The 72,089-nt window shown below is 43.7% G+C and overlaps 1 protein-coding gene and 1 long non-coding RNA gene across 2 annotated transcripts; both read right to left on the reverse strand.

The window, feature by feature from the left end:
- Positions 1-24,496: 24,496 nt before the first annotated feature.
- Positions 24,497-43,054, reverse strand: LOC122532660. The gene is made up of 4 exons (XM_043661640.1): positions 43,033-43,054; positions 42,863-42,894; positions 42,531-42,662; positions 24,497-25,114 (listed from the first exon to the last, which is right to left on the reverse strand). The coding sequence occupies exons 1-4, from the start codon at positions 43,052-43,054 to the stop codon at positions 24,914-24,916; spliced, it is 387 nt and encodes a 128-aa protein (XP_043517575.1). The 3' UTR covers positions 24,497-24,913.
- A 79-nt stretch (positions 43,055-43,133) lies between these two features.
- LOC122532657 lies at positions 43,134-44,229 on the reverse strand. Its single transcript, XR_006307549.1, has 3 exons — positions 43,960-44,229; positions 43,685-43,862; positions 43,134-43,572 (listed from the first exon to the last, which is right to left on the reverse strand). It is a non-coding gene; the product is annotated as an uncharacterized LOC122532657 (long non-coding RNA).
- Between the last annotated feature and the right edge of the window lie 27,860 nt (positions 44,230-72,089).

Consider the following 72,089-nt stretch of genomic DNA (forward strand, 5'->3'; position numbering starts at 1 on the left):
CGTGAACCTGTTCTATGCCTGCGCGACGTAATCAAAATGTGTAAAACGGTCGAACGACCGACGACAATGTCCGGTCAGCCTTCCCGGACTAGCGTGAAATTATATGGAACTCGCGTTGGTCTTTTTTGTCGACCGTTTGCCGCTTTAATAACGCTCTTCGGCGCATGCAAGCGAATTCTGCGTCATAATTCACGATGACTTTGACGAACTGATCGACCGCGTTCTGTGCATTACTCGCGGCGTTCGCCAATATCGAAGCTCTAAGTCAAAAGCTGCGGCAGCTTTTCGTCTTCGTATATATATCTGTATTTTTACGGGCCAACCGCGTATTGTGGCGATTTCGAATCCCACGGGTCATCCATCGATTTTCGACGATAAATATCTCCGTACAGTTTCCGTGGCACGGATGCATCTGGCCATTAAAGTACAGTCGGATAATATACACGAGGAGAATATCCAAGTATCCTGCTCGATTATTCGTGATTCACCAATAAATATAAACTGAGATGTGCTGATAAATTAATTGTAACAGGATCTATGAGATAAGCGTAGATTGTCGTGGGCAACTAAACCATCTGTCGTCCAACGAGACTGTACATCGTCGGATTATCCGACTGTCCCCCTCCCCACCTCTCCCCGGGGATTGTCACCGATAAACGACACAGACACAAAAGTAACTTCCACCCTTTCCTCGAATATTTATATCTCGCGGTGTGCGCGCGTTTGCCGTTTCACCGTCTAGACAGGAGTAGCAACCTCCGTTGCAACCGTGCAACGAAAGTTATGCAAAAGACCGTGCAATAGAAACGCGGTTACTCCAGGCAGCTGTCTTGGAGAGGAGAAGTTTACAAATTGCCCCGGGGGCGCATCCTCCACGGAGGAGATAAAAATCGGACGGGAAGAAAGGACGCGGAAGTAAGAGCGAGAGTAATGGCCAGAAACACGGTGTTATTAAAATCCAAAGCGAGGGGGAGGGCACGGTCTAGAGCTGCGGGGATATTGAAATCCCGATGGCGGGATTCCCGGGGCGTTCGTGCGAAGGAACGAGAAACGAAAGAAGGAACGCGCTGCGAAATTTGAGCGTGCCTCGACGCCTCGACGTGTACGTGTACGCCTCCTCTGTATCGAGCGTCTGATGGAAAGACGAGAGGCGAGAGGGTAGTCGTAGAGGATCGCAGAGGCAACGGCGGACAACGAGAGAAAGAAGCGAGGAAGAAAGAGAGTCAAGACAGCGCTGGTAATAACAGAGCACACGTCATATTAACCCCTTGGCTATTGTTACCGCCTATAGGCGGCTCACTTTAGGTGGCTCGGATCAAAACTAGAGATGCTTATGGGCGCCCGCCAAATGTTAACAAAAAATTATTGGATCAGGCGTAAGTGAATTCTAATTCAACAATTACATCTTCTGTTATTAATAATAATCATATATTTAAACGTGGTTATGTTACAGTTGTTTCATTTAATACTCTTAAAATGAAAAGGTGTGGTAATAGATTAATCAGAAAAAGACAGAAAGGGTCTCGAACACCGACTCGTACAAGCCGCAAGTAGCGTCGAAATCTAACGATCTTCGATATTAAGCAAACAGAGTGCGGAACACTGCTAGGATTGGTGACCGTCCAACCTAGCGAGTAGTTATAACAAGCGTAAGGGTAGGGAAGCCCCATTGATGAGTCTGAGACGAAACGCACAATCTTTCCTCACTTTATCCATTACCTTCACTTTCCTTCATTCTTACGTCATCAACACACCTTCGCCCTTCATGCGGTGTGCAGAAAGTATAACGAAAGAAGAAGAGAACACATTACGAATGCAAGAAATGTGATGTTGGATCATGTATTATCGACCTATGTTGTACCATATTAAATTATTAAATGTATCATGAAATAAAGTTAAATTTTTAGTACCTTAACAATTCAATACAGAATAAATAATATTGGTTTAATGTAGTGCAATTCAGTCAATATATTTTCTGCACGCCGTTCTCAGTATAAATCGCGATTGAACTCTTGCCGTATGCTACGTATCAAAGTCTGACGTAGCCACGAGAACACGTTTTCTTATTGAAGTGGTTGATATGAGTATACCCCTATATACAAACGGAACAATCACGACTGCTTTCACCCCTTTTCCCAGGCTACGAAGTTTATGGAAAAGCGAAAGTGTGGACAACTGGCAGTTATTTGATCAATCAGTTTGTCCGAATGATTCCATCGCCTTGGGAGAAAATGAAGTTGAGTCGTCAAGGAGGGTAGCGAAGGCGCATCTCGCGCGAGAAGTTAGACAAAGCACGATAAAGTCTTTATTATGTGGGACAGACGGGATAATGGATTATCCCAGGTTGCTTAATATTGGAGAGCTTTCCATGATTGATGCGCTCTGCGCTACAAGAGCACAACTTCCAACCCTATATATAAGAAAATATTTATTGTTCTCAGGATTAAGCACGAACCATTTCAGACTACGAAATTCTATACGCGAAACAACTCTTGACGCGCTGTGCCGACTGTAAATGGCGTGTAAATTTAACATTTCCAATTGCAACATTTCAAACATACGAGTGTGCTGTTCTATCATAGATTCACGAGGGAAGAAAATACGATTCGAATATTTTAAAATTCGAATGACCACGTGACTCGTCCCGAGTCATCGTCAGTCGAAAGATCTTAACCAGCAAGATGTTAAAATACACACCGTAGGTTATTCAATCGCTTGTTCAATTATCAAATCGTGAAACTCTCATTTTACTACGAGAGCTCGGAACTGTCCGAAACTTGGAACGATTGAAATAATAATGGATGTGCACCATAATTAGGGTACGCGCTTTTCTCCCGATACTTATTACCAGCTATCAGCCGCGAAATAATTCGCAGTTCAAGATTCTAAATTATCCGAAACACACTGTTCTTCTACGCCTGATTTCTCATTAAGATGGGACGGTTAACCTGACAAAATTATGGATGCCTGACATCGAATAATGGGACTACGGCTAGGTTGGGGTGTTTCTGATTATGTTCAAAGTCCCCAACGAGTCATTAGTCTCGCTACGCGACGTATACGTCGACGCTGAAGTATAGAATATAACTGATATAACGTATATTCGAGCTATAGTCACCGTAATTACAACACGTGTAACGACGGTTCGTTATATGATTTTTTATCGCACAAATAAATATACCAAGTCGATACGTTATGGTATTTCCATCGCGTCACTGTTTCTGTGTAACAATGTTGTTTCAGCTGTTTCGCGGAATCAAGCTACATCGATTGTAATTTTAATTAAAATGTACTGTAAGTTCCTCTCTAATACCACCGTAGACATTATTGTTGTACTTGCACACAGACGTCTGCGTATATTATTATTAAGTAAATTCCGATATCAATGATATTTGCTTTCCGTTTGATACGATCGCACGGAAGCGTTCATAATCACGGTCGGATCCTTCTTTCAACGGTGCAACACGGTTCAATCGTTTCGTTCCACCTCTGTTTAAACTTTCCAGGAAAAATCGACCAACGTCCGAAACAATAAAAACTTTAATTACATCTCCAGCTTCGGAAACAATCCGAGAGCCGCTATTTAATAGAAGCGGGTCTGCATCGGCGCGTTTCGCGCGTAGGAGGAATGAAGCTAATTAATGAAGACAAAAGAGCGACTAATATAAATAATAATAATGAAACAAATATACGAGCAGACAGAACTAGGATATTGTACCTTCTTCGCGTAAACGAAACAAATCGACGAAGAAAAGATTTCTCGCGCGTTAGTTCGACAAAATTATCGCTGATAGGTAACTAATTCGGCGTAGCGAAACTCGAGCGATGTAGATCAGCAACCGGGAAGCTTCTCTCTCAGTCAGTGCACTCCAAAATTCTGACAGTTGTAATTAATACAAGCTTTGACCATCAACTACGCTCGGTCTGCCTATTCTGAGACACACAGACCGTTTCCCTCCAAGTTTCTCGCAGCTTCTCCCCGGAACGGGAAATCGTATCAAAGTGATATGCGCGATTAAAAACGAAAATTTATTGCGTCAGAATTCCGGTAGCTCGGTGCGAAATCAGTGCGGGGTCGATGAACTTCGTTTTCGAATCGCGTTATCAGACGGTAATTAATTAGACGTTGATCGAGCTCTCGGCCAACGCGACGCATTTCGATCAATCACGTTTGAAACTCGCGAGTTAATTCACGCAACGCAGTGATTCACATCGCGTTCGAAGTTTCGTTTGATCAAGCCAGCGGATGTTGCGAGAATTCTTCGGAGAAAGGCAGGTATCGATATTTTCGGAGTGGCGCGAAAAAGCGCGAAAGTCAACTCTCAGCGAAGGAAATACGGAAGACAGAGGACAAAAGGGATGTAATTAAATATACTTATCAACGTTTGCCTTTGAATTTCGTTCGTTCCAAATTCGTCGGGGAAAAAAAAATCGAGAAATTAAAAATACGCTTGTTAAATGTCACCGTTGCACCCGGACAATTCGAGTTGTCATTATTGAATTTTTTTGTCGAATCAAAAGGAAGGGAGAGCCGTACGAGGGATCGCTCGTTCTACCAACGGTGGCAACATAGAAAATGCGCCGGTCGTTCGATCGACTCTCTCTCGATCAATCAGGTAAAATTCAAAAGGGAGGAAAATCAGGCCACGTTCACGTTGCGTCCAATAGACGGGTACTTTTTACGGTCAGACCGCTTCGTGCTCGATTCCGTGCATCAGGAGAAAGCGTTCAATGTCTATCTGCTCTAGATAGTTGGCCTATTCGTCTTGTTTTTGTCCTGGAAATAGAGCCAGCCGGCCGGGCCAGCCACCGGCGTTACAATCGCGAATGGACCATGAACACGGGCCATTGTTACCGCACTAGCCGCGAGTCACCTGCAGATCGTGGGAATTAATAGAGCCATAAAACGTGACGTTTCGCCACGCGCTTTTCCGACGATGGAAATTTTTAATCGTCGCCGATCGAACTGGCCGCGGTGTCGAAAAACCGGTGGAAAACTCCACCGGTCGAAAAGTCCATCTAACAAACTAACACAGTAAGAGAAGAGATCGCACGATACGTGGATAATAATGGAAAGCATAGAGTGCTCGCGAGTGAGGTTGGCCAAAAGTTATTACGCGCGAAACGTTGGGATATTAAGACTGCATTATTTTAACACGTTAAGTAATCTGCCGGCGATTAACGACGTGACGGTGTGTGTTTACGAGCGCAGCACACAAGTATGGCAATATTGCAAGCGTGCAAAGGTAGTTTTAACGAGAGTCTTTAGCGTCAGATTATAAAGGGCACTTGCGCGATGAACTTAGGGGAGACCCGCGGTAAGTAGGTTGCACGATGAAAAATCGAAGAAAATTCGTCGTACGCGAGATACGCGAGAGATAAACAACGTTTTCAACGTCGGGCTGCGCGAGATTATCATCGACTAAAGTTTCCAGCGTGTTTTAGGCATTCGCCGAGCGACATAAATCACGCGGTTCGCGACGCAAAGATTAGTTTAACATTGTGGGCGGGCTGTTTGTATCTTTTGCAACGTATTTACATACATTTTTCTTCGTGGCGCGGCGCAAGCCACGGCAAAAAAAAAAAGAAAAAAGAACAAGGAGACAAATCGCTGTCCAGGGGAATATAGAGGCGGCTTGTATACGCGAGCGAGCGTCACGTCGCCGCGATCGCTTTCGCTTTTCTTCGCCGTGGAAGGGAACTTAGCTGAAACATTTACGGTGATCTTTCTCTTTCGGGACGACAAAGAGAAACGATCCTGCCTGGCCCCCAAAATCTCCTCTCCTCTTCGTGTACTGTTACGCAAATTCTCCACTCGGCGCCACAGTTTCTTTCGATTCGTAAGTATCGCGGAGAGAATAAAACAGCCACAAAAAGGGTCGAATTAGTCGGCTGCTTTTACGATATAAAGTTTCGTTGCTCTTTCCATTACCTCCGTCTCTTCTTTCACCTTCCTCCTCTCCTCTCCGCATCCGTGTCCTAATTTTTATCCTTCAATTTTCATAATGGAACGTCGCGAAGGATTGAAAGGTTAGAAAAGTACGAGGAGAGAGAATAAAAATTAATACCTCGTGGTACGTACGCGGGGCGTCGTGACGTCTTCGGGGGGAGGTTTGGTTCCCTGCCTTATTCAATTTCCCGCGGAATTCATAAAGCCCAAGTGAATTACTTCCAAGAAACGGCCCCGATATAAAAAACGGCTCCACCACACCCCGACGTATCACAGTAAATATTCCCTCGGTGTAATCGGCGATAACAACATGGCTTGTTTGTCGGCGAGTTAACAGCACTTGCTTTTTCCGCAGGGTCTCCCCTGTTCGTCCTTTCTCGAGATCTTTCGCTCCCTGTCCAGTCTTTCACGTCTCTGTCCGTTCTTTAACGAGTTTTTATGAGATACTGGCCGGCAATCGCTAACGAACTCGCCCGCACCAAGGAATCAGCCTTGACGAGGTATACATGGTGGTATACAGAGTATTCGCGTTATTTTCGTCCAGCGTTTTTCTCGAAAATAGTAAAACAGAAGGGAAAAAGGGCAGTGGACAAGTGCGTGACAATTTTTTATGTTTACAATACCTTTCACGAAATTTTACTACCTTCAATTTCAATATATTAATTAATTATAAAAAAAATTGAATGTGGTAAAATTTGGTGAAAAATATTGTAAACATAAAAAATTGAGGATCTTTCGCGTCTGTTTTATGATTTTCCTTCAAAGTGAATTTTATGTACTAGTGTACTATGTACTTTATACATGTAAAAAAAAAATTAAATGTGGTAAAATTTCGTAAAAAATATTGTAAACATAAAAAATTGACTATATATATATAAAAAATTGACATTTTATATATATATAGTCAATTTTTTATGTTTACAATATTTTTTACGAAATTTTACCACATTTAATTTTTTTTTACATGTGTAAAGTACATAGTACAGTAGTACATAAAATTCACTTTGAAGGAAAATCATAAAACAGACGCGAAAGATCCTCGGACGTTCTGGGAATTGCGGAGTCCCTATATGCAAATGACGGGTGTTATCTGAAGACTGTAAATGACACACGGAAGTAAAGACGAGAACTCAATTCAATTCTATGCGAGCTATCGAACGAGTCGGACGAACTGCAGCGCCCTTGAATAAACGTATAATCGAATTGTATAAATCTTCACGTATGACAATTCAAACAATGTCCTTTAAAATTCTGAATGGTCATGAAAGAAATAATTAAGATATTTGTAACGAGTCGGGCACGGTTTGAAGCATGAAGCAAGACTGTGAACATGGTTTGTTAACAAATTTCTTCGACGAAAGAACAAAGTTTCGTTGGAACGAAAGTGGATGGAATGTATTTGGGATGTAAGGTTTCATCGAGGAGGTGTGTTAATCAGTCGCAAACGAATTCGTAGCGACGCGTACGAGTGTGTTCGTCATTGTGCACGAAACTCCTGTCGAAGATAGAATCCGATGCGTTTGAACAGCCGGCTGCAGTTGCCGCCACGCGAAATACCAATTTCCTCGCAAACCGGATGTCGAAGGCAATACGGACTAACGTCACCGACGACGAACGAAGCTGCGCGCCTAACGCGAAACCGTGGTTTATTAAACCGGCCAAGGGCTGTAGGTAACAATGCGCGTGCATCGTCCGCTAATGCATTTTCCATCGTCGGCTCTGGTTGTCTTCTTTTTCAGTCCGGTTGTTAATAATATTCCATAAGTGACGAACCGCGTCAACCGTTCCCGATCGCGACCTGTTACATCAGCAAGTGTTTCTGAAAAATGGAAGCCCCGGCAGATGAAATTTTCAACGTTGTTGAAAATTTTAACACCGTTGAAAATTTACTCGGGAATAAATTTCGGTCATACGGCGGGTCGATAGAGTAAATGTTTTATAATCCTCCGACGGAGTTGTGCAATTAGAAATGATCGGAGGCGAATCGGCAATTCGATGAGAAACATCACTCGAGTTAATTGAGAGATATCGGTTTACGGTTGCGGGGATAAATTGACATTTCACTACGCAGTTTGAGGGTGCAATTTCCTGTTTTTAATAAGATGCGAGTTTTATAGATTAATGCATTGTACCGTAATGATCATTAACGATGGCCTGTTGTTAATGAATTACGTGAATAATTAAAGCGTTGTTATAATATTATAATGGAATCGAAGCGTTTCGCTTACAAAGCAGGGGTGAAAGACAATGAACGAGTGAATAACAAGCGATAACGAAGTTATTAGAACGTCATCAACGAACGATGATCTCCTGTCAATTCGGCGTCGTTAATACTAATGTTATGAAAACGATATTCATGGAAGTTCGGACGCACGTAACGGCGTTCCATTTAAATTTATTGCAAATTTTTTATTTAATCTCGCGTAGATTATTAAAAACACAATCGTCGCCTCTTTTTTAAAATATAATTAAACTTTTCGAAGCTAATCGATACACGAGGCGAAAAGTACACACACACACACACACACATACAGACACACGAACATTCGGGAAAATTGAACACAAGGGAAAACTGAATTTGGCACGGAAAAGTGCATAACACGCGCGTAAAATGCAGACTACGAGAGAGGCAGTCCATATCCATAAAATTAAGTAAAATAGGAGATACTCCTCCGAGAGTCTATTCTCTCGAAACTTTGAAAGACATTCTTCCAGTGTTCCATGGCACTTTGATACGTAGCAGTCGCAGTCCATTGTGCAGTTAGTCACAGTTCGCAGCCAAACTTGACGCGCATCTTTCATTCACTTTTAAACGCATACACTCGCGCCAGTTCTCCAAACTTCGATCCGCCACTAACTCTCGCAACCACCATCCCCGTTCACGCCCGCCGCTCACTCTAAGACGTTCCATCCAAAAGTCAGCCAACCACGCAGGAATACTAAATAATCGAAACTATCACCTACGCGCGTAAATCAATTTCAGATCCAGCTATTGTTATAAACAGAGGCCGAATCGGTATTACGTATACCGGTATTTTTAGGTTACTATTCGATTACGTTTGATGAAACCGAAATGGTGCGAATACCGGTGTGATGCTATCAAAAAGATGTTGCGTCGGTAGATGTATAATAAAATATTAATATATTAGAAAAGGATTTTATATATATATATATATATATATATATATATATATATAAAACAAAATATTACTAATAAAATATTAATATACGTATAATAAAATATTAATATATTAGAAAAGGAAAAGGAGACAATGATTAAATGTTTTCATAAAGCTGCCGATAATTTGATGATTCTTATACACGTATCCTTTATTATTTCTAATACTAATTCATCGTCGTATCTCCATACAATATCAGCCACGATACTCATACTTAATTTTAAAAGATGACTGATTTCTCGATACGTTTTTCCTTTTTGAAAAATGACTAATTGTTGTACGTCAATAAATCGAAAGAGGAGTTAAAATAACGATTAATCGTAGAATAGAAGAATATTCCGCTAAATTACTTAAAAAAAATTACTGGAAATATGCCTAAGCGTTCGCGATATATTATTTGAAGTTGAGGGCTACATAACAAAATATTAATTATTGTTTATGTTAACAATTTTCTGGTTCAAATATTGTAGTTCTTCAAATGTCCAAATATTTTTGCCACGCTACATTTCGACATAGTTCAGTTTATTGTTTGATATTAAGAAAAGTATGTGCAATAAATAAATAAAATTTATGTTACCATAAACTGTAATGAATGTTCTATTATATTATTAAATGATTAATCCAAATTTACTATTATAAACAATCGAAATCCACAACAATATTTTGAATAGCACGATGTCCGAATATTAATAAAAGTCGCTTTACGTAGAAAATGAAAAATGTGTTTTTGTCAGTAAAGTGGTACCGTACCGGTATATATTTCGGTATTTTTACCGTCGTGGACATTAAATACTGATAAAATACGTGATGAAAATACCAGTATGACTGTCTTATACTGGTATTAAAACCGATGTCCCAAATAGCGGTTATATTACGATAATATGAGAGCAAATACCGGTATAATACCTAAACCTCAAAATATTTCGGTTTTTCAGTCTCTGGTTATAAATGTCATCTGCATTGCAACCAGATGAAAAAAAATAATAAAACGATAACGATTAAGTTGAGAAAATATCGAAATGTATTTTTAATTTTTCGATCTTCGATCGAAAGTTTAGTCGAGGAACGTTTACTTTTCTCAAGAAAAATAACGAGTTTCTTAAATTTTGTGATCGCGAGTCAGCAACGAGATGCCAAGTGCAATGAAAGGTGCGTCAAAGGCGAAAAGGAGCTTCCCCTTTAATACGTCGGAGGTTCGATTCCAGAATTGTCTTGAAGTTGTTGGTCCGCGGCCAGCAGGTCTGTGTTTATACGGATACATGGTTAATCACAGGTTAACCGTGAGGCCGCAACCCCTACGTCTAATGGCACCTGAGCGGCGAGCCGTGCATTGTTACTACGTTGCACATCGGAGTATTTGATTAATCATTGGCTCAGCTCGTGTAATCCAGCTGTTAAAGCTGTGCCTGCAGGCTTTCAACTGTGTCCTATATACCATTCCACATCCTTCGTATCGTACGCGCACCTGTTTGTCCTCTGCCATACGAGAACGTACAGTATATATATCGGCTCTCGTTTAAAGAGGTCCAGACGACAGAGAGTTACAGAGTCAGCCAGGCTAAAACCTTCGCCTGGGCGAAATGTTTCAGAGTTTAATAAGATTCGCGACGTCGGTGTCACGCCCGGCCAGTCTGTCGAGACATCGCGCGAAGACAACGCCAGGGCCTCGCAAAAATCGTCGCCTCTTCAACCTTTCTTTTCTTACTTCTTCTTCTCTCTCTCTCTCTCTCTCTCTCTTTCTCTCTTTCTCGCCTCCCTTATTTTTCTCCTTTTTCCCTGCCTTCTTCTCTTTGTTCTGCCTCCATTCCCTTTTCTGGCTCATAAATCCGTTTAAAAGCCGAGGATTTATGTCGTCGCGCGGTCATGCGCGCGCTCTCTACTTCTCTCCCCGTCTGTCTCTCTCTTCCGCTCTCCGCCGTCTGCCTCTTCCTTCAACACCGACCGACTGTTTCGGACGGTTTTCCAGAAAGGTCTCAAGACCACCTAGCCGTACCGTGCCACGTCGATTCCTTCGGTCGCTCGGTTCATATCCAGATGATCAGCGAATCAATCCGACAGCCAAGTCGCGATAGAATTGGCCACGCGAAATTTCCATCGCAATTAAAACTTCGTCCCCTGCTCCCCCTTGAATCCTCATCGATTCTCTGTCTCCTGTCATCCTCTATCTCCTGGCGGACCAACGAAGCACCGTCGTACAACGACGCCGTATATCATCCTTATACATACGTGGCTTTCACACGGCAGCAGATAACGTTAACCGCCTAACGCGAGTCGTGGCTACGCCAGTGTCTCTTCGAAACGTAACACGTTTCCGGCAAATTCAATAAGGAGCAACGGAGAAACGTGTTTTATCGCAAGGGCCGGCGACGAGGTTTCCTTTTATTCCGCGGGGAGATGAGACGTCGCCGAAGTGTCGTCGAGGAATTTTCAGTACGTGCCTCTTCAACCGTTCACGTCATTAACGTGGGAAGCGACGCGCCTCCAACAATCCCGCATCCCGGCCACTCGTTATCGCGGCGATTTTTTATACGATGTTGTCTACATACAGCCAACGTCGATGACTGCGATCACGTCGCGGAATAATCGCGACGTCTCTCTTGACTGACTGGCCTCGGGACGCGGACGTTTTTATTTCAAAAGGGATATCTGTTAAGGATAGTCGCTGACGTCGATCCTGTACCTCTGCGTATATTCCTTCGGTCCTCGAAGGACCACCCACTGTTGTGGAAAATGAATGAATTTGACGTATCTTGCCTGGATTTATTATGCAAGGAGCCTGGTGGCTTGTAATACGCGGTTCTTGCTTGAATCACGAGTGTTACACGACGACTGATGTCGGTTTGTGTTTCAGCGAGTGATGAACACTGACGATGGCAAGACGGGCGGCAACTAGAGTCGTAAATGACCTAAAAGGCACTCTTGAGTTTGACTTTATTGATCTAAGTAATTCTCTTTTTCGTTTTTTTTTTTTTTTACTTGAGTTGAACGATGTCAGTTTGTGTTTCAGCAAGTGATGAACACTGACGATGGCAAGATGGACTAGAGTCACAAATGACTTAAAAGGCACTCCTGAACTGACTTTATTGATCCAAGTAATTCTTTTTCTTTTCTTTTTTTTTACTTGAGTTGAACGATGTCGGTTTATGTTTCAGCGAGTGATGAACACTGACGATGACAAGATGGAGAATCGTAAATGACTTAAAAGGCACTCCTGAACTCCTGACTTTACTGATCTAAGTAATTCTTTTTCTTTTTTTTACGTGAGTTGAACAGTTGATGCAGTTCCTGAGGTTAAAAAGTCGTCCTAAAAAGAGAACGTAGCACTCTTTTTCATTACAACGCCTAAGCCCTTGTAACGTTGTAATCCTTGATCTCTCTTTAAAAAAAAAGTCATAAATGTCATTCCTCTTCGCGAAATCCAACACTAATTTCATTGAATTTAAGAAAATTGATCAAAGATGATCGAACAACTGATACTCGCGAATCAAGTGAGATAAACTTAGTTACGCGCCTGCAGGAAAACGGAGGAAAAATCGGCTGGATGGCGAATGCGTGAAAACGTTTACGCGACATCGGCGACGGCGACAAACATGTGAAACGGAGACGTCGTTTCGACGAAACTTGTCGCTATCCTGTGCGACGTCACGGTTCGTCGAGCGTCGTTAGAAAAAAAAAAAAATCGGAACCGGCAATTAAATGCGACGGGCGTAATTTATAGCGGGGAAATTGTCCAATTAGTACAGCTTTGTTTGTAAAACGAGAAACGCAGCGCGATTGATTTTCCTCCTCTGCATAGCTCGTCGTCGTGCGTCACACGGTATGCGATCATTACCACCTCCCCGGTCGGATGTAAAGTGCTGCGCGATAATGCAATTAAATACGACGCTGCCGTTCTCGTTGTTCACCCGGGGGAGAGAAAGGGAAAAAAAGAAAAGGTGTCCCTCGCTTCGACACGTCGAAATTCAAAATCATCGCGCGACAGAATTTAATTATCTTCACTTTTCGACGATTCATCGATTGAGCGATTGATTAGGGGGTGAAAAAAATTGAAGCGAATGGAGCTGGACAGCTTGATCAAGATAACGATCGTTAGTTTCAATTTCTTCAACAACAGCGTTCCATGGATTTGATAGCAATTGACGATATTTTTCGAGAAAATTCTTTCTCTCTCAAATATGTTTTTACCTCGCGAAACGTTGTAAATATCGGAACACAGATATTCACGCTTCTTGTTTCAACAGAAAAACACGCGTTTCTTGCGACGGAAGGTACGTATACACGCACGGTTCATATTCACCGTGTTCAGAGTGAGAATCAAGGATAATGAGGGTGCAAAGGAAAAAAAGGGAGATGTCAGAGAACCTTTGCAGAATAAAAATCTTGACGAGCCTTGCGGGCATAGGTTCCGTTCGAAACTCGTAACGTATTCACACGGAAAACGAGCGTGCACGAATATTGTCGAAACTATCGGGCGAGCATTCCTTACAATTTAATAATTTCATAATACATAGTCGACGGATGGATACAAGCACGTCACAAATATGGTGGACGAAACGCAAGTGGTAATGTTCTTAATTTCATTTCTACGAATGGTTGAAGAATGTGCCCTAATTGAGAGGAGTTGGTTACAAAACACGCAGTAGTGTCAAAAAAAAAAAAAAAGAAAAAAATTAAATAACAGCAAATCTGTAAAACCGACAAGTGAATTTCATAAACTGAGGGTAAGTGACGAGAGTGTGTACTGTGAGATACCTCTGGTCCGTGTGAAAGAATTTCTCTCTCTCTTTTTGTTAATTAAGTAGGCACCACGTGGCACGTGGCAACGAAGCGTGACGCAAAAGGAGTCTTTTACCGTGAATCTTTTGAGAAACGACGATCACAGGACGGCCCCAGAGCTTTCAGGGCCGGCGTGACCGGCCGAGAGCTCTCATAGCGTAGGTGTAACGTCATCCGACAATCGAGGTTATTATGTGCTTGCCTACTTTGAGTGCCGCGACATATACGCTTCCAGCGAAATCTCTCTGTCGGTTTTATCCCGTGTTCCACGGGAATATTTCAGCAGCCATTAACCTTACAATCAATGGAGTGTCTTCGACGTGCCGAGACGTCGGAATTTACGTTTCCCGTCGCGACGCTCCTCGATCGACGATCGCCAAAAGAGATATTGAAAGTCAAAGAAAATGGCGAAAAGGAGAGAGGGAAACGTTGCCCGATTCTCGGGAAGTTCGATCTTATAAATCCAGCGGCGAAGATAGCAGCGACAAGCGAGCCGTAAAGATTTAGCGTCACGACTCTTTTGGAAATTACCGGCCGACAAATTCGTCGTTCGGCATCCAAGGGATAGCCGTCGATCCCGGTTCTCGTTTCTCGGGAGAGAAACGAGACACGGTCCGGCGTATTTCACCGGATGGAACTTTTTAAAGGACGATCTCTTCTGGCGATCGCGCTCGAGCTTTCAGCGCGTCGCCGTGAATAGAAAAGCTCGCTGGGAATTGACCTTTCCGCTATAAGCGGTGCATTGTCTGTCACCGGTTGCCAGCTCGCTGTAGCCTCTGGATTCTCCGGGAAAAGACCGGCCACGTCACCGGTTAGTTACGGGAAAGGCGAGACAGCGGCAGAAAAAAGAAAACTCCCTCTCTCAAATCCGCGATCTTCTTCTTGCGAAAGCGAGTCGTTGCTCGCCAGGTTTTGTTTCCCCTTTTCCCTCGCCAACGAGAGACGGTTAATTACCAGCAACGAGATCGCTTTGCCGCTTATTAACGGTCCTGTGCGCATCTCGCGGCGGCAATACTCTTCGAGATTCCAACAGCGCAGCTTCTTCTGCACCTTTACTTTTCAAAACATTCCCGTTCCAAGCAACACAGGCACAAGTCCTCGCGTTGCAATTTCCCGAAATTTGCCGGCCAATCAATTTAGTCGACAATTTGCTTATTATCGACGAAATGGCGAGATCCTAAAGCCTTTTAAAGAATTAAATTTTACGTGTTTCGGAAGATCGTGGAAGATCCAAGCATCGTCGGCTAGATGAACGAGGAATGCTACGGGGTTGTCGCAAGTACAGGCGAACGTAGCAAGTGATTTATTCACGTGGAGTTTTTTACGGCGTTCGGGAAATAAAGCACGACGCTTGTTCTCGTGGACCGCGAAGACGTCGTCTCGAAGAAAAGTTAATGTTCCCCGGCGAAAGGCTCGGCTACTCGAGGCCTTGAATATTCCAGCCGCGGAGCAGCCACGTTTTTTGACGGACGCGTGATCAACGACGAGCCTGCGAACGTGCCAGACCGATGGCTTCGCCTCCTCCTCCTCCTCCTCTTCGACCCCGTTTTCCGCACGCTCCATCTAGCCGCTGAAAAATTCGCAGACTCGATCGTAAAGTTCGAACGTTTAGCGCGGTACGATGTATTTCTCTCATCGTCCAAAGCTGGTATACTTCTCCACTGCGAGCGTGTAAAACGTTCGCACAGTCGGACTCGCCGGCTACACCGCGTAAAGTTAGTAATATCAGTATAAACCGGGAGCGGGTTATTTCTTGCGTGCCGCGAGCGGAATTAATTAAAGGGTTTTTGCGTCTGGCCGGCCTGAGCCGAGTCAGAGCAATCAACATAGCACCGCTGCTCTAATTGACGTTGTTTTGTGCCCGTTTTTTGTCCCATTTCGAAGACGTTTCGTCAATGGATAGCCGATAACGCGAGCCAACCCTCGGCCTCGTCTCGCCACGCCACGCCTATCGTTCCGGCTGTTCTTTTTCTCCATCGATGAATCCCTCATCGCAACGTTTCGTTCAATATTTCAACGCTAATTCTTCTCTTTCCCCTTTTCCACTCGTTACGCCGAGCGCAAGCGTTTCACCGCGGCGAAGCCGTAGTAAAATATTTATACGATCTTATTTCCCGCGGTCAAAGCACGAGACGTTTTCGACTAAGGAAACGGAATTTTATTATCGGCGGTGAATGATGGACCTGAGACGAATAGACCTGCCTCGTTTATTAAAACGTAACTCGAAATTTCTGGGAAATTATTCGAACGGGAGAAGGTGCAAGTTCGAGTAGATTAATTTCACGCGTAAAAGCGTGAAAGAACGATCCAGGACTTTGATCGCTGGAGTTATTCAGAAAGGGACGGCGGCAATAGTCGCTCGAATCGCTTTTTCACCGTTTGCTCAGCAAAGAAAATGTCACGCGGGGGCGAGGACGGGGTGAGATTTCCTCGCGGGCAAGACGGATGGAAGCGCAACAGAGAAACCAGAATCATTTAGCAAGAGATAAAGTGTATACACACTCGAGCGGGGAACGACTCGTTTGTAGAGTTTAGCTGCGTTGCGTGCGGTATTGTGCTGGTTGGTAGCGTGGTAGCTACCATATTTCTGGATTTATGCCGACATCGTGGAAAATGTATCGTCTGGCGAAGAAGAAGGACGCGAACGCTAACACGCGGCCAAGTGTAAAACGCGAACCCATCCTGAACCGAACTGCGTCTTGATAATTTACTAATGGCTTCGTTTCTTCGTTTCTTTGAACGAGCCACGTTTCACGAAGGATACTACTCTTGTCCTCCGATAGCATCGTGCGATTAAGCTTCGCTCACCGTGAAAATGAGCACTCGCGATTCTTGGTGACGTTTCAGACACAACGCGAATAAAGTGAAAATTTTCGACTTACTCGTTTCGTGTGAAATCGACGGACACGGACGAAGAAATATCGACAGTTAATCAATAAATTAATAATTCCGAATAATGTGTGTAATTTTTATTTGCGAAACGTGCTTCTGCACGGAAAATCGAATAAGCGAAATAAATCTCTATTTAGCTTTCATATTTTTATCTACTATTTTATAAAAATTCGAGAATTTCCCTGAATATACGTTATAAATATAAATAACCCGATTCTTTTATTCGAAACACAGTAATTGCGAAAAGTGTTACACCTGCATTCCATATTTGTATTTATTACAGAATTTTAGATACTATTCAATTAAACGTTTTCGTATTATTCGGCAGTAATATACTTTCGTATGACTGCCAGAGAAAAAAAAAAAAAAATATACGATTCATGTGAAGTAAGTATACGCGCAAACGCTGCCTTTAGTCAGAAACGTACACGTCATGAAACTAAGATGTATATAACAGAGAGAAGATGAACGAACAATTCAACATTTGATTTTTATCTGCTTCATGGAGATATCGATATCGAGCAATTCGCCGCAATGTTCACTACTAAATGTATCCTCTTTCGTACAAGAGTGGACCGGTTTGGATACGTACACATATATACATACATATCGACGAGGAAGAAAAGTCTGAGGAAGTCCACGGGGAGTAACGACTCGTGACTACTTTTTGCATAGCAAATGCCTGAAGACGGTGGAAAAAGTAGCTGCGACGTACGCGACGGGGCAAGGGCTGCAGGGCCCACGAGAAGATCTTACACAGGTATACTGCTATCCTTTCGAAAGACGTCTATTTGCTTACATTTCCAGCCGTTCTTTTTCCCTTTCCGTCGTCCGCCAGACCTTTCCGGACCACTGCCGGATCAATGCTGGTCATATTCCACTGCGAGTCGAGTAGCTCTTTCAGCCAGCGGAGCTTTAATACCTTTTCGCTGTGCATTGTTTATTTCTGTTACTTTCAACTAGCCCGCACGGATAACTGCACGTTCTCGGATAAAACCCGTGGGTCGCGCCCGTATCGTGGAAATTAAATCGGCGCTTATCGGGACGACTGCGACTCGTTACTCTTACGCGCTCTCAATTTGTTGGCTAATCTGTGCCATAAATAAAACGTGTAAATTAGTAACGAAAAGTACTGAAAAGTAAATCGAAGTTTAAGAACACGCACTCGACGTTGAAATCGGCGATTTTAAGCATGTACATGTCATCGTAGGCGAACAATTGATTATTCTCCTTCTTGGAGATACGCCGAAATTTCTTGAAGAAATTAGAATTTCGAAACGTTGCTTTTCATTGGTTACTTTTAATCGACCTCCGAGCTACTTCTTGGCTAGTTTTCACCAGCTTTAGCCAATAGATACCTAGTCATTCTCGAGGAAACCGAGGATTGAGGCGATCCAGAGTCTTGTTAAGTCAACGTTTCGCTCTATCTGGTTTCATCTTTATTGGTTTTTTTTCTTCTGATACTCTCTTTTTCCCCTCTGTTGACTTCCTGTATCCCGGCTCTTCTCGTCCCGGGCTCTCGAAAAGCATGGTCGAAGAGCTTGCGGAATTATTAATGGCACCGTAGGACGTACCGTTAATTGACCGGGATTTTATTACGCTCGCGGCTCGACTCTGCCCGAAGGAAGAACGAGTTGTCGCCCGAGGAAGAGGATCCAATGATGGATCGTCTTCGCGGTGGAAGAGTTTCCTCCGGCTAGGTTCCGCTCTATGAGCAACGCTTTTTGAAGCTCAGTCATCCGTATCAGCAGCCATTCAGACTAAAGTACAGCCAGGACAAATAAAAACAGAGAGACCATCGGTATACACGCGATACTTGCTTCGTCGTGCAGTGATTAATCGTTCGCTGGACGATATAATTAGCCGCGTATGCTGCCATCGATCGAGATAGAAATTTGCAAACAATCGTCCCGTTTCTTCGAATTGTTCAATTTCTCGTTCTTTTTTTCTTTTTTTCATCGCTGCAAAAAAAAGTGACGCCTCGGACGGCGATTAAACGCGATTAATTGGCGAAATCTGTCAAACGCATACCTGTTGCGTCGAATCTGTCAGGCAAACCGCGACAACTCCGATGCGCGCCGATCTAATCCGTCAGGAGCCTGTCCTCTCTTACGCAGTTTCTATTCGCTACACGCGTTTCTATTCGCGTCTTACTAGGTTCCGGAATTTCATCCGCTGCGTCTGCAGCGGATGGCTCAACATCGGCAAACACAACGACGACTCGTTTACACTGGAGAAATCCTGCCCCTCGACGTTCTAAGCGACGTTCTCACGGCAAGTGGACCCTTCGTAACGACCCTACATAAAAGATCCGGAACCTCTCCATCTTCCGAGTCATTCTGTCAGTTCGCGTCGAGCGGCAGCGACTCGGACAACAGGTAAGTACATTCTAAACGAGATTTGCATAATAATTCGCCGTGAAAAGCTTCTATTTACGAGGGCAGGCTGCTTCTCTCTGCTCTTAGGACGCGCGTGAGTGGCGCATAGGCCGTGCAACAATGTGCGTAATAAATGCGAGGCCATGCGACGCGGCGCGCGAAGAGAGAGCGACAGGGAAAAGAATCCACGACATGGGTAATGCATTATTTTAATTTCACGCCTATCTTTTTTTTTTTTCTTTTTCTTCCTCTCTATTTGTTTTTCTTTTCTTTTTTCTCTCGCCACGCACCTCGGCCACTCTTTAATAACTCGATGCTCGCATTGCTCGCATTGCTCGCATTCTCGTCGTTCTCGCTCGTATTTATTTCCAAGCTGTCCGCATCAAAATGATATAATGCATAAATTTTTTCCTCCCCTCCCCCTCCCCGGTGTCATCCGTCCGGCCTGTGATACCCCTTTTGAATTGTCTTTCGCGCTGCGAAATTGTTTCATTGTTACGCCGGGTCGGGCGTGCGCTAAACGACGACGGCATTGTTAACATGTTCGCGGATAAAATATTTACGTGTCAATTACAGCGCCGCGGCGAAGTATGTTCCCGTTCTGTCCGCTCGCGAGCTGCGAATTTTCGCTCGCGCGCGGAAAAAATCCGATTTGCCAAACAGTGTCAAGTAGAAAATTAAACGGGAATTTCGTAAATTGCATTCGGGCGAGGGAAAAAAAAATTGATTTACCAGGGGGAGGGGGGAGGGGAGGAGGAGGGTATAACGAAGTAACAGCGTGGATATTTCCCTCGCTAAAAGTGTTACGCAGCTCGGATCGCGGCCGTGCTTTGTGCTGCAATTTTGACAGCTAATCGTAATTACTAGCGTTCGATAACGGTCCATTAAGCAATCCGTTAATGATGTTTTATACATGGTATATATTTAGCGACTGGCGCAAATTAACACTGTCGGAAACTGATTAAGCGGTCTCGGGACGCGAGAACGATATTTATTAACCATACCCTGTCGTATACTCGTATACTCGAAAGATTAAAATTTTTTAATCATTTATCGAGAATAGTTCGTAGACGCTGAAAAGGTTATTCCCGATATGAAAGAAACATTTGTTCTCCTTCAATTAACATTTGGTACTAAAGTTTCCGGAGAATCGCAGACATTCAAGTAAAAGAAACAGAAAATCTTTGACGATACAATAAGAAGAATTATTCAAGTCTCCAAATCTATAAGATATCTAACGGAAATGTTTCAAGTGGTCATTATGACCATTTTGATAGTTTTAATGTTAACCACGATTAAATTAGTACACGACACATCCGAACTGTTACTTGAACTCGAGTGTCAGGAAGTAATTTTGAACCAAACTTGCAAACCTAAGGAATTACCAGGTGCCAATCACAACCGTTTGCCATCTTTTCAATTTTACGTTGAGAATTATGCCAAAATTTCCTGATCGTACCCCATCGTTATGCCTTGAGCACGGAACGACGAGAAAGAAGCGTGAAACAACGAGCGTGCAATTTCTTTGCAACGGAGATTACGAAGCCTCGAAGATATTCATTAAAAGGTCGGCTGTGTGGAAGAGCATGACGGTGTTTATGCGAGCACAGCAGCAAGACACTAGCGGAGGAAAAGCGGGACGCGGTTACGTTTCCACAACTTTTCAGCCGGGTCGAACAACGAAAAAAAAAAAAAGAAAGAAAGAAAAAAAACGAAAAGCGAAAGAACAAGAAGGAGGCGGAGGCAGAGAAGAAGGACAACAAGAGCAGCAGAAGCAGCCGGTGGTAGCAACGAAAAGAGGGACACGACGTTGGGAACCGTGGCGTCGTATTGAAAAGTTTCGCAGAGGCGCGTCTCATTTTCAAATTACTGGCACCGCCCGACAGCGTCGAAAGCCAGAAGGAAAGGAACGGAAAGGAAATGAAAAGAAAGGGGGGCAGGGAGACGGAGGGGGGTAAGGGCACATTTTAATCAAGCGCTTATTGAGTTGAAAACTCGAATGTTATTGCAAGTGGGGCAGCAAGTTTCGCGGGAAGCACGGCCGCAGTTCCACTTATACATCGCACTACGGAATGGAATCTGCATGGTCGGATCGGTATAGCTCTCTCACCACGGTTGCGTGCCGGTCTCCGATAATACGGAATCGATATTTTACACTCGGCGGGCGTCGTTAAAGTTAACGCGCGATGCCGTGGCGGATCCTGGCCGGGATCCATTTACTTTATGGCGCGAATAATCGTCCTTTTAATTATTTCACCGTCGCGTCGTACGTCGCGTTTATTTCAACCGGTGTTAAATGACTGTCAGAGGCACGTTTGCTTGATTTTCGCGCGTTGCCCGCCAACTGGGGTTTAATGTCAGCGCCCGCTTATTTTGACGGCCGCCTGTTTAAACAGCCTCCTGTCAGCCTGTTAAAATCCTGTCAGCCGGCCGTGAAATTACGAGGTAAATCGAATTTTTCGACACATCATACGGAGTAACAACCTCCAGCGATATAATTACTGATTTTTTTCGAACGTTCTTCTACGTCGCGTTGCAGCGCAGAAATTCCAACGAGCAGTTTATTTTCTTTCATTTCAATTCCTTTCTCCATCATTCAAGTATCATCCTACATATATCTATACGATTTGTATAATTTTCCACGCGAAATCATGTCTGTTCTCGAACTTCTCTCCTCGAGAGAAGAATGTCATCGATGTTGATTCTTTACTCGCAATTTCTATCTGCTTCAAACAATCGCGCACTTTTCATTGCCAAGGTTTACGACGTCGATGTGGCACGCTACGCATCATCCTATCAACCCTCTCCCTTTTCCTACGGTGCTCCTTCTTTCTTTTCTCGTTCACTGTTTCTTGCTGCCTCGTGGAATGCGAACATTCCAATCGATACCGTTTCCATAAATTAGCTGCCCCTCGTTGGGACTCGGGCACGAACGAGATCCTCCCATTTTGTTCTTTCCTTGCTTGCTTTCCTTTCGCCGAGAGATTCAATTCAAGATGACGGCACAGAATTTTGATTTTTTAGGAGAACCGACCGTTCTACATCGTTCGTTTCTACGTGCGTGTCTGGGAAATTCTGGCAGCGTGGCAGACCGGGCAATCTACGATTCGACGCCCTTGCACATTCGCGCGGCTAGTCGTTGCAAGCTCGTTTCAAGCGTTTCGGCTAACGAGCATATCGGAAGAAACGCGGTTGCACGCGGATCTCGTCCTCCGCTCGGACAAGGTTCTCGAGCCGCCAGCTCGAGAATGAAAAGCTGAATTTGCTGTTCAGGACGCCAGGACGCGGAAAGTTTCGAGGCGTAAGGGCGATTCGTAATTTGAAAACGGCAACGACCGCGAGCGCCGAGAAAATGTAATTCGGTCGACTTGGCCGCGGTGGCGAGAGGCAAGCGCTTCCTCGTCCTCCGTTTCTCCTTTCTCCATCGTCGGGGCAATATTCGAGGTGATACTACAAAGAGTCCTTTACAAGATGCTCGTTTGCGAGCGTCTAACGCGGGCAAAGCGAAAATATTTCAGCGAAACATATTCTTCTCTCCCCTCACCAACCAACCAACATTTTTTAGCTTCGCCGCGAGAAAGAAACTTCGAACGTGGACAAGTCGACGAGAAACGATACTTCAAACACATAGGCGCGTGTCACGGTGAAAGAATTCGTCAAGCAGATATCCTCTCGCGAAACTGACTCCTCTATCATCGAACGGTGATTGCGGCTTCGATAAGGAAAACGTCGAATCGTCAGGATGAATCGCCAACGGCGCATTTCGAAGAACTGTTACGTCCGACTACAAGCCAGAATCACGATACACTGCCGGTGTGTAGAGGAGCCAAGATTTCACCAGGCAGCCGTGCTTCTCGACAGTTCTGGAAAACTACCACGTCCCCGAGCCAGTATTTCATAACCCCTCGGTAACAGTCTGCCAACCCTCGTTGATTGAACAGATACGAGTTCAGAGCTCTAGCGGCGGCGAACGAATAACCTTCGCCAGTGGCCGACATTAAACTCTCCTCTTCTCTGTTAAAATACGTTCCTTCCTCCACGTACACACGTGTACATGCGTGTGTATCTGTCTGTCGGTCGCGTATCGTCCTCCTTTCCCTTTCTGTCGGCCGCACGTGTACGAGAATAGAGCAACATCGTCAGCGGAATTTTAAATTCCCTTGAAACTCCGCACCGTGTCGTGCGCGCGACACTGAATTTTCCCCCCGAGTCCCGTGCACGTGAAAGTTGGTGGTTAAAGGATTGTATACGGCCATTGGTATTGTAGACGAGCCTCGGTCCATAGATCGAACATCGACAATCGATTCCGCGGATTCTCTGGAACGTTGCGTGTCTCGCGGGAGACAAATATACGACCGCGAATGAAATTTGCAACGATTGAATTTTAATTATGCGGGATAAGGAAGCCTCATTGTTCGAAATTTCCCGCTCGGTCTAAAGGCTCCCACACACGTCGACATCTAGGTTTCGTGAAACCTGCATCAAATTCAGTTACCTAGAATCGATGCATTGCCGTAGATTTCAACGATTGTGTACGGCCCTTTAAGAACCATCGTCAATTATCGCCTGCTGCGTATCCGATGCGATTGTCGCAGCGAAAGAAACTTTATTTAGCCGCCCTGGTCTTAAGATACGTACGATTGTGGGTGTGGGTGTGTGAAGTGCGTATGAGAGGTTCTGAGGGTGAGAGACTTTGCTCAGAGAGTCGTGACAGCGTGCAAGTCTTGAGAGAGTTACACAGAGAGCTTGATATTTCTTTGTCGTGTTCGGGCTTATTCAGTTTTCCTTTACCTAAACTTTAAGAAACTTTAATTTTATTATAAACTATTATAAACACGATGTAATTTTATTATTTTTTCCGCAATTGTAACGATCCAACTCATGAATCGTGAAATAATTCAAATTGACCGCACTCGACTGTGCTATTGTAAATTCGTCGCATTTACGTTCTGCTTGTGCAGACTAAGCAAGAAGAAGCTTGGCAGAATTGCGTGGTTCGTTGTTCTCTCGTTCGATAGGGAATATTTGGAAAAAAAAAAAAAAAAAAAACGATAGTCGGCGGAGAAAGAAGGTCGGTTACCTTCGTTTCTCATTTCCGGCTCGACAGACAGTTCGCGGATCGGCCTGTAATTGCTAAATGTAGCGTGACGCGGTAGCCGAACGGCAAATGGAAAACTAGGCTGTATATGTAAAATTGATAAGAGCGAACGCAGACACCTGGCTATCGGTATTATGTTCCGCTTTGCCGGCGAATAACCTCTCATCGGACAGCTCTGCGTATCGAATCAATCAAAACGACCACGTTCGCCGATCCCTTTGACGGTACAAATCGTCGCGCAGACCGTTCGTTCGTTGAAAACAAAGAATCATCGCGTAAACATTGAAGAAAGAGAGAGAGAGAGAGAGAAGAATAAGGGGGGAACCATTTCCCGACGAAATACGCAAGAAAACGGAACCTGGTGATGGTCCTTGAGAATCGAAAGCATCGTATAATTAGGATGAAAACGGCCTCGCTCTGTATTTAACCGCGCGCAGCTGCGTTTCTCTAATCAGCGTCTAAGGTATTTGCAGAAGGCAGGCAAGCGTCAAGATACTAATTCGTCGGAACAGCATTACGAGGTCCTGAGGCATGGGCAATCGATACGGATGTAGTCCCGATCTTCCGCAGCGACGCACGTAGCTACACGAAGGCGGATACTGCCGCCGGTATTTGTCTACTTATCTCGAGTAAATTCAGTCTACATCGTGTCAACGCGCGTCCTCGTCACACCGGGATCACAACGGATTTGAAGATGCAAATGCCGCTGCCATCTATTTCCATGCGTGTGTCCCTCTCCCCGAGCGTAACCCTGTTTTCGTGGACGATCCGACGAAAGGCAGACGTTACTCGCGACCGGAAACTCCGGCTGTCGGCTCCGAGCAGCTCGCTGGCGTTTCCCCTTTAAAAAAAGGAAGAAAAGTGAAGCACACCACTCGAAAGCAGCACGTGAAAAGCGTGCACGCGAAGTGAGAGAGACGTCGCACGGAGGAAAGAAACGAGGAAGACCACGGAAGGAAGGAAGGGCCGGAGAAGAAATACTTGTAGGTGGATGTGTGTCATTCTGGATCCTTTTTATTGGCCACTTGGCTGCGTGCCGTGAGCTGTCGTTAATTAGAGAACTCATGGAACGTTCACGATTGCCGACGTGGAACAGGGAAGAGAGACATTCGGCGTGTTAAACGTTCGGCCAAGCGAGTATTGTGTCTCGAAGGATATTTCAAAGCGAGGGATCACCTGCCGTTCACTCGCCGGCGGGGTATCGTAAAGCGATACTGTTAGCTTTTATGCTTCGTTCTATCAACTTATCGAGTGGCTCTTTAGAGTTTCCCCGGGAGTTTTCGACGGCAGCCGCCGTCGTTCACCTCCTATTCGAATTCACGAGCGAGCCTGAACGTTCGCTCGTTTCGAACGAATTCTCGGTTATTAGGCAAAGTTTACGAAATCTCCAGAAGCAGGACGATTAGCCTGGTTAAAAACTGGCTGGAATTGAAAAAAAAAAAAAAGCTGACGACGATACAGCCGTCGCGTATCGGACTGAATTTCATCGAGAGTTGCGTCGAGAGACGGAGAGAAAGAGAAAGGGAGTTTATTTTCATAAAACCGCGTAATACCGAGGTCGACGCACGGCGATTCCGTTTGAAAAACGCACACATGAAAACATCGCGAATAAAATGACGTTCTCGCGATGGTCACGGGCGTGGAAACGGCTGCGCAAGAAGTAAGAGGATAACAGAGTAAAACACTTAGTCCGCGGAGCTTTATACAGCCGGTAGCGCGAAAAGTCAAACCGTAAGCCCTCCACGGAAGCAGGAAGGACGGAAGTTTATTGTTTCGGTAGGTTTTTCCCGCGAGCGTTAAGCCAAAACATTCCCCAGAAGTAACTTCGTTCCGTGGTCTTAGGCGGCCGCAAATTTCAGATATACACATATACTCGTTCACGTGGGGAACGATGTTGACGCCCTGTGCGAAAGTGCAAAAAATGCGATGAAAAATCGTTGAGAGTAGAGAAAAAAATTTGCCATGTTACAGGGAGAGTGAGTGAAGAACAATTCGGAAGAAAATGATACTTGCGTTTCTCTTTCGCCTGCGTTCACTCGCAACTGAGCAGCTACGTTTGAAAAGAGAAAACAACGATAAATGAGGGTACGTAGTTATCCGGCGCGGGACTCGCTAAATTTCGAAGATAACAGTATATCGTTGAAGAGAGGCAGTTACTCCTAATCCCCAAGCCGGTGCTCGTACGTTTTCATGGGATCTCTCGCCGGCTGCCCGTTCGCTGTTCGTTGCCCCGTGACGTTATTAAACCGTGATGGTGATCGTGATTGTGAGATATGTGCCGTGATTTGTAAGAAAGAATCCTGGAGGGAACGATCTTTCGACGAGCGAACGCGAGCGAAACAAAACCGGTTTATGAAAATGCGAACGCGTTAGCCACAATCCATCGGAGTGCGCTTTTAGAAATATTGCGAACGGGGTTCCTGCCAGCGTCTGTACGATCGTTTGCAATGACACGGGGTAGCTGGGTAAGTGCGTCGCGGTATGGCAGCGTCCGCATAAAATGCAAAATATGTCATCCGTTTCCGTATTATCATCGTTCCTCTCTTCGACGTGCTGATCGAGTACTCGCCTACCGTAGAACGCTCCTCCTTGTCGAAATATAGTCGAACGTGTATCACGACAGCGTCGATTGACGACTGTCGATCGATCGAGCCTGTTGTTTGTCTGGCGGACGATACACAGTTGCTATATTGGCTCGCGAAAGTATTTCGACATTTAACGCTGAAAACATCACGTACGTTTACGTATATTGAATATATCGTACGTGTGAAACATTTTGGAATTTCATTAACGTTGCAGTGAGACACGACTGCCATTATTATTATTATTATTATAAATTGTCTACAGTTATTCGAGTTATTACTTTTGTGAATCTATGAAATTAGTCAACAATAATATGTAGGGCAATGTTGTTACTCATATTTTGCATATCGACATAACCGAGGTTACGAGAAATTGCATATTATTCGAATCAAGATGTATTAGAATCTTTCCAACGAGAAAATACCGAATAACTGGCGAGCGTGCATGGTTATTGCCGTGTAACCGCGTTCTCGCAATAATTGCACACCATTTTCCCAACTGCAACGCGACTAATTTCGATTTGCGTCGAAGCGAGCATTGTCAATGTTCCAAAGAAATATTTCGTTAAACCATCCGCATGTAATGAGTATTCTTCCTGATAATTTTATATCAGTATTCGATCCGGGCATCGATTAAAATTACACGTATCATTGTAATTTTCATCGAGAATAAATTAATGATATTTACAAGAGATATTCGATGTTATCTGAAACTATTTGAATTTAATTTACAAACCATGAGATTTCTTCGTAAAATGACAAAAGTTGTTGCAACGAATTCAATGATTTTTTTTTTTTTAGAAAGAATATCCCTGCCTTTGACATCGCTATTTGTACAAAGCTAAAAAGAAGTCTCCCATTAATTACGCTAATGAATGGTGTAAAAAAGATAAGGTATCCCTTTATAAAAACTTTGAGAAGGAAAATTATAAGCAAAAGATAATTGTCAAGTAAGCTACGAGAAACATGTATACGATGGAAAGTGGAAAAGTTCGTGGAACGTCGCGAACAAATGAACTAACTCTGCTTACTCGTGCCGTCTGACCAATGGACGATCTATTCTACTTGCAAGTCAAAGCTTCGATGTAATATCGTTTCCACAAAATTCCAACTATCTATTTCCACGTTTTTATTGTTTCACGCACCAAAATACGTATTTTCAATGCTTCCGATCGACTAGATTTAATCTAATTGGAAAATTATTCGAACGTATTTTTAACGGAGACATATTGAGAATATTTGCAATGTCGCACCGTCGTATGATATAATTTCATTGTGTAGCCAGAATAATTCCCCTCACATCTCGCGACGTTATCTTTTAAATTTAGATGCACGGTGGATTTAGGAAAAATAGGTTTGCTTATCTGCTCAACGTATTTTCACCGCGACGGTGGCACGAACCAGCTCGGACATGTTTCCCAGGGTGGAAATGCGTTAGAAATACGTCTTTAAATGGGATTCCGGTCGGCGACGAGTCTCTCTCCCTCTCCCTCTCTCTTTTTTTCTGCTGGGTACTCTAGCTCGCTGTTCCTGGTACCCTCTTTAAAGTTTCATGCCTGGTGGGAATGGCATCGTAGCCGTGGCACTACGGTTAAGCGATGCAGATCACAGCAAGACGAAGGGAGAAACCGCAATCTTGATCCGGCAGAATCCTTCGTTTCTGTCGCTCTTCTCTCCTGCACTTAAGCTTCAATGAATTATTACTCCATGCCATTTACCGTATTCACTTACATCGCCGCATTATTTTCGTAAATTGCCACACTCTCGTGTGCGATACTCCCGGCTTTGAAACTACACGCTTTCACTTCGCGCAGAAGACTCTACGAAAGAGCTTGAAAACGGAATGAGATATTGCATTTCAAACAATTCGCAAAGACAAAGATAAAAGTAACGTCCGACTTTTCATTAATTATTCAATAATCGAATGGTAATCGAGGTTCTCAATCACATGGAAAATAGGCCCGACTATTGGAAATGGTATCGAGAGGAAAGAATGCCCTGGTTTTTCGGCTTCGAAAGTGCTACGCGGTGACGTACACCGTATCGAGATTAAACTTTAAGGTATCACGTGAAACCATACCTTTCCCCGTGAGAGTCGCTCGTAACTCTCCGGTATCGGATCGGTGTGTCTCTCCTCCGGGGCCGTGAAACCAGGGTAATATCCATTTCGAGGTGCGGCACGTCGAAGATTGATCTCTTTCTCTCTGCCTGCTTGCCCACTGATCCAGAAGAGACTAGTATCTTAAGCAGTAACAGGGAATAGAGACTGACTTTTGCAATTGTACTTCCCACCTCGGCGCTTCCCTTTCTAAACTCTACGCCATCCAGCTCAAATTCCCCCCGTGCAATTTCCCTCCTGCGATCAAACGACGTGGTTTCAAGACCCACTGTTTTACACTGATTACCTCGCTACACTTATCGTTTTATTCAATTATTAACAAACGGCACTATCGACTTCCAACTGTCATGGAGGTTAAATTTTCCAATTCGAGTTTGTCATTCTAGAGAAAGGCTTCTTTCTTTTTTCATAATTTTATAAACATAATCGAAGGAAACGGGATGTCACTGGCATGGAAAATTACAGCGGCGCGCAGAAACGTTTTGACGAAAGCGTTCCACTTGCTACGCGTATCGGAGCAACTTGCTGTATAACTCGCAGGTCGTCGCGTTACTTTCAGCGGAAGTCGATGTTTTTCGCTCACGAAGTTCGGCCGCTTTTGCGGAGGCAAGGGAAAAGGAAGACACGACGTCAAAGTCTTCCCGTGATAAACGCTCGCATGCACGTCTCGGTTCATATGCCGAAAGTGAATGAAAGTTGGCGCGCGGCGGGAAAAGGAGAGACCGAGAAAAAGCCGGGAAAGACCGTCAAGCGTTTGATTTATAGACGGGGGGGAGCAGTGGCGCGCGAAATCGAAGTACGTGTCGCTTTTATCGCCGGTTCCGTTCATTAGCGCTGAATAAATAAATGTTACGAAGAAAAACGAAATAAGAGAAATATGTATATACATGGGCTAGAAGTACGGCGAAAGAGAGAGAAAGAGAGAGAGAGAGAGAGAGAGAGAGGGAACGCGAACGAAAATAAATGGTAACCAACGGAGGTACTTCAATTCCGAATCGATATACGAACCTCGAGCTTTCGCCACCCGTTATATCCTGTCAGATTCCATTTTCACCGCGGAAATACATTTTACTCGAGAGGATAATCATCGAAGCTGTATCAGTTGTATCGGAGCGACCGAATTTCCTTCCCCTTCGTCGATTATGAAACTTCGCAGAGCCATTCGCGTCGCGAGGGGGACAATTAGCGAGTAGACGGAGAAGCGAATGAGATGCGCGACCGAAAATTTTTTTTTTTTTTTTTTTTTCTATCGTCCAAGTGTGTCCCGGGACTCGAACGGCCGAGTCGCCGTGTAATTTGAAACGAGTAAGCTAATGGAAAGTTTCATCGACGGAACGGAGATCTGTTTTAGCGTGAGCTTTGCGGCCGATCGCAAAATTGACTATCGATTCTGAAGCAGCCGGTGGGTCCCGCTGGCTCGTCGAATCGAATGCTGCTACGCGAATTGTTTTAAAAGCTACACGCGCCGAGCGCGGCCAATCGGGCCGCACCTATTATTTCGACGGTGCGATTTCCACGGTGTGTAAACACGTTAAGTGAACTCGCGTAATTCGGAAAAAAACATTCCGTTCTCATATTTAATTGGCGCGCGTTGCCACCGGAGAGAAGAGGAAAAGGTCCAGCCTGGTCCAATGAAAAAGCTCCCCCTCGCGAATGGAAAAACCAGATTCATTGTTATTTAACTCGATGCCGAGAACGATCGAACTGTTCGACATAATATTGTCATTTGGCGAATGTGGAATTTTAATTTTAAATCACACTCTGCTGTTTTCAATCGGAATGGTTCATCGAAGAAAATCGCAGGGACAATCACACCGGCGAAGCGATTGATCGATCATTGGCTGGATGTATGCCTTGGATTGCTCGTGACAAATGTTTATAAAACGATCAGCTCGGAGGGAAGCTGATAAATCGGTAAATAAATAGCGCAGTCCCGTTGCGCTGATTCTCCGACACGCGTGAAATATTCGAATGACTTTGTCTTCTTTTCTTTTTTTCTCTTTTCAACTGGACGAGATTATTTTTCCAATTGCGAAATTTATCTTCGATTTTCGAGTTAACAGCGCAGTCCAAATTGATACGAATATAATGTGACACGGGTATTTAGATCCGCACTCGCGCGTATCCAGCAACGACAAACGTTGAAGTACATGAAATCAGAGAATCATATGGTTAACAAGGATTTCAATTTGCAATTTCGCAATGAAGTTTGCGCTCGAAAACTCGATCCATGCAACGATCGCGTGAACACGCTTACCCCAAATCGTGATATTTAACTACCACCTATCCGATATACTTGACTAGTTCGCAGTTTGCGGCGCGCGTGCAATGTATGTTTCGGCTAGATGTTTGCGAGTGTGGTAGGTCTCGGCGTACTGTTACCGCGAGAAAAACACATGGAGGAGTATATATTCAGCTGGTGGAACGTGTACGTTTTTGTTACGTAAAATGGTTAGGTCTGCGGTAATACGACAGGCAAAACACGACGGGTTGTTAACACGTTCGCCGTGCACTCTCCGGAGATTCAGAACGAAATATTCCTCCCCTTCAACGCAATGAATCATTATCCTATTTCATATTCGCAAACTAACGGGTTAAATACGTCGTGGACGTATAAGTGTGACAAAACCAGGCGACCATCCGCGTAAAAATTTGAAAAACGAAAAGCAAAGTGGGACGTTCTTTTCGCGCGTATCCACGAAATTGAGTCGTTCAGCTTAAAGTTAACCTTTATCGTGCAAGAAATTATACCGTCCCGTGGGGTTATCTGATGTTGCAACTATGTCTTAATAATACGACAGTTAACCGTCTAATTCTCTCGAAAAAAAATTGACTCGGATAATACTCGACTCCGGAGGGTTGGCCGATTGAGACCGTAGGGACGCGAGAAAAGATAGGAACTCCGTGCAGTCGGTCAAAGCCTCGCTGGGAAGAAAGTAATAATCGTTATGCAAAGCTGTACTCTGCCCGAGATAACTGGCGGGGGCCACTTAAAAAAGGGCTCTAGAATCTCGAACGCTGCCGCCACGGTGACTCTCCGGTGTCTTACATTTTATATAATTCGAGAGAAAAAAGAAAAAAAGAAAAAAGCAAGAAGGAAGGGAGAAGGCGAGCAAAGAGCAGCAGTGGGCTACGATAAGCCCTGGTACGAAATTAAGACAGAAGGGCACGCTGAACGTGCGATCAACTTTGGGTGGTTACTCCATTTTCCTCAAGCACCAATAAAATACGCGTTATCAGCAGTCGTGTTTATAAACGTATTCGGCGTTTGCTCTATAAAGCTGCTGGAAAGATGAAGCGGCCCATCGCTGCATCATCGAGCACGATCATTTTTTCCGTGATACTTTATTACTCTCGTTCTCGAATACACGTTTTATAGCAGCGGTTGGAAAAAAAAAGAAGAAAAAAAAAAGAATAACGAAAACCGTGACCAGGATGAAACGCTTTTACGGTATGTTTGCTCGCACAACTCTATATATATAGTAATAGTTTTGGCAGCTGATATTGATGATTGATGAGGGTCTGGCAGAGACACCGATTATATAACAACGTTCCACGTACATAAAAAAGAAAAAAAAAAAAGAAAAAATATCATCTATAAATGACACGGTGAGAACATTTAGGTCAGGCACGATACAATTTGACTCTGGAAAAACCATTACATTTTTAAATGTGATTGCGTTTTAGAAATTCGTCCTGACACCGACGACGATATTAATCTGAAAACTCGAAAGTGTCTGTAGGAGTTTCGTAGAAAATATTTGTGGATGGATAAATTGATCGAGAAAAACCTAGTTTCGAACTGACAAACTATCGTACATTTTCGAATAAACAGAATACTGTTACTTTAGCGGCATTATCGATATTCGTTAATTAATGTGTTCACACGAAATGTAGCCCTGCATTATACTATTAATGAACCGGGTTTCCCGCCAAGGTTAAAGTAGAACGACTGAAACGATAATACTCGTATTCGGTGTGACGAACGAAATCACCGTTTTTATACTTTAAATTTCCTCTCTTATGGATACGCGAACGACTCGTGTAACAGTGATAGATATAAAAAATACCATACCGTTATAAAATCCAAATGAACGTCTAATTAATTTAAATGTCTTTTTCCTCAACTTTGCGCAATTCCGAATCGAAAAGCCGAGGTGAAACGAATAACACGGCGGGTCAAGTCTATTTGAAATTGCACGGGAATTTACGAATCCTTGCGCAAAACTTTGGACGCAGCTACCACGCTTGTTACACGTGGTCGATTACATCGTATAACAGAATTATAGTTGCTCTCGACTGACAGAATCCGGAACATGCATGTAGAGAGGACATTGCGCCGCGTAAAGAGGGATTGGAGTTAAGGATCCCTGGGTAGAAGCGGTGGGTACTTAAAAGCCTACCAGGCACGCCATAATGTTCTCATTATGTTTCGCTCGCCCACTTCCTTTTTGGATTTTAATGCTTTCGCCGCATGCTTTTGCCATTGCTACCGTGAAAATCAGGTCAGGCGACGTTAGTATGCTCTCGTTGCTACGTAAATAATCAGAAACTGATTTCATTCGTCAAGTAATCGGATATCTATTAAAATTATTACCGTGTTTTACTTGATCCTTGTACATTTAATGTGTAATTACGGTGAAATAGCGGGAACACGTACGTGAGACGTTTAGATCAACTGCCGTGAGTAGCAGAGCAATCTCGATTTTGCGAGCTGGTCTCCGGAATATCCCCGAGGAACGATGTAAGAAAATTAAGCGTCCCAATGGGTTAACTTGATCTCTTATAGTATGGATGGAGAACCATTGTGTGTGTGTGTTCTTTCTTTTTTTTTTTTTTTGTCATGTTACGAGTTCACTCGGAAGAGTTCCTCTAATTTGCAGAAGAGTGGACGAAAGAAGGGAGGAGAGAAGAAGGCAAGTGAATGCTGACGCGACTCAGCTGGCGCGCACGATGACCAGAGCTGGAAGGAGACGATGGTACAGAGAGACGGTCAGTAGGATTTATGTATGAGACGCCACCAGGGCTTAGGGAGATAAATTAGTCGACCTGGCAATAAAAAGTCGACTCGCGGATAGCCCGGATTACACGGATGTACTGCCAGGGAATCGATGGTACTTCTTGCCACCTTCTTTCCGTTGCTCTTTCGTTTACCGAAGTTATACGTTTCCTTTTCACCGTTTCTGTTTTTCCCGTGAAATTCTTTCGGTCGTCTGGCGATCTATCTGCACGCACGATTACATCACTGACACCGCTCGAAGTACTTCAATTATAATCCTTTGTATAATCAGAGGGAACAATTGACAAGAATATATTAAATGACCAAAACCACTTTACCAAGATATTGTCGTAACAAATTGTCTTGATCAAACATGCTTCCCAAGATAATTGATTTTAAAATTGCGATTCAAGAATTATTGGTTTTGTTTGTTCCGCTACTTTACGTTTGTATGACATTGTAAGTATGGACATAGGTTAACGCAGAAGGACAACAAGTTTCATTTTGTCAGACGGAAGCGTTAATTACGAAGCATGTTACGATACGTAATTCATGATTGAGCAGAACTTCGAGGAGTTAGTGTACGTTGCTCTTACATCACACACTTCCTAGTTGAAAAGGTCAGGGGTATCCGCGTGCTACGATATTACGGAATATCTTTCACGAAATACATAACGCGTGACGTAGAACGAAAACGGAAGATGTAAAATGTTTTCTAGATTAAATACGAGAAGGATCTCGTTTGAGTTTTATCGGAATGTGAATCGTCCAACGATGTGTGCCGTGGCATCCGCGACAAAGAAATGAAAGAAAATGGCTGTGATGCCAAAAGTTTCATTTCACGAGATGAAAATAGTAAATTTTAGAGACACCGTCTGTTGGTCGTATTTCTAGTGTCGAATAACCTCGCCAGTGTTGTTACAGCGGCAGCAGAAATTTACTTTGTTTATTCCTTTCCGAAATTTTTCGACGCAGCTCGTGTCGCGTTTCTACGAGTACTTTTACTCTTCTCCAACTCTTTTTCAATTTTCACCGAGAACTTACGCAACCACGAAGAACTATGGACGACATCGTTTTCGATTCAATTTTTCGTTTGTTGTTATTACGAAAAGCTGTATTTCGTTTCACGTTTGTTCGCAGTGAATGGAATATCCCTGCTGAAAATGATGGTGGACGCGTAATTCCAATCGATATCCAGGATTTCAATAAATTCATCGGCTACGGCTAAGCGGTCGAATTGAAGCCACAGGCGTAAATAATTTCCAATCAGCATCCGAACGGACGATCGATTTTTACATCGCGCCTATCGGTTATCTACTGCCTGCTAGATTTGTGGAATTCGCCAAAGTATAAGACGGACAATAAAACTAGGCCACGGATTTATTCAATGGCGCTTCGAAAAGTAATAATGCACCTGAGTTTGTGCTATATTGATAGAACTCGGACTCGATTCGTTCGAAGCCGCTTATTAGTTGTTCGATTCGGCCGATGAAAACGAAGGAAATGCTACGACCCCTCTGCAACGACTCTAATGATGAACGTCTTTTATACAGCTGGTGCCTCGACTAATTTCTCGAATCAACGGATCGGTCCATTTGTCGACTTAATTGACAGACGAGTCGCCAGGAACGAATGGAAACAAAACGAAATGAAAATAACAATTTGCCAAATGAAAAATTAAAAGCAGCGTGGATAAAGTGATTTTAATTAAATGCCACCAACTAAATTTGAAACTAACTATAAAAAATGGTTGCATTATTCTTTAAAACGAGACCGCAAATAATTCTCTCCGCGCGGAATTAAGCAAGACTTTTTTAATAATTTGACCACAGTCCGGTAATTTACGTCGTACCTACCTCAGGGATTTTTTCTCCGTGGCTAGCACGTCGAATTACAGTTTCATATAATTAGGCCAGGTAAGGAAAGGCCACAGAGTTTCTCTGGCCAGAGCTTTTCCACTTTCTTGCCCCCTATCTGGACTAACAAGATCCGCTCTGTTTTTCCGTGTATCAACTTGTACTCGCAGTTCAAAGGAAAACAGAGTGGTCGAATATAACTTCGTGATTTCGCATGAGGTGCGTTATCTCGTCACGGTTCCAATCGATTTTACTAACCTACGTTTCATCGTTTTTATTTCGACATGTTTGAACGTTGCAACGCGGTTGGCGTACTAAAAAAAAAAAAAAATAACGAAGATAACGAAACGCTGGCCAACAACTATTACGCGGATTGCGGCTTGTTGCTTATTATTATTAACTGCGTCAGTTTTCTCTCTTGCGTGAATTAAACTGATCTCTGACAATCGTTCGCTCGCGTCTGTCCGTTCGACTCGTGCTCGAATATCGCAAAAAATTGGCGCGCGGGGAGAAAAAAATGATTGTGACGTAATCTTCGTTACAATGGAGAGGATCGTTAAATTAATGAAGCTTCGCGTAAGCGTGAAGGGATTGAAATCGAAAGAGAGAAACAACATGTACGCACGAAAGAATTCGATTTAATCCCGTTCGATTGTATTATGCGTATATACGCGAAGTATTGTGTCGTGAAAAGCAAGTTCCTGTCAAAACCAAATATTGAAAATCGAAGCCAGACGGACAAGCACATGGAATTCAATAGGGCCTTCATATATCCAATTATCGGCTTCCTTATAAGATCACATTGTATGAATTATACATTGTATCGCTGAGTGGATAGAAAGTCACTTTTCGTGTGACAACAGACCGCGGGAAATTTAGTAATCATGGAAACGACGGCCTGTACAGTCGTTCGCGAATCTAGTATTTTTCCTGGAGCCGACTCTCCATCGCTTAAGAATCGTTAGCGTGTATTTGTCAGGTTCGAGCCGTACGTTTATTGATTTACATGGTTATGTGGCCGGTATCCGTCACTGCACGATCAGATAATCGATCAAAATTATACAGCTAGCTGTTGACACTGGCTTACAGAACATAGCCGTTTCATTCGATAAATATTTAACGCCATATACGACTTTCCATAAATTATTACACACTCACGACATTCCAAGTAAATTATTATTACTCTTACTACGACTGCTACCACTATTATTACCATTTAAAGTATCATCAATGAATGTAACCAATTTCCAACGAGATTTGAAATTCCATTAACCGGCTCCATTTCCGTGCATAATCCACGCCGGAGTTACTAATGTTCCAAAATCATTTCAATTCGGAAATCTAATAGAATAGCTTTAGTATTTAGTATTTAAAAGCTTAACGGCCAGAGATATCGCCCGAATGATACAGATGAATTACCACGCGAATCCTATTTGCTATATAAGGGAAACGATTGCTATCCGGTTGGCAATTGCTACATCCCATTGGTCATTAGCAGGGAACAAGAGAGGAAACAAATGGAAGACACGATTTTAAACTAAGATAATCTGATTACCTCGGTGCTCGCTAATCTTCCGCTCGGAATTAGAACGAGCGAGATTTTTCTTTTTGAACGAGCCGGATTCGCGCAATCGTTTCAAGTATGTACTTGCTGCTATGAAATTGAATCTCAACTCCGATATTCGATTCGCGACGAAATAGCTGGCGTAACCTTCTGACATTCTTCGATGTGTAATCCGCTTGATGCACGATCTCGAGTTTTAACCGGCAACATTCGTCATATTATCTGACATGAGCTTGATCCCCGAAGTTGTTACAAACTTATCCACGATACGTGCTTCTCGACCTCTCCACCCGGCTTCTTTTTCCTTGATTGCCTCTCTAAACGAAACTTTCAACTAACTGCGGAAATTCAACAGCAGAGGAGGGCAAGAGGGGCGCGAAGAACGAAATTTATCGGTTGTGTAAATTTCACGATCGAATTTTGGCAACAGCTAGCTACGTGTCGCCAATCGGAGTTACGACAATGTGTCCCTAAAAATTTGTCCGTACAAGCGAGAACTAACGATTTCGTACGCATTTGACGAATGAGATCGCGATGCGCAGCAGTAATAGCACTATTCATTGAACATTCGAAAGAGGATTTTACGGGCGCGCTATATCAAAGTACAGCATGCAAATGCGATTATGCCCATACGATACACAGGAGTGGATCGATCGTCCGACTGTGTGGACTGGTATCCTTTTAAAGTGAGTGCAGTTAATGTTCCCTTTTGACGTGTGTAAGTTTCGCGGCCGTTGCTACGTTTTTGCACGTATCGCGGCTGGATTTCAACGAATCAGGACACAATTGATAGACACTTGACGAGAAATAGCTGTCGAACGTTGAATGGAAGACTTTTAATTTCCATCGAGCCACGTAATCGAACGATTTAAAATATCGTTGGCAGAAATTCGTTTTACCGCGCCGTAACAACAAATAATAAATAGCAGATATATATTTAATCATATTGATCGTTCAACGATGCTCAACGTTAACGATCGTTGATTAGCAGCATGCAATTTTATCACAAGCATCGACGATCTATGATTTGCAAAACGCATACATTTTGCCTGTTGCTGACATTCATGATTCTCGCTTCACCGGCCAGGCTCACGTCGTGCTTCGACGACGTGCAAACACGCGGCCGTATTCACTGAATCGTTAATATTTTCGCGACGCCATTGTGCACAATTATTCCACAATTGCGCCCAATTTCTAGCCCTACAGAGGACCACGCCGAAGTACTCAGGTATTACATAACGACGCGATGCCGCGTATCACCCATTAATATTTTGCGCTTGTCATCGAAATGCAATTTCCGCACGGTGGTCAGCGTACGCCGAGAACTCTAATTCAGTGTTTGTGGTTGCATCAATCAACTATGGCACCGGCTAACTAGTTAGAAATAATTAACGGGTCTGTGAGCTTCAGGGGGGATAAACGTATTCGTCATCAGGTAAAACATCGTCACCCTGTCCACTCGCCCATGTTCTTAACTTGTCCATCCTCTCGTTTCACTAATTCCAATTTATCGAGTTTTATATTTGTTTAGACAAATTCGTGTTAAATTCAGTGATACTGACATCACATGAAGTTAGAAATCTTTATCGAACGTAATATCGAAAGATTTGTTAGGGTTTATTTGATCGTTGGTTTAGAGACAATAAACAGCTCGAAATTATGCGGAGCGGACGCGAGAATCCCCTAGTAATATCTACGTATATCCGGTTCTTAATCACTGGAGATTATACGCGAATAGGTGGATCGATTCTTCCATGATTTGTAGGTTTAATTTAGTACAGGCATGTAATCTAATTATGCTTCCCAATTTCCGATAGGCCGAAACGAACGATATCTATGTAAAATTTGCGAAACTTAATTATTCGATTAGATGAAAAAAAGAAAAAAAAGGAAGAGAGAAGAAAAATGCAGTCCTGTTGCAAATGAAAAAAGCATATTATAATACGAGTCGGAATTCGTGAATTATGCTGCTTTCTTTCCTTCTATGTATGTATGTACATACAATTTCCCGACGAATACCAAGCGTTTAATCCGTAGGAAACTAAAACCTTGAGTTTCGAGTAATATATACCTATACGTGCACGATAGGTATCCAGGATATTTTAATATCTACATCCGCTGCTACTAACTCAGAGGGCAGCAATTCGCGATTTATGCACACACTGGGCAATATTAAACGCCTCTTCGTGTATACGTAGAATGTCCATATGAGCTCAAAACGGAACTTATTGGCTCTCGCAAGCACAAGAAATAATTTAATATTACTTACAACAGAATGACAAAAGATAACCAAATAACCAGAAATAACCATCAACGATCAATTCTATTATGTATCTATTATGTATCGATCAATGATTTTGTATGCTCGTCTAGCTGTATGTACAAAAACCATTGTCGTCGCTAAGATATAAATTCAGAGAACAGAGAATTAAATGAACACGGAAGCGAGATTGAAACGTCCGAACGAGCACATTAATGCACGCTTGTAATTCATGTGTATTCGATATTTAATTTGGTTTAAATTAAATCGCGATAGAAGTGTTGTAGTACGAATTTAAGCCAGTGATACCCGTTTGGCGGTGAAATAGCCCGATTTTTATCGATTCACGTATCGCCATTATTTGCCCGTTACTGATGTAACCGATACATGTTAAAATCTGCGTTCAACGATTTTTTTTTTTAACACAGATTTTTACGCAGTGCGAATTTTTTCTCCCAATTTAAGATTTAAGGGGAACTTGGTAAATTGTTTTCTAATTGTGAAACTGTTTTTTTTATGAATTCCGTTAACAATGTAGTTTTTTCAAAACGGAACGAGGTGGACAATTTTTGGCGATATTAATTTCAAATTTCCAGCAATTTTAATTTATTTCAGTCAATGTTTCCCGTTAAATATCTAACAAACGAACACGAACTTTTTCTCAGCTACAGATAAAGGAATAAACAGAGCCACGAAAGCGGTATTAACTATAATTCTGAAATCGTCTACCGTGTAAAGAGCATAATAGTAATCCAGTTAAAACAGCCTGGAAACAGTTAACCTATTTTTGCGTAATGTTCTTACTCGTAGTATGATGATAAATGCTAATATTCTTAATAGCATCGCATACATATTCTCATTAGAACTAACTTCTCAGGTAACACACCTATTAGATGTTAAGAGCTGTGACTTTATGCTCTTCAATTATTTGCTAAACTAACTTAAGAGGCATAAAATATTTTTCTTCTTTTCTAGTAACGGCTACTTTGTATAAAAAAAAAAGGGCAATATCGTTAGTGAAAGACCGAGTATTTTGTAAGCTGTGTACGCTTGTATGAGGAAATGCCTACATTGAAGAGTAAAGTATTTGCTCCCAACTTTTTTACACCCGTAATCCCAGCCTCAATAACTTTTTAAGACCGATATACAGATATACAGCTATGTGTGTACACAGATACGCGTGTATGCATGCAACTTTTAAAACGTGTTGGTAAAATTGTCAATGTCCCGCAACACACAATTTTTAAGCTTTTACGGTTCCCATCGTGAGAATAACTCCACGATAGTCGATGTAATCGAAGTAGATACACGCGCACCGTAAAAAATACATACGGTTAAAAAAAAGTTACGGCCGCCAATAACCAAATTTGATCGCTCAACGAACAACCAGTGTTAATTTATCTTCCGTGCTCTATCCCCACGCTGTCTAGATTTTATAACGCGGCCATTGACATCGTAATTAATTCTAATCACGGTGCAGTTAACTGAAAATTATTATACATAGGTATAGTATATCATAACCACGATATTAGCATAAATGTGTACTGAATGTATTTATATCAAATCAGCTTCAGAACGGTCTACGATTGCTCGCTCGACTAAATTGAAAGGATTCCGCTAATCAAAGCAATGGCTAAGCATTCATATCATATAAATTGATTGAACAAGTAAAGTTGATTACAGCAGCAACAAATTCGGTGCTAATAGAAAAAAACACTGCGCAATATGTTATACAGAAATTTCTGACGTCGGATATTTTTTCACGCATAAAGAGTAATTGAAAATGTTTTGATACATGTTCGAATAATCGATAGACATCATAGTTACACGAGCATTTCTCGTTTCTTATTGTTAATCCACATTTCAGCGATAATAGTTACCAGTAATTAATCAAAGAAAAAATTAGTGACTCTAAATTTTGCTTCGCCATATTCATCACAAAGGATATTGATAGACCAATGTAATTTAGATTTCACTTGAGCATTTTAACGTGCGCACACACACGTACAACATTATAATAAGCAAACATTTGTTTCAAGACTATAAACCTTATAGCATAAGGAAAAAATTTCTTCATTTATTAGTAAAATAATCACGGTTCCCACGTAGGGTTCCACCTTGCTTATATTATAACATGCACATGCAATAAAAGTATTATTACATGTTGCTATTCGTATGGTCGTTTTGGACGACGGCAACGGGTTCGACTGCCTGCTGGTAACATGATTATATGTACGTGTGTGCCTACACAATAGTTGCCAACTCGATTAGCTGAATCCATAGAAGTGTTCCTCTATCGTGATGCAGAAACGATGGTCTGGTACGGAGATTGCTTGACCGCAAACTAGAACTTCACTTTAAAGATCTTACTATTCATAACTACTTTAACGATAACGTTAACGTTAACATGATCACCGTTCGTTATAATTCAACCGTACGATAAACCTAATTTCACGTTCCGAAAGAGAAACAAATGTAAAAACTTTGCTAACGGTTTGTAACGATTTACTAGTTTGCCTAACCGAATTACCACTGATTGCTATTGATCTTTTAATGGTTAAACATTGACTCTAACAAATCCTCGAAGGAATTAAATTTTAAAGTGGAGGAAAAAAGGAAGGTAATGGAATTCAAAATGAGATTTCGACTGAAAATTTCTCTATGTTCCCCTACACGTGCCGCAAAACTTTAAATTGCTATCTATCTCAAGTGGAACTTTAAAGGAAAGGAAATGAATTTACATTTCGTGCTAAAACTCATTGTAAAAGGAACGTAAAACTTTTAAGTGCGCCAGTTAAAAGTGTACGCGCTGGGACCTGTATTTTCATCCATATAACATGTATGTATCGTGTACGCTGGAAGTGGATACTATCTTACCTGATAAATTCCGGAACTACGGTTCTTAGTACGTCTCCTTGGTATGTGCTGTTGCAGCTTCTGTAGTCCCAGACGGCACGCCTTCGACATATCGGTCACGTACGCCATCATGTAGAATCGTATTCGTAAGACCTAGCAACGTTATCGTCGGGTAAACATCGATAGGAAAGCATTGTCATAATGCACATAGCGATACAGTTGCACGTTTCGTGGTTGCATCTGGTTCAACAGTATCGCCCGTTATACCATATCGTACCTATCTGCGTACGATCCTTTCTATCTTGACATAGGTTTTGGTTTCTTTTTTTTCCCCCCTTTTCCTCTGGTATCACGATAACTTCTTTATTAGGCCTATCACGTACACCTATGGATCATAGTTTTATTTTCTTCTAAATTATACTTCTTAATATCATGTTTTGTAAGTATAGAATAAGTATAAGTTTTTATCTAAAAATTTGCTAGCAATTAGAAACTAAATTCATGTCTATATATCTTTTCTTACCAATAATTTGTTCCTCGACCATATAACCTTCAGACCGTGAAACTAGTTCTTACTTTTTTGTCTTAATCGTGGCTAATAATTCTTGAACATGAAACTTTTACCAAAATAAAAACTTTCTAGTAACCGTAAATGTATACGATACAAATCACAGTTTTTATTGAATGCCATGATCTTTCATACTGCTTACGATTTGTAAAACTTTCACAGAACTTATCGTACCATCAAAAAGAATTAGGTTAGGTAGGAATTAAATACATATTTGTATCCGCGGTATGGAAAGAAACAAACGCGCAATAGATGAAAAGGTCAATGAAAGTATGACACTATCGATGAACAAGCTATGAGCGTGCTATAGTAGATACGTATCTACTTCCAAAACACTTACTTCCACTTATTATTCGAATATTCAACTATTTATCCTCTTTCTTCAAAAGTTGACTTGCGATATATCGATTTGTTGACTTGACACGAAAGTGTCATACGTAGATAAAAACATGGCGTCAGATGCGATATGCTTTATATGCGGTATCTTTATTTATACTAAACAATACAATAAAAATTCCAATAAAATACTGATTGAGAATACTCCAATATTGAATAAAATAATTTTATACTTACTTTGATATCCCACTCTACATTAATTCATTCTTACCTCTTTAAACTCGAGAACCGTCTTCTTAAAAATTGTAAAAATTACATAACCTACAGTTGTGCAACAGCGAAAGGATAATTGCCTCAATTAGTAATTACAAAAGTCACAGCCGACTTGTCATTAACAAAAGACTGCCATTGAAATGAAGCACAAACATGTTTGTTGAGATTCACTAATCCTAAAAAAACGTCAAAAAACGTCGTTAAAATACGCGCGTAACCGTCAAAATCGGGAACGTAGAAATACTAAAAAAAGAAAGAGAGAACAACACATACATTTCCAAGTCCATTCTCTTGGTAGAAAATCGTGGATAGGAACGTGTACACATGTAATAAACACATAATAGCAACTGTACGGTGAAGTGCGTGTGTACGTAGGTTAGGCACGAAAGTACGAAAGTAGGTACACCGTGGACGATATCAAACGGCGCTATCGGGGGATCGGGGCGTTCGGGCGATCTCGGCTGCTGCCGATGTCTCACGAAGTGGGCCGAAAGCAAAGCGCGCGGCAGACGGTTCTCGCGCGTCGAGCTATCTGGTTGGCACTCACGTCGAGTCGGATACTTATATTCGAATTGACGTCGCACGTCTCTCGTTCTTACCTCGTTTCATCCTCGTGATTTACACACGCGCTCGCGTCAGTTTCGTTGTAGAGTTTTGTGCAACGTCCGGTTCGAACCCGCCGCTCGAATCACCAGCAGTTCGTTTCTAAAGGAAGTTTAGACAGTGCTTTTTTTTTGTGATGTGTATGGAATCAACGAGCCATTTCAAGATGACGATCGTCTGGGTCTGCCTCATCGGCCTGTTGTGTACTACGGCTGTTAAAGGTGCGACAAAAGTAACATCTGTATTTTCCTTCTCTATCTTTTACGCTTCCCACGTAAGTTTGCGAAATCTGTAATCGCGTGCTTGCCCCGACTGCTGGGGCAACATCATAGTGACGTACGTGTAACGGTTTTTTGACCATGACAGTAGCGCACGATTCTAGCGGCCATTTTTTCCAATCGATCTATCGAACGGTTTGAAATCTCGCTTTGTTGAAATGGCGTGCAAGAAATGGCGATGATTCTTATTTAAAAGCCATGTTCACGTGGAACGTACCGCAAAATACGATGAAACGGAGTACAGTCGTTGCCACGGTAAGAAGTAATAAATCGATGGAATTTCAAAATTAGTTCATAGAGACGCCATATAATCGACGATGAAATATGACGGATTGATATTGACGGGTAAATGTTGTATAATGTTAATGATGAGTCTATTGATCACGAACGTGGCCGATCCTTGTTGAAATCATGGTCGATTAGTCAGCGAGACAGACTGCTGCCAGACTGATATTTGGTTTCGTCACATCGCGCTGGAAAATACGATTAACCAAATTATAACCAGTACGTAATGATGAATTATAGCTGAGAAAGTGTTGCAGAAGCGTATATTTCAACGTTCGTTAGCTTCTCCGGTCTGGTTGGCGATAATTTGTACGATCATTGTTAAGGTCAAACGATGGTCAACAAGATCACGGTCGTATTAATAGTAAAGTAAACGTGAATGAAAACGCTATCGGCCCACTGAAATACGTAGCTTAGAAAGTCGAAAGTTATTCGGGTCCTTCTTGAAATGTTCTGCTTGAAAGGCCGTAAAAGAAGTGACTGTCTTCCTTCTTGTAACTTCGACACGTTCGTAACTGATAACATATCTTGGGATTACTTTCTAAAATAGATCGTACTCTTCAGGAATGAAGGGAAGAGATTGAGAAATTGGAGATTCGAAGAAATTATTGAGCACTTATCTAAACGAGGGGAACGTCGTGTGTGAATTATTATATCGCGGTAATGGAAGATTTATCATCGATGATGCACTACTTCACACATCCGTAATCTTCCCGTGATAACGACATCGGCCTTCTAAATTTACCTACTATTGAATGTTTTTGTTGTTAGAATTTCTTTATCCGTATAACCAGGAACCATGGTACGGTGTTGTAAACTTGTGATCTGTAGCGTAGATATTTTTTCTGTACTTCTGTATGTTTACTGTATTTCTCCCGATGTGATTTACGACTCGCTTTAACATTCTTTTTGTTTTTAGTTTTAGTCATAACCTTCATGTCCCTTACAAATTTACTTTTCCACTCGTTCGTACTCATTCAACTGCGATCGATACGCGATAACTCCGTATGAAATATTTGCGTTACAATCATCGTCGATAAAATTTTTTGTCGTTTTTACTAAATATATATGATGTAATTGTGACGCGTTTATCGTGCTCTTCTCGAACATCGTTACGTCCAATGATCTCGAAACTGTCGAAACCGGTTGTTTCAATACATGGACGTCGCAGGACAAGCTGCACCGGCAATGGGAATTTCTATATAAACTTTTCAATGAAAACTTTTGTTACTACGAAGAAGCTTGTTATCCTGGTTAGGGCGTGACGCTCAGGGTCAGGACATTTTCCCTTGATGGTTTATAAATTTTCTAGTGGTCGGATGGTATCTTGTTTGAATTCGATTACCATGCAAAATAGACCACCCCCGCCTGCTTTTCCCGCGGTTATATTATTTTTCTCGATGTCAGTATAAAGTAAAACGAAACGGATACTTTCCCTGGAAGTGGGTATAAAACGTAGCGAGCGTTTGGTATTTATCGATCTAGGGTTATGAATAACGCTCGGTATCAAGCAACACCGAGCTTTAGTTGTTCATCGTAACAGAACGACTCGAATAAAAGTAGCCGCTCATTGCTCGAGCTGTCTCTAATAATTCTTGCTTATATAATTCAAGGATATTGTTGCGATTACTACAATGCATTTAACATTTATGAATAATTTCATTGAATAACATTGTTATTTCGGCATTAAGTTTTCCTTCCTCCTTTTTATATTCTTCCTTTTAAGAAACATTTCACCGTGGCTTCGCCGTTTTTCGAAGCATTGGATTAAATCAGTCACTCAATAAAGCTAATAGAGATAGAGGAGGTGGAGAAAGTCGTGTACTAATTAATACACTGTTATCATAATTACTCTCTATGAAGTTTATTATCAGTAAGTAAGAGCAGGAAACACGGGACGAAAGTTTCGCGTGACGAAGTATTTGTTTAATAAATCCGGTCACTACGACAGCGACGAGGACATATCTTTAGCGGAAAAACGTTTTCTCTCGCGTCAGACCCCAGCGAAACAAAAACGATCGAAAATTAATTACCTGACGCGTGGAAAGTCAAGGTGGAAATTATCCGCCTTGGCGAATTATAATCTTGGCCACGTGCATGGCATCGTGGAACGCGTCGAGGGATACGCCTCGTATACACGGAAAGTTTAAGGTCACATTTACACGAAATGCCTTTCCCTCTGTGCGACTCGAACTTAACTCGTGCTTACCTTGAGCTGTAAAGAAAGGTCGATGCAAATGACGCAATCGAAAATGCTAAAGATAGTTTTCCGCTCTTATTCACGAGCAGTGCAGATCCCGTAGAATTCCGTTTCGATATGTAAAATCGGATTTGTTTCCTTTGTTTTTCAAAATCAGATTTTACACGTTTTTTTTTTTTTTAAACGATCTGTATAAATCGTTGAGCTTCACGAAATCTTGTTTGTTGGCTGAATATCTGAGCGTCTAAAGTACCGGAAACCACAATAGCCACGATGCAAATTATTCCATCTGCGTCCACATTCTCGATTCTTTCACGATACGACCACATTTTCTTGCAAGAAAAATGCATCTCGATTCTAAGAGTCAGTGAGTCAACGTTGATCGATGAGTCGAATCATCGGTCCAAGGATAAAGTTCTGCAGAGCATTTATCTTTTACGTCGAACTGCCACACGTTCATAACGAATATCTGATTTAATATATACGATATATGTACAGATCGTTTCAAGGTTTAGATAATCCAGTTTCGTAGCCCACACATACCAATAGCAGAGATAGTTAATCGGCCAGAGACCTCATCGCTCTTCTGAGTAATTTCAACGAAAATTACCGAGTCAAAGAAGCAGATTTTATCTAGACAATGAGCCTGCGAATTGAGCGGAAAATAATAATGTTACTATGCTATTTACGTTATTTTGAAAATCGAAAATCACACGTAAAAAATAGAAGCAGAGTTTGTTAGAAAATCAATATATAATTAAATATATATTCAATATATAATTAAATATATATTCAATAGGTATAACATTATGTACAATATATCGATAAATTCCGAAAACCACCTTATCTAATTTTAAAAGCACGGTTATTATTGATGTGCTGATAACGGCTTCGGAGCAGCTAAAAATATGGTTCACTAGTGTAACGTATAATCTGCTTCATGATAACAAAGAATTTGTCGGTTTAATTAATATCGTGCATATAACTATGCGGTATTCTGCTATATAGTGAAATTTATTTCAGAAGAACGTAGGGTATGTCGTTCGGAGTAGAACAAATGACGACCTAATTGCTACGCTTCTGATGAAACTAGAGAGAGAGAGAAAGAGAGAGAGAGAGAGAGAGAGAGAGAGACTCTACGTACCACACATTCTTTTATACTTATAATATATACAATTTCTGTCGCATGGAAGTTTCATGTTATTTGATTTTTCAGTTTCCACAGACATTCATTCCTTTAGATTTTGTTTCAGTTTCAAATGGAATATTAAACGAAACACAATAAAAAAGATTTTGCTCTTTCATTTACTGTTTTACGGCAAGATTCTACGGAATGAATATTTTTACTTCTCACTTCATTACGCTATGAGTAATGGCAAAATTTGAATAAATAAATACATAAAATGGTAGATAAATACTCCGGCAAATAGAATTTCGTAACCAGTGTCAATACGAGCAACAAATAGTAGAGGAAATACGTAACAAGTTTCCTGATGATTCGTCTTACTTCGCGATAAAGTGATTCATCTAGTAGACACGTTTGCAGGAATCCGTGCTCACGTATTACATTCGCAACACAGCGTGTCATTAAATGCTTAGCTCGTTTAACTATCCTACTTATCATAACCTCCGCCGTTGAAGCTTAACCGAAAAACCTCGTTTCTTGACGACGAACGATCGCTATTTACATTTACATTTCTTTAAATTGGAATTTTACTTGAATCGTTTCCATAATAACACGCATAGATTTCTTTCACGATCCACAGTTTATTTATTTGGGTAACCATCAGACAATCGAACGGTACGTAAATTAACTGTAGCTTGCGTAAAAGCACGTAACATTTCGTTACACGTACGACCTACTCTCTAACGGTCATTGGCACGGTTCTCTTCTTCGACGAATCGTTCTCCCTCGGCCGAATTAAACAAAGGACCGGTGGGCCAAAAGGAAATGGCTATGTTACAAACGACCTACGCTGAAGGCTCGAAGCAGCCATAAAGACTCAAACGGTCAGAATCGTACGGACCGAAAGTCATTTAGATGCGGTGGAAAGAAGGTGAAACGCCCCGTGAAGAAAAGTTACGTGACAGGTGCGTTCTCCATTCCTGCGTGCGCGGACGTGCGTGTTGTCTAACACACGTTCACTCGCCGTAGGTGCAAGCGGAGAACTATATATACGCCTATGACGACCAACAGGTTCTCCTTGGAACAGGTTTCGGTACCTATTTTCGGCCCTTCTCCGTTGTCTAAACTCCTCAAATTACGCTCAACCAAGCCACTCTCTTACCACGATCGCTCGTTCTTTTCCCTAACTCTCGACAGGCAAATCTCGTGCGTAATTAAAAGATTATGGCGTTTCTTACGTATTTTGATCCCAGTAATTCCAACAATACGTGGTTGAATACATTGTTCGATATTAAGCAATTTACTTTTTTGGAGTATCATTGTCAACATGGAGTTAGTTATTCGCGAGTTTAATTTGATTATTTAATCGCGAGCGAGAATATAAGCATGCAAACAGTGTTTATTGGTTGGGTTCCTTCAATCTGTCGACGTTTTCAATAGACTTAATTAAGTTTTCGCGATGAATTTGCTTTCAATTGAGCCACGTTAACGCGGTTACGTATAATTGCGCGCGCGTCGTGTTAAAATACGTCGTTCGAACGACGATTACGTACGACAAAGACGTTATGATAAAGACATTCGTACAGTTTGTACGAGTGGACTGTTTAAGTGGAGCGTTTGAGTGACGTATGCGATCGCGTACGCGCGTTTCCACGCACCTATGCACTCGCATGCAAAGCGAGATGATCGTGTGCGGATCTGTAATGCGTATTTCATACAGTAGAGGCCCGTGGTCAAAAGCGTTTTCTAAAGCGGCTGAACCGTTAAGCCGCCACGAAAATACGTATGCGTGTCGAATGGTGTTCAGCGACGCATAATTAATGAAAATCGAGATTCATGGTAATACGCTTCTATAGCCGATGCTGTTATTGCCGTTGTCGGTTTGTCGTCTGTGAGTTGACGATTTCACCATTTACATCCTTTGATCGGAACGGGAAATCATTTCGTGAAACGATGATTCAGGTAAAAAAAAAAAAAAAAAAAAAAAAAAAAAAGTATTCAGTATTGAAAATTTATCAAACGAGACGTCGTATTTCGCTAAGAGAACCAAAATATTCCACTACAGCACAGCGAATATTTTAGGTTACAGTGAATTGAAAGTTATTTCCTCGGTTGCGAATGATATAAACCTTTGATACCGTATCTTTTAATCTATACTGCATCTATCGATGTATAGTTACACCGCGCAACTATCCAGTTCTGGCACAGTAAACTGTACAGAACTATCCCAGCTCTACTATTCACCTACTTTCCGATCGATTCAAGTTAAATTTCAATTGCCGCCGATACGTACTGTTATCGTGCTCGATATACTTCGGCGGACTCTGATTCTCTCTGATAGGCCGCTCACGGTAGGTAAATAATTAGAACTAACGGAAGCAAATTGGCTGCTTAATCGATTCAAATTCGCAGCGGTCAAAGAACATACAGCGGGTTAACTTAACAGCGTCAAATATTACGCGCGAGTCTCGGTTAATCGGCGAACGAATGAAAGGAGGATATTGACCCGATCCTAAAGAGCACATGGTCGCGGAAAAGGGACCTCGTAAAGTGCACGCGAACCAAACGCTCCGCAGCCTCTCGCAACTTTCCCTCCCGATAGTTACGCAATAGAGCTCATTGTACGCAGCTCCGTTAACTGTCTGTTCAGTTTCTCGCTACACCGATGATACCCTTTCCAAGTTTTACAATTTCCAGACATTATTTGCGAGAAGTCGAAGTACGATCAATGTATTTACTCGTTTGTCGATTGCGAAACATTTCAATGCAGAAACAGGACGATACTTCTTTCCTCTACTTTACGTACGATCGAAATAAGTGATTCGACGTGTTTTCTAGGTAATTAATTAAACTCTGCTGTCTGAATGGTTTAATTAATTTAATTAATGGCTGAACATCGAAAGTTTTACGAAAGAATTCCGTGCCACTTATAACAGCAGCATGATTTTTCGCAATAGTATTGAGTCGATTGAGTTTCCTTGCAACGAGTGCAATCATGAACGTGAACCGCTCCCCGCCGCACGTACATAGGCAGCTTGCCAAGTTTCCCTTTGATCAGGGATTTTATGGACGCCCCGCGAATCTTTTCAATCCGCGCGCCAAGGTTGTCGCGCGAATACGCACAATCATTATCAATATCCAATAATCATAGTGGGACGAGTCTCGCTGGAACTCATTGATTTTTTTCCGTGGACTTTCATCTCTCACGTGCTCGAAGAGATTTCCATAAAAATTCGTGCGCGGTAATAACCAGCCCACGTAGATTACTTGCAAAACAATGTACGGCGTGTAAAATCAGCAATTTTGAAAATTTGGAGGAGGAAAATAGATATGCAGTTAGCGGTGTATTGAAAACGAGATGGTCGACGTTGGGCTAGATTCAACGGTATTTGTTTTAAAGAATCTTTGGCGAAAAAAAAAATATATATCTATATATATGTGTGTGTGTGTGTGTGTGTATCGGCCGTGTTCTATCTGAATTGCAAATGCAATTCGAATTCAACGTTTTCTTTTTACAGCGTGCGTGTACCTCTCTTTCCTCTCCCTCTCGTCGAGTTCGCGAGTTCGTTCGTAACGAGTCTTGTTCTGACTTCACATTTTTCGCGATAGCATCGCTCGTTTGAAACGCAATTAAATCCGGCGTAATCCGCGTTGTCGCGTGGATCTACCCGCGTTTCGAAAAGAAAAAAAAAAAAAAAAAAAAAAACGGCTCGTGGTTCACGAGCAAGGAAGGAAGTGACTTACACGTGTAGATACGAAGAACGTGCGTCCTGTTTCGAGAAAAATCAACTCGCAGTCGAGTCGCCGGTGTGTATCGTTATCTGAACGTTGTACGCACGACTTGCCGGTGCCTTTCATGCACGTCACTTCTCGCGAGTGTGTGGTAACGGTGGTGCTTACGACAGACGTGCACGTGTCGCGTGTTAGCGTAAACCATGTAACTGTTATGGGTAGAGACGCGATGGGTTTACCCGGTGAATTCGCGTGGTTCTCGGCTACGAGACTTGCGTAAACCCAAGAGGGACGAGCCACCGAGAGGTTCGGAGTCGGCTTCCGCCTGGTAATGCTGGAAAATACGATTTCCGAGCGGCGCACGTTTATATTGTAAATCTACATGGGGAATCTGTAGGCCTTCCGCGCGTTTATCACCGTGGAATTTATTTTTCTTGGAACGAGGTCGAGGCCTATTGTTCCCGGGAAAAAGTTTCAAGCTCTGGCCAAGCCTGGCGCGTCGGTGCCGTGAATAGCCCGCTCGTTGATGAACTGGCCCTCGCTTCGATAGTTCCTACGTTACGCCCATAGTTTTCAATTGAATCTATTCACGTCAGCAATCTATCCACAGGCTGCATGAAATATCTATTCGATAACGGAGAATTCGGAGGAGCAGCAATAAGCAAGGTCGGATCAGCGAGCGCGGTTCCGACTTTATTAAACAGCGAAACCAGCCATTGTTTGACTCCTCGTGTGGCAATTGTCGTTGATCAAAGAGTCGACCGGTAGAGGGGGAAAAAAAAAGCGAAAGGAAACGAAGAGGAAGAAACAATTGCGCGATGCGACAGTGACCGCGGAGAGTCGCCGGCTGTTAATTAGTACGACCGACTAATGGCCGTTAATCGCGTTTAATTCGATACAGTGTGCCCGGAGAGTTTGCGCGAGCGATTCGCTTATCCGTTGTAAGAAGCCCTCCATGAAGTGTTCCACGATCGCTCGAGAGACAAACGTAAGCGAGCCTTTTTTCGCGACGAGGTGGCGCGTGTAAGAGTTGTACACCCGGTATGTGGACACGGCTACGTGGACATATGTAGCCGACAGAAGGGGAACAGCGTGCCTGCAGACTTACAGATCGGTTCACTGTTATATTCCTCGCGACTAGAGTTCGCGGGAATTGGAATCGACCGGTGCCTCGTATATCAGTATCATTTTTCCGACAGAAAATCGATCAGCCAGCTGCCGCAGGAAATCGCAAAATATGCCTGGCATAATTTAGCAGCTAACGTATAGGGGAAGGATTACCTTTACGGCCTGATGCTGAAGTTTCTTTTACTGTATGATCGAACCTTTCTATTTATTTTGATTGGAGGGGTAAACGCAGAAATATGAATTCACGCGCGAGTATCGGCTCGGCGTTACGGATCGATCCGATATGGGAACCCGTGCATTTTTCATTTCGACTCTGTAGCACCGCGCGCGGAATAAAAATGTGCATCTTCGTCGCCGTCTGCCGGCAACGTCCGCGTTTGATAGAGTCGCCGCCTAGTTTCGTCAGCCAAGTTCAAAGTGTCGCTGTATTTCTGAGGCAACGAGCCTCATTATCGCGACAGGATCAGGGTCAATTCCGTCGTTTCGGTTCAGCGACTGCTTTCGACGGTCCACACCCTAGTTGCATCTGATAAATTAGCACCGTTATGTCGTTAGCCGGCTCGCCGGCCCAACAGTCCGAGGAAAGTTCCTGACGGCCAGGCGAAAAGAAGGCCGAAAGAAAAGAGAGAAGCTGAAAGAACAACCGAGTATTGTCGCTTCTCTGTCTGCCGGAACGAGCAAGGTGGCTCTCCCGCGTGCCATGGCACGATGAAAGTCATGACTCGGCTCTTTCTTCCACTCTGATACTTCCTCGTTTGGCGCTGTGACGAAACCTCGATGAGAGTCGGTTTCGAACTTGCCCTGTCTCTTTCCGAACGTTGTCGTAATTGCCTTTTCTCGTTTTACGATTCCGCGTTACGTTTCCTTTCGACGTGCTTGAACGAGTTCCCTCGTATTAATTTTATCGTTCCCGTTTCGACGGTGTTCCACGTTTAACTTTGACGCGGATCAGCGCTTACGTGTGAAATAATTCTACTAAAGAAGAACGACAGACGTTGCCAGGACATCCTAGTTTCATACTTTCCCACCTGTAGGCGCGACTTTTTTACATTTATTTTTGCAGATGAAACATCCGCGCCTGTCCCAATTGTTAAAACAACGACTGCATTTTTGCAATTGTACACGACGCAATTTACATTTGAGAATTCCTACAAACGAGCTGTACGATCGTGTTTTCAGTCATTTTCATTATAAATTGTAATTATGTTAATTAATGTGGTTTGTTATTACATAGAGCGTAGCTCACGGTTTATAACGCTCGTGCAATCGTACGCGTTTGTTCCACGGCCGAAAAGACCACGATCGTAATTAGCAAAAATCCTGGCAGCCGCGTATCAATCGCGATGAATATTAAATTTTGTAATTATCCGAGTACTTTATCATGCAATTAGAAATACGGCGTGTGGCAAAGCGATCAATTGACGATGCGAATGTTCGCGGGCCACCGTATCGATTGCGTAATTTCCAGCTAGAATTTTCCACGCTGTTGATTTCGTGTCATGGCGAGCCTCCGCGCGTCGCAACATCTTTGTAATTTCTGTCGGGACAAGAGACAGCGGGAAAATTGAAACGAAAATTGATCGCGTCGTTCCATTATTCGATGATGCTTCTTATTTTTCGTTTCGTCCGCTCGTGCAAAACTCTCTGCGCCGCCGGTTCGATGTAATTTCTCCGCGACTCTCTCTCTCTCTCTTTCTTTCTTTCTTTCTTTCTCTTTACCGCCTGATTCGTTGTCGTTTTTCAATTTCTTCTTCGATACAGCGGATCGCATTATTCTCGTTAATCTACGTTTCGCGTGCTGGAATTACGTGCCCGTAGCTCCAATAATTTTTTTACATTCGAAGCGTTTTACAATTTCAACGGAGTTTTGCGAAGCAAAATGAAAATTGTTTCTCGATGTACGCGGATGGATTTCCGTGTTGTTCCCCCGGCGCACGAACGCGTCTCTCCACTACCGGATGTGCGTTCCGTGAGCAAAATTACCGACGCGGCTCACGCGTTCCATCACGAGCCAGTTGTTCTCAAGGTTCATCGAGCGTCGATGCCCGATGCTCGACGATCGAAACTCGAATATCGTTGCCAATTTTCGTTAGAAAAAAAAAAAAATTCTTCATCGAGCATCGGACACTGACTTGTTTCAACAATTCTCCTAATGTCCGTGCGAAGAAACGTTCCCTTCGATCGCAGTCCTTTGAATAACGATCGGAGCAGAATTTTCCCTGAGACGGGGAGGGTGGAGGAAACGAGTTGAAAGGGTGAAAGCAGTATGAAAGTACACGCCTGTATGCAGATCCGCGATTCAGTTCATGGGTTCTTCATCTTCCGGGGACACTGCTTCCCTCTTCAGACGTTAATAAAGTCTTCTACCTCTGCCTTGCGCCGAAAAACCGGCGAATTTCATCGCCTCATTCTTCTTCCACCAGTGTTCCTTTCCGTCGTTTCGCTTCTTCTCTCTCTCTCTCTCTCTCTCGTCTTGTGCTCTCTCCATCGATTTGCCTTCCTTCTCCGTTGTGTACAATGCTTCTCTCTCTCTTTCTCTCTCTCTCTCTCTCTCTCTCTCTCTCTCTCTCTCTCGTCGGACCATCCATTTACGATCATAGATCTGCATCGTTGACAGTGGAGACGACGGTACGCTGCTCGTAATTACCCCGTCGCTAGTGCACTCTAGAGGCCACTAGCCTACCACACCGATCGGACACTTTCACACCGAGGCGCAGCCGGGATACAGGCGAAACCTGAACGTAGGCGACGGTGTCTGTAGTACACATAATGCGGGCCATCTCCTAACAGAGATCTATGAGAGAATCCTGGTCAATTACCTACTCCATTCGAAGCACCGAATCCACCGGCTAGAAGATTTAAGTGGTTGTTGGGGATATCGATGTGTAAGACGGCGGATGAAGTTTAAGCTCTCCGGGCCCGGATGAACGATGCACTGACACGGACAAATGTCGAACGCTCGAGTTCTAGTTTCCAGCCGAATTCCGTACGGCGAGATACGTACGGCGCAGAGCAATTACGAATTGTCGCCAATCGAGACAACTCTCGGGGCTCTAAATTGTTTTCAAACTCTCTCCGATCGAGCTAATAAGTTCTCTGTTTTATCAGAGTTATATCGCGTTACATCGCGTGTCACGCGACTCTTGATATATATATATATATATATATTTTTTTTTTTTTTTTACTCGTTACAAGGTTCGACACAAGAGTCGATATCGAGGTCTCGAAACGATACGAATTGCCAGAAAGAAACGGCATCGGCGTTCTTTCCTTTTATTGCGGATATTATATCGAGGTCCTCGGTCAACCCTGGGGTTGACCCTAACGAGAAGCGAACCTTCGTTTCGGTTCCGAGGAAACGAAGGGAAGAACGAAGCTGCGTAGTAGGAGGAGGCGGAGGAGGCGCCTCGTTTTGCCAGTGATCGTTATACTTCCTGGAACCTTCGCGAAGGTACCAGCAAGGAAAGCCGGTCGACGAGTTCAAGGCTGCCTGGGCAGAGTTCAATGATCCTTGAAGTGAGGTCCACTCTTTGCTGAGGAATCAGACAGTTTGAGAAGCATTAACTATTTACGAGAGACGGTACATCGTCCGCGGAAACATACCGTTGGGGTTATTAACTTAACTGCTTTTTCTTTTTCTTTTGTTGCTTCTGCGCGGGGTTATTAGCGATATATACACACCCTTTTGAAAATTACCGATAACTCCCCATTATTGTTCCATGGTTTGTTAACGACACGGTTTGTCGAGAAGTATCTCCGAATGTCTATTGTTAATCGTCTTTAATCCATCGCAATCGTGATTGCACCAATGATAGATTCAAGATAACCTTTTACGTTTTTCACGAAGACGAAAAGAACCTCGATTGAAACGAAATAATTTAAACACGATCGAGTTGAGAATTTTTGCTATAGTCATCTACGTGCGATACACGGCGTTGTTCGGTAACCAACGTGCTCCAGAGACTTCGGTCCCAAGGTACGAAAGTATTCGTTGCGATGTAGCAGCGAGCGTAACATTGTGTTCTTGCAGTCGTCCCCGGTCTGTGTAGGTTTACGTGAATCGAACGTAAAGGTAGAGAGAAAGAGAAAGAGAGAGAGAAAGAGAGGGAAGCGGTTGGCCAGGTAAGACCGGTCGAACAGGTTTCTTGGGTCGAGTAGGCGAAAGCCTCTACTCCGTTAGCCTCTTTCTTTGCTCTGGCACTGGCTGGACTTTCGAGAGAACCTCGGACACCTCTGCTCTACGTACTCCGCACGGCGAATACTCGCTGGAGAATCGTCAGAGAATATACCGTACAACGTGACTGCCTACGACATGAAACAACCGTGTTTATAACCGACGATAATGAATCCTAGCCGTAAAATAAGATGAAATTACGCGGGGGAGCGTTTCCCGAGCACCGGTCGAAATATCGATCGTTACGTCGTGAAATAATAACAGTACAGAGCCAGCGGTTGTAGCCAGAAGCGGCAGTTTTATCGTTCGTACGGGCACGTTCGCTCCGGTTGTGAACGATTCGAATCCAACACGATCATCGTTTCCGTCCTCATCGAGATTTTTATAAACTTATCCGCGTCGGTGTACGTTTCACGGTGTGTACCCTCCCTCTTCTTTTTTCCCACCGGCGGGACATCGTTGGCAATTGTACTTACGACGTTTACCGCAGTATCCTCTATATAATGTCCACCTTCTCTCAACTTTTCTCCGAGGCGGTCGCCGAGGCGTGGCTCCGTCTTTTTCGGGAAACTTGCCAAGATCGCTGTTTATAAACGTCGTCGTAGCGACGTCCGCTCCTGATCCTCCCCTGCCCCACCAGGAACAGGAAGCGAATCTTCCTTTTTGACGGACGTTGGCGAGTCGTTTGAGGCGATGTCGGGCCACGCGACCAGCTACATTTTTCTCCCGGCTTCTGGGAGAGATTCGGTGGAAAAGCGCCGGTGTATCGGTGCACTCTTGGCAGTTCGCGTCGTATTCTCGACAGTGGATACATACACTGTTAGATAGCTCTCTTCCTCCTCCTCCTCCTTTTTGTCGTCTCTCTTTTTCAGTAGATTCAACTTAACGACGCGACCTACTCGGGTCTGTATTATGAACCTTCGAGAGATTTCCCCTGTCCACCTTCGTGGCCAATCACGTGGAAGAGAATTCGCGCGAGAGCCCGAGAGAACATGCTTCGTAGGCGCACCGCGGCTCGGTTCGCTTTGCCAAGATCAAGCAGAAAAGATCGGGACGTGAGATTGCGAGCGCTGGGGGCTTCCGTTCCCCCATATATCCAAATTGGAGTTGGTAGTTTCAGCCGAGTCGACATTCGCGGTAAACGGGACGCTTTAACGGAGAAAATCGCAAGATCTTGAACTTGGTTCGAACGAATGCCTCGCCAACTGTGATTTTACTTATCTCGGCGGCGTGGAACGATAGCTCGTGCTTTATCCCGGCGGAGGATTTCGTTTGCGAGACGGGCGAAAAGGTAGGAATGGAACCGTCCGGATGTTGCTCGGTGTTTCTGTAAAGACTGTCCTAGCTACCTACCTCATCCCACAATCGTGTTCTGCGCCATTGATCAGGAACGAAGAATATCGCGGAGCGATACGATATCCGATCGAGATCCGGTCGCTGGTATCGAGAAACGTGAAATTTACTGGCGTGTGTCGGGCTGCGCAAACTCGTCTAGACCCGAGCTTTGAGCTCGCCTCGGTGTTGAGGCTACTTGGACGGTACCTTACCTGTACCGGTTACTCGCAGTTTACCTCTTTCCTCGTTTCTCGATCCTCTTCTCGTTCTTTCTTCCTTCCACTCTTGTCATAAAATACGTCGCGTCTATGGTAGGAGAATACAGAGATTATTATTCGCGAAGAGATAAATTTCCAGCTGTTCCCCGATAACAGACCAACGATAGTTTAACTCTTCGACGATAATGGCAAGTCAGGTAATAAGTCACGGATAAGATAAAAAGTTACGTGTTCTGTCGACGGTAACTTCAAACGGGACGCAAGTGTATTTTTCACGGATTCTCTCTCTCTCTCTCTCTCTCTCTCTCTCTCTCTCTCTCTCTCTCTCTCTCTGCTGCACAAAAACACTCTCGGTTCTTGGGAGAACTCGGTGGAAAACTAAACGCGAAATATAGCGCGACTGGTTTTCGGGACGGCTGCCAAGATTTCTGTTTACAAACGCCAAAAAATGACAAAGAGGAAGTTACCTCGGGAAAGTTTCTCGTTATTTTTATTGGCCTTCTCCCACTTTTATCACGTTGATTCCTTTCGTCTGGGAAATTCGTCTCGTCCGTGGCTACCTACGGTCTTGTCAGTTTACACGCAGAGGAACTTACACTTGTGTGTTTCTATCGCGAAGACACGACCGAGACATCTCTCGGCGTTTGATATTTAGTCGCGTGGATAGAGAGCGGCCTGTCAGCCGCGTACTTATCGCGTAATTCGAATTAAACTGATCTCGTTCAATCGAAACCTGTTAACGTTTCACATTGGTTTATACTCGCAGTACAGTTAACGGCGTGTCGGGTCTATTGATTACAGCGGTATTCAAATGAAAAACGAAGAAGAAAAAAAAAAAGAAAGAAAGGCCAACTCGCGGAACGTGTCTTCGAATCGAGACGGCGAAGAGCCTGGTCTGTATTGCCAACTGATTTTAATTGAAAGGAATATCCAGGATCGATACCGATGCTTTCGTTAATGCTTTCAATTTGGAACAGCGAACCGTTGAAAACTTTCAGTCAAGCTGTCAGTCAACTGGTATTTGAACTATGGGCCGAGCGAAGTCTCGTTTTCAAAATTTCAATCGTCGTCGGCGAACCTTGCCGTGGCCGAAATGTTAACGTGATTTCTGCGTCTGAACGTTCGTGCATTATTTGCGTTCTCGTCGTCGCGTTCGCGATTCGAAAGTTTAAAACGAAAGAAAAAAGAAAGGAAAGCGAATTGTAAATCGCGGATTACGGACACGGCGGAAACGTTTCCCCTCGAATTAATCGGCTGCTAATTTTCTAAACTTTCTACTCGACGATCGTTCTCGAAGGACTTACGGGATCAGTCGTTCTCCGCGGTGGACCTCGCTAATTCGCAAACACGCGATGACTTGTACTGCGCGCGAATGCGACGTTCACGACTAGCAAGCCTTTAATTTGACGTATTTAGAGCGGTGGGTACTTGCGACCTCGCAACGAATCCCACCGATACGAAACTAGGAAAGTTTCAACCACGATTGCTCCTTGGGTAATTACAATTGCTCCGGTTGTCGTCATGCTGTCGTTACTTAAAAAGTTTCGTCCACCTCGTGCGCCTGTTTCACGTTTCGTACAACCACGTACTCGCTGAAATCGCACGGAAGAACAATTTAAATGCGCAAGTTCGCCGCGGTTCGTAATTTCTGGAACGATCCCGGTGTCCCATTGATATTCCCACGAAGGTGGGAGCACCGTATAATAAATCGACGTTGAGATTTCTGGGTAAAAAAACGTCGCGTAAAATTCACGAGCTTCGGCCCCGATTAACTGCATCAGACGCGTAGTTTCTCCGTGGTGTAACGCGTCCCGATAACTTTTCTGACGAGAACGAACGGGCTGATAGTCGAGAAATATTGTAACGGAATTCACGGCGAGACAACGCTGGGACGATAGTAACCGTGCCAACTGAAATTTCATCCCTCAAGCGAACCGTGCACGCGCATGCATACAAAGTAACGCGAATACGTAAAATTGTTGCTCGGAATCGCGACGACCAACTGATTTCCGGCATCTCGTCGCACGAGTCGCATCGTGTCGTCTTGAGAACGATTGCAACAGAAATTTTCCACGTAAAATAAACTTGACTTTTTGCCCGTTTTTCATTGCTTTTGGATGAGAACCAGACGTGATCTTCTCGCGACGTGATCGAGAGGTAATTCAGAACACGTGAGTCAAACAAACTTGTTAAATTTTTTTAATTCTAACTCGGTAACGTTTGTTTGTTGTTTCGAGGTCGATGAAAAAACAGTAACTTTGAAACTCGTTTGCGTTGAATTCAGTCGTAAAAGGTTTCCTCGCGTCAGAGAAAAAAATATTTCCAACTTGAGAAGTGAAATTATTTAACGTCTTTTATTTCCAACTTGAGAAACTGAATTTACTTCGCATTTTCATCTCGGCTGTTTCTTTTTATTTTTCCAACGAAACGCCATCCGGCTACATGTTACCCACTGTATCACGGAGAAACGCGTTTTCTGCTGGACAAGCAGGTCTTGGCTCCGCAGATTTCACTGCGGCAGAGCTCGCGATCTTAAACTTAAAGTCACGAAAGCTGACGCTTAGCTGGATTATCGATGGCCTGTCTCGTGTCGTCAGCATTTGTATTCCTCGGACGATCCGGCAATTTCTACCTGACAAATTTTCGAATCGACCGAGAGATTGGTCGTTTCCGAATTGGCTCGGAAAGCGAAGACGCAAGCACGAGGAAAATGGTCGTTAGGGGTACAACTTGGGCGTCCACGCCACGGTGGCGGTGCCATCGACCATCCTTCGGATGGCTTCGTTGCATGCAAATGAATCACATGCCAATGCGATATCTAACCGAAGTTGGATTCAACGTCGAATCCAACGGTCGACGATTCGATTAGCAGCTGAAAATCTATTGTCGTTTATGATACCGGTCGCTTCGCGACCGGTCACATTCTTACTTCGTCGCTGACACGCGATTCGTACGAACGACGAACAATCGAACACACCTGCGAAAGGTGTTTCTACACCTGCCAGAAGTGTACAAAGGAATAGACGAACGGTCGTGGCCTTCATTCGTCTTTGTCATCTCTTTCGAATTGGAAATCACTTTTTATGAAATCGTTCGATAACGTGTTGCCAACGGTTAACGACCTAACCTAAAACTTTGAAACATCGATTGTTTACGCTTGTTTTTTTTTTTATAATTCAATTTCTTTTCATATTCTTGCCTAATAAACAGAAAGTAAATCAAACACAAGGATTTTATAGCAATCTTACTTGGTGAAGATAACTGTACCAATGATAATGAAAAATTCTAGACAACTTTGTAAAAAAAATCATATCGGATCCACTTTAAAAAGCGAAACTTTTACTTTGACGTTTCTTTTGAATATGATTTTACATCATGCATTGGGTGAGAAGGTAAAGACACATTCCTCTCGGAAATTGTCAAAATTCAAACGTACGTAAAAGCGTCAAAAATTTCTTTTCGCGGTTAGATTCACCGTCGTTTTTGGAGATTAAGGTTTTCCCTTCACCTGATTTGAATGATTCCCTGAAACCTGTACAATTTTTTCTGCACTATTTTATTGAATGTCGGGTATTAGGGACGATTTTCTAAACGACAAAAATTCAAGAAATCTCTAATGTTCCAAACTCGATAAAATCGTAGAGCGAGTTTGAAAAAGTCATTGTAAAGACTAAAAATCTCAATCCTCAATACCATGGTGGATGTAGTCATGAAAAAAAATTTTCATGTATTCTCACATGCGCTTGAATTTCTACAATTTTCGAGAAAAAACGTGTCCTCAGTTTTCCACTCTTTGCCTAATGTAAAGTCATGTTCGAAAGGAACAAATCCACGATTGTCAAAGTAGTAGAGGCTTCACGCTTTAAAATGAAACGAAGCGTTTCATCGTTGTGCGATCTCGTTCTACAAAATCGTATCAGTTTAAACCATCGACGATATTTCATTGTCACTGGTACAATCGTGCCCTTCACTGTGTTTAATGAAATTTACACGTCGGTTTTTACTCTAATGAACCTGTCCATAGCGTTGGTCAAGTATTGGTGTCCAAACAGTTCTGACGTGATTCAATACGCTTAAGCCTCGGATCGTATTAATACCCCTGGGCCGGGTGCAGCTACACGAGGGTCTTGCAAATTTGCAAATGCTCGTAACGGTCAAACGCGAAATTGCTAGAAATTGCTGTTAAAATATATTAACGTCGAATCAACGGCCGATCGACGAAATGAAGAACGAAAGAGAGTGCAAACGAGGCTACATACCGTGCACACGCGTGACGTGCGGTGGTATAACTGATCGGCAGTCGAGAGACCCGTTATTATTTCGACATTCCCCTGGTATTTCAACATTCCACGTGATTGCACGCGAGGGAATCGACTTTCAGCGAGGCACTTTGCTCCGGCAAAAGTCGTCGATAGAAAAAGCCGAGTCTGAGAGGGCCTGTTAGGAACGTTTTCTCGACGTTCTCGCCGTTCAGCTACGTTTGAAAGAGTAAACGAGCGTCACGTTTCAATGGTGTAGACTCGACACCATTTATAACGCGACGAACTCCCGCACGAATCGGGCGGAGACGCTCGCCATGGCGTCCTACGTCTACTGCGAAGATGGCTGCGTTTCCCTCCAATCTAACGTTTTTACTTACTTACTTACTTACTTACTTACTTACTTACTTACTTACTAGCTGCACTCTACGCGTATATACGTAATACGTACTCGCATACACATATCACACATGCATACTATACACATATATTCCATTACGTGGTATACCGTTCGTTCTTCACATTCAACGCGTCCGCAATCGTTGTAGCGGGAACTCCGAGAAAGTGTTTCCTTTCGTTAAGTTGTTTTCCACGCTTCGTGGATAATCCCGCGCCTAGCTCGGATATAACGGGTGGAACAATAAGGAAAGGAGAAAGGCGGCGAACTGGGTGTATCCCGGGATACGTTGATCGTCGGTACCATCAGACAAGTTGCGATTCACCTACGTTTACCGCGAGTGATTGGAAAGTTGTTTCTATCTTACACGATAAACAACACTCTGTGACTGTATCAATGATTCACGTTGCAACGCTAGTCGTTACTCCGTACCTAGTTTCGACCAGTGTTTCGGTAACCATCTTCGTCTCGCGACGCTGTGCAATCCATATTCCATCAACAACGAAAATCGCCCGGAAAGTGTCCCTGTTTTTTAAAGGATCCAAGATCAGACTCGCAATTTTCGCCAACTTCCTAGTGATGTAAAATTAATTTGAAAATAAATTATTGCCATCGGAAACGTCCATTGTCGCTTATCGATTGTCGTTCGAACGGCTAATTCTTCTTTGCAGCTCGTAAACAGAGGAAACGATCGCGAACAATCGGCACAGCCGTTCGAATTCCACGCTCGAGCGCGGAATGCGCGAACGTCGTGGTTTGCACCGCGGAAAGTAGATCGCGTTTTTTCGACGCAACGCCGATACACGTGAAAATGTATTACTGGAACGTTCGAAGGAAACACAAATGTATCGGTATCAGCTAAGTTTTATTCGCGCCGGCACACGCAAGCAATAGCAACCGTCTGCTAGATGCTGGTTCAGCGCGTTCTTCTGCACGTGACGAGAAAATATTACTTCGCCTTGAACAAGTGACGTTGCGCCACGTACATGCACCTTTGCTCGTGTACCGTTCTCGCGAGCCAGCTCGCGTACGCTACGGGTTTTTGCGAGAGAAAACACCGTGGAAACGAGATTGCTGCGAGTGGGCTACGCGCTTTGCCCGTACCTCGAATATTTCCCTCGATAAAGAGTCTTCGGATCATAGCACGCGAGTACGAGGCTCGCATTGTCGAATCTGCGGACGTACACGGAATTCGATCGAGTTTTCAGCCTTTGCCCTCGGCAAACGTTTTTTGCACCATCTACCAGCAATTTGATTCGTAAATAAAATGACACAGCGTTGGAAATAATCGTTCAAGTGATATTTAACACGAAATTTTGTCGATTGTATCTTCGTAACATGCGATGTCGTTTAAATTTAAAGCAATCGTCAACGCGCATTATGAGTTTGCCAGAACTTAGTATTTACAAGAGTTTCAATCTCTGGGAGAATAATATTCTCTGTCACTTTTTAGACTTTCGTAAGAAGCAATAAGATGTCTCATTTATCTGTATTATATTTCAAATTATGTGAGTGTCAATTCGGAACTTTCGTCTTGTGAAATACTTTTGTTCTACTTTTACGTCGCTATTGTAGCTTTCACTCTAAGCGTCTATTCAGATATTATACTATTATACAAATGTACGTTCGTTATTATTATCTGCAAATTATGAAAAGGGAAATACCGAGCTGTCCCTTCAAAATCGAATGATTAAATCAGGTCTTGTCAATCGTGAACAAGTTTCGCTGAAGAATATATCGTGCAAGAACGCGCGCCCGCCGCGGAAGTTTACGATAAGCTGTTTCGAAATTGAAATCAACCGGTTCGTTCAGCGCTGTTCGATTAACGGCGCCCGATGTTTCCACGCCGTTGCGCCGATTTCACTTCACTCGGTGGATCGTGAATGAGAGAGGGGGGTGGGAAAAAAAAAAGAAAAAAATGGATCGATCCGGAGTCGGCACGGTCGATTAACGAGAGGACGTCGCGTCGTTTACAGTGCAGCATTCTCCAAAGGGTCCGATCGAGTCAGCGCTTTTGCGTCTTTTTTGCAGTCTTCAACGCCGCGTGACTCATGCGGTATTTAAGCGAATCACAGCCGTTGATCTTTCTGAACTCTTTTATTCTATTGGATTTACGTGACAATTATCTGCGATAATCGCGCGAGTCGTCATGGACGCAATCTAGAAGCGGAAAACGACTTCGACCTATATTTCCGAGGTATTGTTCGGCGATTTTTTTCTCTCCACCAGATGTGTACACGGGGGGGTTCCCAGCAACGGTAATAAACGTCGCGAACGAGCCGCGATTATTTGACGATATCTAGAGCATGAAAGTGGATTGTCTCGAACGGTGTAGCCCGATGTCGAAGACGCGAATATAATTCGTCTCTCTCTACTTTCATCGACGTTTCCCGCTCGAGGCTCGTTCTAACACGGTGTTAATCTACTTTCTAATTCTTGCACCTTCTTACATTGTCTTTTTTCCTGTTTCTTTCTTCGTTCCTTTTTTTTTTCTTTTCTTTTCTTTTCTTTTCTTTTCTTTTCTTGCCGGTTTAAAGGAGAACGCCGCGAACGAAGCTAATGCGCGTGCAGCTCGGATCGTAATTAGAGACCCGGAACGGATAACATTTCAGCCGTGTATCCTTCTGCCAGGTTCGCGTAATTCGAGGCACCGGCACGACGCTCTCGCCCCGGGGTAATCACGATTCGTCGCGATAGTTTTAATCCCGGGCAAATCGCCTCTCGCCTATCGTCGTCACTGTTCGTTTTCTCTCTGCAGGAATCGTAACGATCGTAACGTTTTCGAAACTATTTCCCTTGGAAGCCTCCCTGGCAGGCTCTCTGGCACGTGCAATTTAATTCAACGACGAATGTACTCCGGTACGTGAAGAAGCGGCGCTCGCTCGACTGTCGATCTACTGAAATTACAGTATTTCGCAGCGCGGGACACAATACGCTGGTTTCTTGTTTCGCGAGTGTCGCTCAAGAGTGCCAGAAAGAATAAGCGCGGCATGGAACGGTTCAGAAAAGCAGAATCGCGCGCTAGGTCCCGGACAAAAGAGCATGCAACAGGTCAGCGAGCCGCTGCAGACACCTCTGACTACTGGCTGCGCGCATGGGTGAGACCAAGAGGGAACGAGAGAGGGAAAGGGAGAGAGAGAGAGAGAGAGAGAGAGAGAGAAATAAAGAGGCAAAATCGCGAGTGGAAAAGAGATTCGACATTGATGTAAGAAAGAAAACGTATTGCTTTCTTCCTGTGTCGTTGGTTGTTTTTATCACGTATCGCGAAGCCTTGGCCGCGGACTGATACGACGAGAGATATACAGGTTCTTTCTTTCTTTTCACGGATAAAAAGAAATCCGCTGATCGCTCGAATCCGATGAAAATTGAAAGGGATCGAGCAATTCCCGCGCTACGAGATTGAATATTTCACTTTGTAGCCACCGCACTTTAGCTCAATCAATCGTGGGATTCTCCGATCGGGAACTTTTTCCACGTACTACTTTTTTTCCCACGCGCCCCTTTGCGCGCTGATTCCGGAGCCGGTTAATTGTAATTTTTCTACGCCAAAGACCCCGGACACGAATGCTCGCGATCGCGATCGTTTTTTACGATGGTTTCGTTCGTTCGCGATATTTTTTACACACCGTGAAAAACGTGGCGTTTGCTTCGCTCGTGCGTGCGTCAAACGTTTGCGAACGTCTCGAATTTTTAATCGTCAAAGTCTTGCCCGATAGAGCGAAAGACAAACAATGAAAACTTTACATCGAGAGGAACGTACCGTGGAGAGGCATTGAGAGAAGCCTGTCGTTGATTCAAAGACTCGGAGCGAGCAAGTCGAAGGCAGAATGAACGTAGCAATTTCAACGCTGGCTCACGGCGCGTAGGGTTCTCTTTGTTCGTCGTTACACCTGACAACGAGGATGCAACAGCCGTGACGGGCATCAAGGTTACACTGCGGTTCAACGCACTTCCTGCCGACAGATCTTTCTCCCGCCATGGGATAAAACGTGTATCCCCTTCGAAAAAGCACGTGTACTCGCGTGTACTTCCCGGAACCTCTCTCTGTCTCTCGTAACAAGTTATAAAAACCTCGTGAATCGGGGATATGCAACAAACCTGTACGTCGAAAACCCAACAATTGAGATTTACAACTTCTTTCTCACGTCTGAAAGATTCTCCGCGTTCGATCGCGCTGTCTCGAAACCGCTTACCGGGATAATATCCGCTCGACATTGGTTCCAAGAAGTCGCGTTTCGTCAAATTTAAACGTGTTTCTCGTTCATCCTTCAACGGCGCGGGAGACAGAGATTTACAGTCATCGTGCTTCAGTGCTCGTCTGTTTCGAGTTCTGCTCGAGCGTAGACGTAACGGTGCACCGTAAGACAGAAGCCGTTAGAGTCTCGCCGGACAAGAAGAATCTACAAGCGTCGTACGATAACGGATCGCTCGTTTCGCCATCAATTTGCCGCCGCTTCTTGCTCTCGTTACGAGCCGCCAGTTGAATTCTGGCACGCCGATCCTCCGCGGACGTACATATTATATTTCGTGGAATTCTCGCAAAAAATTAAATCCTCTCGCTTGTTTTTTTTTTTTTTTTTTTTTTTTTTTCTTTTTTAATCCTTCCTCGCAAATCGTGTGTCAGTTCAAACACGCGGAGACGCGGCTCGTTCTGCGGTGCACGTTGGACGGCTAGAAACGAAATTCGCGTAATTTTTTGACGTGCACGTTACGTGTCCTTCTGTCGCGTAACAAACATGGCATGCATACGAGGAGACGGTTAGAATTTCAGGTTGCATCGGCGGTGGCGGGTTCGGTAGTTGGTCCAATAATGACGGTTGAGTGAAACAGGGTTGCCTCGTCTCGCGGAGGTGCGCGTAGATAGGTACTTACGCGCCGTGTGTGCGCGCACACGCGGAACATTAATATTTATAACGACATGTGCGACTCTCTCGCATTCCGTGGATGAGCACCGCGTCCTGGCGTGCGTGACTCTCGCGTCCAAACTACATTTCAGTCCGGCTGGCAGCCCTTTTGCATTTTTGATGAGACGTTATACGCGCGCTGCCTTGGCCCTTGGAAATCGCTCGCCCCCCGCGCTCTGTCTTTTCTCCTCTTCGGCGTCCGTGTATTTTATCAATGTCGTCGTGGTAACGATTGTCGAAGGTAACAAACGTACGCGATCGAACATTTGTAGTACGTTCGAGTGGGGCGTTATTTTAAAACTCGAAGGGGGAACGTGTACCCCTGTGTTTCTTCGGAGCTTTTGCAACGCGTCTGATTTCATTTAAAATGGCCGACGTTGGAGCTAACTGTTTTCGCTGGAAGCAACCGTTCCGGGTAAATTACAATTCGTTGGAGGAAAGTTGTTCCGCGCGATGGATGTGTAACTAAGGCAACTGCACGTCAACGGTTGGGCCGTGTGCGCGCCACACTAACACCGATACGTTTACGCGCGGAAAAGAGTCTCGGTTCTCCCACTGATAGTTACGTAACGTACACGACGAACGTAACCGCGTGGAAACGGACCAACTCTGAATTTCTGAAATTTTCGCAAAATCAGGGGTATACGAGATCCTTGCGTTGGATAATTAACCGAATAAACGAATTAATGGCCACTCTGTGCGGATTATTCGTTTCACAAAGCGCTTCGCCGTACGAAACGAGTCGGCTCTAATGGAAACACGCAGCGTCGTGCTCTCATGTTTCGCGTGGAAAATAATTGAATACCGAACGTACTGTATTACTACGTACAGTATTAATAAACATCTGCCGCGCGTGTCGGATGCGTTCCTCGCGCTGAGGTCGGGTGATTCTTTTTTAAAAGCAACGGCGTCGTGAGAACGCGTCGGAACAAGCAGGTGGCACGGCTGTATATACGTACGTACGTACGTATGTATTTACAATGGACAGAGGCCCGTTGAGAAAAATAACACTATCGATAACCGGGAGCGGAAACGTCGATGATTCACCGTGAACCGTCCAAGCGAGAACACAGCGCGTGGAGGAGATCCATTCGTGACCAGCGCGAAACGCGGCGCGCGTTTCACGGCAGAGGCGAGATTAGGCACAAAGGCTCGACGTGCGTTAGGAATAGGAATTGTTCACTCTGAGAAGTGGTTTGTTGAAACGGAAAGTGAGATAATGCGATTTCACACGCCGGACAAATATGAATAGCGAACGCGCGTGGTTCCATTTGTGGTCTCGCGAGGCAGAACCATTGAAATACCGGGAGTGAAACTGTTTAACCGCTTGGAACCAGGTTTTTTACTCGCGAGAAACTTGAAATTCGTTTCGTCTCGTCTACTGCCCGCGATATTATTCACTCTTCGCGGATGAATTGAATTTCAAATCGCGCGTTTTGTGAAAAGTTGATTGCCGGACCCAGCGCTGCACTTAGTCGCGTCGGATTGAAAAGAAGCTGAAGACCGATGAGAAGCCAACCACGGTGGCTAAGCTCCGTGAGAAAAATCGTAATTCTTGGACGGAGAGTGGAGCGGCTGCCGGAGCGGAATGCAAATCAGTGGCGTTCTGTTTCGCAATGCACGTCGTATGCACGATTTTATTCAACGGCGCGACGCCGTTGCAATGATTCATTGGCGGAAATTGGGTCAGAGAGTGTGTTTGTAACCGGGTCAGGCAGCCTTCCAGCGAACGTCGGCCGCGAACGTGGCCAACCGATCGCCAGCTGATAACGTCTATGCACCTGGCAGGTGCGCCACCTGTTATTCAGGTTATTCGACGTATTTCCGTGGAACGGTCTGCCGCGAGATGGCGGAGCTCTCCTGCGATTAATTTCCTTTATTTACATCAAAAATCACCGAAAGTTACGTCCCACCGTTTTTTCTTTGTTACACTTCGCCGTTCCTGGTTCATCTTGCGCTGGAACTCGTTAACGAACTTTGTACCACTTTGAAAAGATAGCCGGTAGCGTTGTCAGCCGCTCGCCAAGCAAAATTAATTGCCCTTATACTCCTTCGTTTTAAGACTCTTACGGCGTGATATAATCTTCTTCGAAAATAAACCGCAGTTGGAAATGACGTGAATTTACGCGTGAGATTCTGGAATGGGATAAACAATTGGAATCGTAGTATGTGCAGATTCTAACAAAATGTGGTTTTAAATAACGGGATGTCGTATCAGAGAGTCTTTGACCCGTCGTTAACGAGAAAAGAGAAACGAGAAGTAGGGACGACCGATTTCTCTCGCGAGTATCCGCAACTTCTTCCCCCCTTGAACGAAACGTAGTTGGCTCTTTGGCGCCATTCACATCTAGATAGAACGCATTTTAATTAGTCGACGCGATGCAATAAGCCTTCGACGGATAAAAAGGGACGGGTGGGTGGTGGCTCCTTTTCTTTTTTCCCTGCCCGAGTTGGAACTCGCGACCGCGAGATACCGACCGGCTCTTTCGCAACTTTGCAGCTGAATGCCGACTCTCGGGAGCAAAGCGTTTACCGATGTTATCCTTCTGGTGAATGGGAAGACGAAGAGAGCAACGCGCGCAAGCTCGCGTATACATGCTTACCTGAGAGGCAGCGAGGAGAAGAAGGCGGCTCGGTGGAGACCAAGCGGAGGCACAGTGAATATTAATAAGCGCGCACAGAGTCCGCGCGGTCGGTAGATTTTATCGGTTCGTCTCGAGCTTTCCAGCTTCCGTTTCTTCTTCTCGGCCGGTTATTACGGCCGGCTGCTCGTTTACACGTTCGCGAATCCCTTGTATACCGTTTCGTGCGGCTCGCTCGGTTAGATCCCCTGAAGGAAGTACAGCCACTTGGCCGGATTTTCTCTCTGCCTCTGGCTTCTCGGGGACGTTTTTTCTTCTCTAGTTTCAGTAGTGACCCGGGACCGACGTCTAATTCTTTGTACTTCAAAGTGCACGAGTCGCTCGCTTCCTTTTGTCGTTTGCAAATATTTAGACCGCGATCTCGAGCTGTCCTCCGCGATCTCTTTAAGACGTCAGGCCGTTTAATAGTCGGAAGGTACGCGATTATTGTGTTTCTCAACGCTGTCGCGCGGCTTAGCTTGAGATTCTTCAGCGATAAATTATCACGGTTGAAATTTCAACGTTTCTTTTCCTGCTCTTTTCACATTCACGATCTTTGATTCAAGAAGAACGATGATCTTCGACAGACCGGTGAATGGGATAATTTCTCCCGCGGTTTTATAAAGAGACCTGGTCGGCCGGTTGAAAGAAATAGGGGAGAATGGAAAAGAAGTGGGGGAAGGAAAAAGGAGAAACGGTGAAAAAGAAAAGGAAAGAAAAAAAAAATAGAAGGAAACACGGAAGACGAGCGACCTGAAAGTCCCGGGGATCCCCTTTCGGAGAATGAAGGCATTCTCGCCTCGATTCGGTGTGCAATTAATCATTTTCTGCGGAAACGCAGACCCCGGTAACCGAAGTTTCTCGATATCCTGAAAGCTTCTCTCTGACTTCAACTTCCGAGGGAAAGTTTTTGCGCCCGTCGCTTCTCCGCGTTCGCCTTTTATACCGTTGGATAGAACCTAATCTCTGCGCTTGTCGAGATATCAGCGGGCCGAGTCACGTTAATTCTGTTTTCTCTATCGTGGAATCTCGGCGGCCGTAATTATCGGAACGTCTCGGCCCCCGATTATTCGTGTCAGCTGCTGTTGGGGATGCTCGCGCGTGATAAAGACTGAATAATTGAATGGAATTGACCCCTGGTTC

The sequence above is a fragment of the Frieseomelitta varia genome, unplaced genomic scaffold (assembly GCF_011392965.1).
Source record: "Frieseomelitta varia isolate USP_RPSP 00005682 unplaced genomic scaffold, Fvar_1.2 scaffold_462, whole genome shotgun sequence".
In the NCBI taxonomy this organism is placed as follows: domain Eukaryota; kingdom Metazoa; phylum Arthropoda; class Insecta; order Hymenoptera; family Apidae; genus Frieseomelitta; species Frieseomelitta varia.

Excerpts from the sequence above, each read along its gene's own strand:
- LOC122532660 (XM_043661640.1), bottom strand. The coding sequence starts at position 43,054 with ATGGTCGAGGAACAAATTATTG. Across the intron at positions 42,895-43,032 it reads GGTCGAGGAACAAATTATTG|GTGTACGTGATAGGCCTAAT; the intron begins GTAAGAAAAGAT and ends TATGATCCATAG. Across the intron at positions 25,115-42,530 it reads GTAGTTCCGGAATTTATCAG|GGGAAACGCCAGCGAGCTGC; the intron begins GTAAGATAGTAT and ends CTTTTTTTAAAG.